The following is a 53740-nucleotide window of genomic DNA, read 5'->3' on the forward strand; positions in this document are numbered from 1 at the left end:
GCCGTGGGCCGTGGAAGCCAAGCAGGAGGCGGGCGCCGAGCTCAAGTCCAACATGAGTGTGGGAAATTCCTCCGTGGGCGTCATCTCCATCTGCGAGGAGGAACCCAAGGATGAGGACGGGGGAGGTGGCAGGGACGCCGGCTTGGCGTCCATCTGTGCCGTGGTGGTGTTCTTTGTCATTGTCACCGTGGCCGTGGTCCTGGGATATCTGGTCATCAACATGTCCTGAAACAGTGGTAGGGAAGGTTACTTCAATGGTTCTCCAACTTTTTTTTTTTTCACCACCTAAAAAAACACTCTCCAAGTACCACCAGAATGACCAGCATACAGTGCGCTATAGTAGGCCTAAGTCAGGGGTGTCCAAACTTTTTCCACTGACGGCCACACATGGAAAAATTAAAGCATGTGGGGGCCATTTTGATATTTTTCATTTTCAAAACATAACAAAATATATGGATTTTTTTTTATTTATTTTACCGTTAGGGGACCATAAAGGATCTCAGTCATTAAAATGTTAAAAAATAAGTAAAATTATTATTTTTTATTTAACGCTTACAGTTAATCTCTATATCAACTTCAAGTTCAAATAAAATAAAAAATAAAAAAGGTTTTATGGCTTTTCTGTCAAAAACAACTTAGTTTTTTTTATAGTAAAACTGAAATATGCAGTATTTAGTAATTACAGCTTTAAAAGATCAATAATGCAGTGCACCATTGATTTTAATTCTTTAATATTGTTGAGTACGGTAATCACAGTGAAAAGATAAATACTATACCACTAAATATATTTGGGATCCAAAAGGTGCCCCACTCATAAAGTGATACATTTTTATTAGGTTTTTCTTTTACTTTCAACACTTAAGTTACAGGATCAACTTCAGATATATCTGTCCATTGTATACGTTTAAACTATTATTTTTTGTTTTATGCTATTTTGTCAAATAAAACTTTAATGTTTTTATATGGCATCTGCACAATATATGCAATATTTACCACATAAGACATTTTAAAGTGAAATATTTGAAGTAACTGAAGACTTGAAAATAATTCATTATTACATGGATTTTTTTGTCATTATTTTTTATTTTAAACAATGGCAAAAAAAGAAAGACAACATTGAAAAAAAACAGCCTGCATGGCAGCTTTGTGTCAACTTTTTAGTTTTTAGTTAGTTAGATTTCACCTCATTCCACTTTTTTGAATGTTCTTTGTTTATTTTTGCAATAGCATTTCCAGAATGTGTGGCGGGCCGGTAAACAGGTAGCTGCGGGCCGCAAATGGCCCCCGGGCCGCACTTTGGACACCCCTGGCCTAAGTAGTCATTAAACACAAGGCGGAGGTTTTTATTGAACAAGTATATGTTTGACCACTGTAACGTTACACACGGTTTGAACAGTAACACTGTGTTTGAATGTAGGAAAATAAAACACTGTACTTTTACCAAGTGATTCTTTGACATACCACTAGATCAGGGGTGTCGAACTCATTTTAGATCGGGGGCCACATGGGAGAAAAACCTACTCCCAAGTGGGCCGGACTGGTAAAATCACGGCATGATAACTTAAAAATAAAGACAACTTCAGATTGTTTTCTTTGTTTAAAAATAGAACAAGCACATTCTGAAATTGCACAAATCATAATGTTGTTGTTGTTTTTTTTACAATATAATTTATTTTTTGTTATTTATATTATGTAATAATGTTCATCAGTCAACTCATTGGTGTTCATGTTCAATCTATCAAGACAAAAAATTATATCAAAATTAGGGATGTCCGATAATGGCTTTTTGCCGATATCCGATATTGTCCAACTCTTTAATTACCGATACTGATATCAACCAATACCGATATAAACCAATACAGATATATACAGTCGTGCAATTAACACATTATTATGCCTAATTTGGACAACCAAGTATGGTGAAGATAAGGTCCTTTAAAATAAATAAATAAATAAATAAGATAAATAAATTAAAAACATTTTCTTGAATAAAAAAGAAAGTAAAACAATATAAAAACAGTTACATAGAAATTAGTAATTAATGAAAATGAGTAAAATGAACTGTTAAAGGTTAGTACTATTAGTGGACCAGCAGCACGCACAATCATGTGTGCTTTCGGACTGTATCCCTTGCAGACTGTATTGATATATATTGATATATAATGTAGGAACCAGAATATTAATAACAGAAAGAAACAACCCTTTTGTGTGAATGAGTGTAAATGGGGGAGGGAGTTTTTTTTGGGTTGGTGCACTAATTGTAAGTGTATCTTGTGTTTTTTTATGTTGATTTAATTTAAAAAAAAAAACTAATAAAAAAAACCCGATACCGATAAAAAAAAACCTGATACCGATAATTTCCGATATTTCATTTTAAAGCATTTATCGGCCGATATTATCGGACATCTCTAATCAAAATCAAATTACAGGATGTTATTTATGTAGTTTGATCATTTTCCTCGACTGACGTACTAACATCATGTGGTTTATTTTGTACATATGTAGCATCATCTACAAAGATACAAAGAATTGCTATTGCGACATCCAGTGGACATATTTAGAACAGCAGTTTCTTTCATTCGAAAATTTCAGGTTAATTTTTATACTGAGCAAATTCATCCCGGGGACCGGATAAAACCTGTTCGCAGGCCTGATCCGGCCCTCGGGCCGTACGTTTGACACCCCTGCACTAGATGGAGCCGTACCACAGTTTGAGAATCAAAGACTGCTCTAACTGGCTCACACGCCCGCCTTCTGTTTACATTTCACTTGCAAAAGTGCACAAACATTACAGAAATAGTATTACTGTTTATTATGGCCACACTGAAAAGAAAAGTACTGTAGAACGATACAAATAACATTTTTGTATTATTATGAAGAAAAAACGATGTGAGAATAAGGTTGTATTAAAGTCCCAACGATAGTCACACACACTAGGTGTGGTGAAATTACCCTCTGAATTTGACCCATCCCCTTGTTCCACCTCCTGGGAGGCGAGGGGAGCAGTGAGCAGCAGCGGTGGCCGCGCACAGGAATCATTTTGGTGATTTAACCCCCAATTCCAACACTTGATGCTGAGTGCCAAGCAGGGAGGTAATGGGTCCCATTTTTATAGTCTTTGGTATGACTCGGCCGGGGTTTGAACTCACGACCTACCGATCCCAGGGCGGACACTAACCACAAGGCCACTGAGCAACATAATAAAATAACAAAAGGTTGCAAGAAAAAACTTTAGAGTAGGATAGAAGTCTTATAATGTTATAAGTATAAAGTGAGAGTGACAGCGATATTTTTGTGACATAAGTCGTAATGTTACACAAGTCACTGTGCTACGAGACTCGTCATACTGTTACACAAAGTATTGTTAAAATGAGAAAACAGTGTAATTCCATTATTACAAGAAAGAACGTTGTAATTTTAAGAAAATGAAGTCATATTTTGCGACTTAATAGTCGTGATGTTATGAAAGTCACATTTACCTACAACTGTAGTCCTGTAAAAAATGGGCTTTATTCTCCAATTAATGAGTTTTCCTTACAGTGTGGTCATAACACTCCTTTAACGCAATGTTGTTAAAATCGCTTGGATTTGTTTTTATGGTTATGGCCTGATGTAGCGAGGCAGAATTTTTTGTGCCCCACAATGGAAAAAATGGCCAGCCACACCCACTAAGAAAACTACAATAAAAACATTTTAAGGATAATACGATGTGTTTTGGGAAAGAAACAGCACCCTCTGCTGACTCTAGTGGGACACTGCTCTCCTTGCCCTTAAAACGGCAGAAGACCCCTTAAAGTGGGTTTAAAAGCCAAAAAAACAGTGGAGATGAGGAGCAAGTGTTATGCTTTGTGAACATATTTGCACTAGATTTTAAACATTTAGAAGTATAGGTGGTGATAATGGACATCAGGTACAGTGTGAGATAAAGCAGACCTGTCTTTAGGGTCGTGGGGTGTGTTTATTTTTGGAAACAGGGGCAGAAAGGAAAGGGGAAAAAACTACAAGGCAGAGTGTGTGGCCATCAGGATGATGCAAACTACACGTAATCCAAGTGGATTAACGGGGGAGCTCATGCAGAAACGTAGCCTACTGTACAGTATTCTTACCCACGCTCCCATGCTAAACCATGCTTCACGTCAACAAAGCAAAAAGCGGCCATCTGATTGTTTTATAGGAAACAAAGGCAAAAGTTATTTGTGTGATTACATCTGCACTATCTCGCACTCTTAGCACAAACCCGGTTTGACCACGACATCATCCATGATGAAGACAGATCGTTCGTCAAATCCCAATGTGCTTCAAGACGGACCTCTAGGAGTTGTTCATTAAGGCACCGTAAACTGTGTTCCTTTATCAGGGTTTTCTTGCAAACAGTGTTGAATGTATACATTGCAACATGTATATACATATACGAATAGAGGTTTTGTACAAACAAGTCTTCTGTGTCAGATAATGTACATACAATCAAGTATATTTATGATAATAAAACTGTGAAATGCACAAATAATGTTTGAATGTTTCTATACAGACACAAGCACTCCTTTAGAGATTATCTTCCCGGTTTTAAAAGTGCCAAAAGTCAACCCTTAACTTTGTAATCACCGCAAAGCTTCTTGCAGGTATTTTAAGCAGATGACGATTATTAAGTTGGACGTAACCACCTTAAGGTTTAACGGCGTTCAATTTTCCAATGGCCACTCTTTATCTGTCGGCCTGCCTGGCTAATGGTTTTACTTCTAAGAGTATTTGCGTATTCCTGGAATAGTGCAGGACATGTTAAGGCTGACAGCTGAGGCTTCATATAGAGAGAGAAAGGGTGGGGGTTGGTTGGTGTGCTAATGCCAGTCAAGTAGTTCACTGGGACACCAAAGATTTCATGCAACGTCACTAAAAAGCAGGGGAAAAACAAGAGAGAAAGTGGTCATTTTACATGTGATGCTTTTGGTTTATCCTTTGAAAAGTGATTTAAGAATTGTTTCATGCTACTCATTCGGGTTTGGCCACATCTGCATGCATCATCACTACGCTGTGGTACTGCAACTTTCCTTACTCAGTATTTTCATCCTTGGTTTATTTCTATTGTCTAAAACAGGGCTTCTTAACCGTTTTGAACTCGGGGCCCAACTTTTCCTCTACACAGGGGCCCAAGGACCACTGAAATATTAACATTTACTCTTGAATTTCATCGTATTCAATAATATATCTAACTACTTACAGTTTAACAGGATAAACCTTGTCAAATGATTAAAAAAAACATGTTTTAATCACAAATATCATTATCAAGTCTAGAGTCAGGTTGTTTAAATATTAACAAAATATACTGCAAAAGAAGGGACTCATAAATTGATGATACATAAATTCTAACTCAATAATAATATATTTTTCTTACATAAACTGTCAATAAAATTAAAGTGAAAATAATATACAGCTTCACCACTTTAAGTAACTTCTCTACGACTTTAGGTCCAGACTTCTTCTGTTTGTTTGACATCGTCATTACTGCCACAAGTGGTGGAAAAGTGGATTACACCTGAGTACCGCTGCCGCCCGAAACACATATCTTTGGGCGACCCTCTTGGGGGCGTTCTCGGCCCAACAATGGGCCCCTAAGATTAAGAAACACTGGTCAAAGACACAGGTGTCAAACTTAAGGCCTGGGGGCCAGATCTGGCCCACCACATCATTTTGTGTGATGGCCTGGAAATATATAATAATAATAAATAAATGATAAAAGTACTTGATCTTTTCTCAATGTATTCCTTTCCATTTTGACAAAAAAAAAGACATCTATTGCATGCAATTGCACATTTTTTAAACTTTATTATTATCTATTAATGCAACAAATTATATGACACCATACATTCTAAAAAGGTTTTAAATAAAATAAATACTTAAACATCTGCTTTACTTGTTATTTCAAAACAAGCTATTTATAAAATTGTACACTGGAAAAATAAAAAATGAAAGTCGCCATGATTTTATTGTAAATATTTACAATAAATGTTTCCATTTACAGTAATACGCTGTAAAAAACATTGTATACTTTGCTGTGAAATTCTAAGCTGCCAGTTTTTTTTTAACCGTAAAATCTACAGGTTTTTTTTATGGTGTATGTGGAAATAATATAAAACAATCAAATGTATACTGCATAGGCAATTTTGTAATAGGGTCATGATCAATCCTTTATAGTCATATACAGTATTATTTGCTATGTTAAAGAGGTTCATTTAGCCTACTAATGTGTATTTATAAATAGTTGATTTATATAGGCTAGTAAGGTAAAGTTTTGTACCTGACAAGTTTCCCCCGACGCACACCAGGGGACACCGCCATCCCACCACCTCAGGTGGGATGGAACAATCCATATAACACGTCACAGATGACGTCACACTAACATCACGTGACACCTCTGAGGAAGGCTGCAGAAGCAAGATAGCCGAAACTTGTCAGGTACAAAACTTTACCTTACTAGCCTATATAAATCAACTATTTATAAAAAGTATTATTTACTGTTCAAGCCGCCCTCTAAAGGGCATCCATTACGGCGATGTGGCCCTCAATGAAAACGAGTTTTACACCCCTGGTCTAAGATTACCAGCTCTTAACTCAAAACACTTGTATCTCAAGTCATAATTGCCCATTACAATTAATTTAAATCCATTTAATTGGTGCCTGTCCCCCCAAAAAATGTTTTAACATGTAACATGCCTTTGAAAAGAAAAACTAACTTGTAAATAATACATATTCTATGAAAAACAACATAATAGAATGTACTACTAACAACTATAGTAGTTTTATGAAGTAATGTAATAATAATTTAAAATAAATACTTTGGAAGGCACACTTCTATGGTATCTCCTTCTAGCTGCTTTTCTGTCAAACACACCATCAGCACTTTCTCCATATTTTCACAGATAAATGTCCGCTATTTAAATATAATTTAACATCTTTGGTTGGCACTAAACTCATTCGTCTTCACTATGGAATATCATCCACCTCTTATTCTTAGCACTCACATTCGTCCTTCCCATGATTGTAAAAACGAAGTTGTGTTCATCTTTAGCAATAGGCTAATGCTAGTGAGTAAGACTCGATGTTTTGGGCATATCTTGTGACATTTGCTATGCCAACTAACGGCGGAGATGATTGTTACTCGAATTTTTGTTTGCGACTTAAAGCATAAAAAAAATAGTCGAGAGACAGCTCTTATCTCAAAACACTCTTAAGTTGGGGCACAATTATATTGAGGTATGACTGTACTATCATTAATAACTGGTGTTAAGTAGTCTTTCTGTTTCCTTCTATTGTGCACGGTGGCACTTACCATGAATACCGAATTATTAATTGTACAAAGTGACTACATTGCAGGTGCATTAGCATTGTGGATTAGTTTGACTTTTCATGTTCATTTACATTACTCAAAAAGTGGAGGTTATTGATAAACTAGCGCTAGCAAGTATCATACAACATGATTGTCTTGCAAGGTGGTGGTTATTATTAACAACCAGTGATTACATTGATTATATGATACATCCAGGGCGTGCTGGTGCATGAACAATTGTGTCGCTACGCAAGGTGGCAATCATTATGAACTGGCATTCGGAACATTATCTTTATCAGTACATGGGTATGTTCGTATGTGCAACTTGACAGTGTAGATGGTACATGCCATTGTGTTTACCTCCGTTATCATAGATGGTGGTTGAAATTGATAACTGGCAGGAGGACCGATCTCATGATACAAAACATCTATAGTAATGTGCTCGTGTGTTAGCAAGAAGGCCTTGACATCGTATATTATTTTAAGTATTTCTGTTAATTTTTGACTTCTCATGTTTATTTACATTACTCAAAGTGGTGATTATCGATAATAACTAGCGCTCGCAATTATCATACATGTTTATTGCAAGGTGGCAATTATTATTAATAACCAGTGATTACATTGATTATACGACACATCCAGTGTTTGCTGGTGCATGAACAATTGTGCCGTTACCTACGCAAGGTGGCAGTTGCCATTAATGACTGGCAGGAGGATGGATGAATATTATACGACACACCCAGCGCGTTGCATATGCTAAACCGCGGTTTTAGCCTCAATCTAAGCATTCAACAACAGCTCCGATAAATATTAATTTTGAGGCTTGGGCATTCTTAATTTCTTTAAAACACATGCCTCTGGAATCGCTAAAATTCTATAAAATCTAATTTAATCCCCGATCGACTATAACAAAAATCAATTACAAATTGTTAATTCATTACAAATATAATCTAATCCCTGATTGATTATAAGGAAAATTCATTTAAAACAGCTAATTAAATTAAATGGAATACATCACATCGTTTAATATTTATATACACCACACACTATGACCAAAATATTAGAAAGAGGTCTCAGTAGGATGCAGTGGCACACGCCTGCCAACAAAAACAAACAATATGTTAGCACTAGAATAAAAATAAATCCAAAAAGCACTTAGGGCTAAGAGCTGCACAAAAGTCGGTAGAACACAAAAATATGCCGATCAATAATTAATAAAGAAAGGGTGTGGTTAAGAGGACTTTAAAGCTGTCCCGGACATTTCCACAGCAAAAGATGTTCGTGCCAACTTTGGAGACTATTTCAGTCACATATATTATATAATACATCCACATGATTTTATGCAAAGTGTTGATAGTCAAGTGTGTTTGCAGGAAAGAACTGCATTGAACTTCAGAAGCACCATTAAAGGTGAGTCTTCTACAGCAGAGTATTTATTAACAAGCGACGTGAGAAACATACAGCGCTGCATCATCACCTCATCTGGACAGAGATAGCAGGTTTCCAAGGCTGTGGAGTTGCCTTGGTAACCCTCAATTGACTCTCCAAAGCAAACAGCACGAAGGTTGAGCAGTGTTATTTCAACTTGGTCCATCTCACACAAATATTAGAACAATGGGAGCCCCGTCATACCATGTTGCCAATGTTGTGTTCATTTGTACAGATACAAGAAAAATGGTTAAAATTTGACCATTTTTCTTGCATTTCTCGGAGGGATGGTGCTTAAAAAACAGGAGCTTATCCTATAAATTGTGCTTTCCATGTAATGAATTTATTCCACAATTTGACACACGGAGCATTCCCACAGTCTTAACTGGTGCTTATAATTAAGATACAAAAAATACTGACTGCATTCGGATAGCTTCAATGCAGTATGCATCACGATGTTGAATTATATTATTATTAATCATATTTGGCCCCATTCTTACAATTGAATGTCACTGCAAAGAGATAAATAAAACAGATTAAAAGTTGCTTTATTGTGTTCATCAACCCTAAATGCTACACACACGTTTATATGTAGTTACTGTACATTATCATTTTTTATTTCACCATCAGTGTGGCACTACCTTCTTTCTGGTGGCATTTTGATTTCATGAATCAGATTTTATAGTTATTGCTTTTTTAAATGTAAAAATAATTTCAATGCTTATTTTTTTTGTAGACATTTTGATTTCAAGTAACAGTTTATTGCACATTTTTATTTATTTCTCTTTTTTTATTAAAAAAATAATTTGAAAACAATACATAAAAATAACCAAAACCAATCAATTTTGATACAAATACGTGCCTATATCTTTTTAAAAAAAAATTGCGTTTCATATTCGTTGCATTAAGTAGTTACTGCAGGTTTTTAATGTTCTTTTTATTTGATTTGTTTTACATCCAAAGACATGCATAGGTTGATTGACAATACTAATGTATATTGATGTGTAAATTTAAATGTGAATGTTGTCTGTCTGTGTTGAGGTGGCGACTTGTCCAGGGTGTACCCTGTTTTCTGCCCGAGTGCAGCTGGAATAGGCTCCAGCCCCCGCACGACCCCAAGAGGGACAAGCGCTAGCAAATGGATGGACCTTTTTTTTTTAAATTGTGTTCTTGTATTACTGCTTTTGTTTTTTATTTTGTTGTCTGTTTTAAGCATCGTATTTTATTACCGTATTTTCCGCACTATAAGGCGCACCTAAAAACCTCCAATTTTGTCAAAAGCTGACAGTGCGCCTTATAATCTGGTGCGCCTTATATATGGACCAAAGATGGCGTCGCGACTAGTCGCAGAGGCTCAACGCTCTCCCGTTCGGTGCTTTTTTATGTTATTTATGTACGTCTTTGTTATTTTACTTTTTACATCCTGTCGGGCAAACAACGTCTACACCAGGCAGGATCTCATAGAAGTCGGATCTCCCGGAGAAAGCGCTGTCACGGCCGAGTTTATCTGTGTAAACAACATCCCGGAAGAAATTGCGAGACAACCCGGATCTCCATGGTACATCATACCCGGAACAAAGCGCCGCAGGCAGCGTAGAGAACGTAAACAGAAACGAGGCTGCAGAGCTGGTCTGCTGGAGAGGCTAAGACAACGACCGAACAGACCACCACTGCCGAGTATATTTCTCACAAATGCAAGATCACTTGCAAACAAGATGGACGAACTGAGGCTACAGGTAGCAACGAACACCACCGTGAGGAATAGCTGCGTGCTAATAGTCACAGAAACCTGGCTCCATTCATCCATCCCGGACCTAGCTATCGAGCTAACAGGCTACACTCTACACCGCCTGGACAGGACAAAAGAGGCTACAGGGAAATCGCGTGGAGGAGGACTATTAATATTCACAAAGGACACATGGGGAACACACACAAGCATTGTGAGTAGCCACTGTTCCCCTAATCTAGAATATCTGACTATTAAATGTCGACCCTTTTACCTGCCGAGGGAATACAATGCTGTGTTGCTAACCGTAGTGTACATAGCGCCAGATGCTAACGCTAGCACGGCGCTAGGTCAGCTGCATGATACAATCAACCAGCAACAAAGCATGTATCCGGAGGCTGCTCATATCATCGCAGGAGACTTTAACCATGCTAATCTGAAGGTAGTGCTCCCCAAACTACACCAGCATGTAAAATGTGCCACAAGAGGCAAAAACACACTGGACAAGGTTTACTCCAATATTAAACTGGGCTACAGAGCTAAACCTTTAGCACACATGGGCCAGTCAGACCACACATCCCTGCTACTCATCCCAGCATACACCCCCACCCGGATAAGTGCTCCCACCACAACAAAGTCCATCAAAACCTGGCCTGAAGGTGCCACTGAAAAGCTGCAAGACTGCTTTGACACCACTGCGTGGGAGGTCTTTGTAGACGAGGACCTGGAGAAATACACATCAGGAGTACTGGGCTACATAAAACACTGCACAAACTCTGTTACTGTGGATAAGCGCGTCCGAGTCTATTCCAACACAAAGCCATGGATGACGAGAGAGGTGCAGAGGCTGCTGAGGGAGAGGGACACCGCGTTCAGATCTGGCGACGGGGAGCTCTACAGCACTGCCAGAGCCAGCCTGAAGCGTGGTATCAGGGAGGCTAAGGAGGACTACAAAACGAAGATTGAGGACTGCTTCCAAAGCAACGACTCCAGGAGGGTATGGCAGGGGGTCCAGCACATGACCAACTACAGGCCCAGCAACCTCCCGGCCGGCAGGGGAGACCCCCGGCTGGCAGAGGAGCTGAACTCCTTCTACGCCCGCTTTGAGGTAACACCATCGGAAGCAGTCACACTTCACTCAGTAGCAACACCTCACCCACCAGCCACACCTCAATCAGCAGTCACACCTCACTCGGCAGACCACAGCAGCCTCACCCTTTCAGTGACGGAGCACGAGGTCAGACGCACACTGAAAGCCGTGAACCCGAGGAAGGCTGCGGGACCGGACGGCGTCTCCGGACGGGTGCTGAGAGACTGCGCTGATCAGCTGGCTGGTGTCCTCACCGACATCTTCAACCGGTCCCTGTCCCAGGCCACCGTCCCATCCTGCCTGAAAACCTCCACCATCATCCCGGTCCCCAAAAAGAAAAACACTGTCAGCTGTCTGAACGACTACCGGCCAGTGGCACTCACTTCCATCACAATGAAGTGTTTCGAGGAACTGGTCCGGACCCACATCCTCTCATCCCTACCGCCCGCATTGGACCCCCATCAGTTTGCCTACCGAGCCAACAGGTCTACGGAGGACGCCATCGCTACGGCTCTCCACTCCGCCATGTCCCACATGGAGGGGGGGGGGGGGGGGGGGGCTATGTACGGCTGCTCTTTGTAGACTTCAGCTCTGCATTTAATACCATTTTACCTGACAGACTGGCGACCAAGCTAGCAGACCTCGGAATATCCAACCCCACCTGTCTCTGGATTAAAGACTTCCTGACTGACCGCCATCAGAGGGTGAGGATGGGTACCCACACCTCCACAGCCCTCAGCCTCAGCACCGGCTCACCTCAGGGCTGCGTGCTGAGCCCCCTGCTCTACTCACTCTACACCCATGACTTCACAGCCACCCACCCCGGCAATCACATCATAAAGTTTGCCGATGGCACAACGGTGGTGGGCTGCATCTCTGGGGTCGACGAGACGGCATACCGGGACGAGGTGGAGCAGCTGGCAGTGTTGAGCAGGGTGAACAACCTGAAGCTGAACCAGCTCAAGACCCAGGAAGTGATCTTGGACAGCAGGAGGAGAAAAACTACCATACAGCCCCTGTACATCGACGGGGGCTGTGTGGAAAGAGTCTCATCCCTACGCTTCCTGGGAGTTCACCTTGATGAGGACCTGTCCTGGAGGACCAACACCACGGCCATCGTCAAGAGGGCACAGCAGAGGCTCTACTTCTTGAGAGTACTCAGGAATCTCCACCTGAGACAGGATCTGCTGTGTCCTTCTACCGCTGTTCTGTGGAGAGCATCCTCACATACTGCATCTGCGTATGGTTCTGCAGCTGCACAGCAGCAGAGAGGAAAGCTCTCCAGAGGGTCGTCAACTCGGCCCAAAAAATCATCGGGTGCCCCCTTCCCTCCCTGGAAGAACTGTATAACTCCCGCTGCCTGAAGAAGGCAGCCAACATACTCAAGGACCCGTCCCACCCCGGCAACAGCCACTTCGATCGGCTGCCTTCCGGCAGAGGTTTCAAAACCATGCGAACCCACACAAATAGACTCAGGAACAGTTTCTACCCCCGGGCCATAACTGCACTAAACGCAGCTAAATTGTAAAAAAAACAAAAAACAAAAACTCCCTCACGTGCAACATGAGGAAGCCACCGGTCAATCACGATCCGGGACTGTGCAATCAGCAATTACATGCCAACTGGACAATATTTATCATATTTATTCACACAATTAATCCACAATAAAAAGCCTGCACAGCATAGGAGGTAGGAAATGCTGACTCCCACCCCCTTAGCACACTGGGAGTCAGCATTACTCCTCTCTAGTCACTTTATACTTTTTACTGTCTCGTTTTCTTTTACATTGCCTCCTAGAGTGGTCTTAGGCCACATTGTATATTGCATATTGTGTATATTGTGTTGTTTTTGTATATTGGGTGGTTTCTTCTTTTAAAAAAAAATGCAAAGCACCTCAGGGAAGCAATCTAAATTTCGTTGGACCTGTACCTGTACATGCACAATGACAATAAAGATAATTCATTCATTCATCATTCATTCATTCATTCATTCATATTGAGCCTCCAACTGGTAAAAGTTTCAATCAATCGCAACTGCGGTAAGCAGCCGCCGACTTCATTTTCCCCCCGTCTTCATTTTTCCCCGTAAGCAGCCGCCCCCGTAGAAGAAGAAGAAGCGCGCGGTGCATGCTGGGATATATGACTGCGCGAGGCGTGCCGTTTCATTTCCATTTGTTTGTTTATGTAAAGACCCCAAAATGGCTCCTATTAAGAGACACGCTTACGACGCAGAGTTTAAACTTAAGACGATCAGTCACGCAGTAAAACACGGGAATAGAGCAGCACTGACTCGATTAATGACGACTTTGACGAGATGGAGCCGGGCATGTTGGATGCCGTATTCGCCCAACTGTTTAATTCGGACACTGAAGAAGAAGAATTCGAGGGATTCGTGGATGAGGAATAACTTCATAAAGTGAGCTTTACATGTTTATTTTGTGTGTGGTGTTGTGTGACATTAACGTCTGAGCAACGTTGAGTTATTGATATATTGTTATTGCTCTGCACTATTTTGAGTGTTACTATATTGTGATAGCACTAACGTTTGATTTACAGTAACAATATCAGACTGTTTTTTTACGTGTTTATTGAATCAGGGAAAAGTTCCCCTCCAATATGTGATATAAATGTTGCACTACATGTTATACCTTGCTGACTTGACCTCTGGGAAAATAAAAAAACAGCTGTTTATTCATTTTGGGAGTGAACAGAGTTGTCAGAACGCTGGTTTGTAATCTATTAATAAAGTTTGACTGACCTATCTGACTGTTTTGTTGACATTCCCTGTAGCGCAGCTCCATCTAATGGATGCATAACGTAACCCCAGCCTCTACTGTAGCGTTTATTCTATGCGCCTTATAATGCGGTTCGCCTTATATATGAACAAAGTTATAAAATATGCCATTCATTGAAGTTGCGCCTTATAATCCGGTGCGCCTTATAGTGCGGAAAATACGGTACATTACATTATTGTTTGTTTACATTTTTGAATACATTTCAAAAAATATATATTTTAAATACAATTTGATAAAACAAATTAATCATCATATTTAATTTTTTGGTTTAGTTTATATTTTTTTAAATTTAATTTTTAAAAAGTATATAAAATAATATGTTTGTTATTATGTGCAGTAGGACCTCAACTTACAAGCTTAATTGTAAAACAGCACCATTTTCAAATGTAATATGCCTTTAAAAAAGAAAAACAAACTTTTATATAGTGAATATTTTATGAAAAGCAACACAATAGACTGTATTACTAACAACTTTCGGAATTTTATGAATTAATGTAAAAAAAAAAGTACATCAGAGTAGACTTCCAAATGCTTCTCAGTCAAACACACCATCAGCAGATTTTCATATTTTCACGATGTTTAGATATTATTTTCACATTCTTGGCTCGCGTTAAACTCATTCTGCTTCAGTAAGGTGATGCAGACTAGCAGTGATATGCTCAAATTGCTTTGCCAGCATGGCGACACGCTCAGTTATGTTTTTAAAGATTTATTGCTTTAAATCAATAAATATCATCCACCTCTTCTTCTTCTTTTTTTACACTCACTTTATTCCTTCCCATGGTTGTAAAAATGTCCATCTCCAGCTATAAGCTAATGCTAGCGAGTAAGACCAGATGTTTTGGTCGGATCTTACAGGGTTCAATTCAGTATGACATTTGTTACGCCAACTAATAGCGGGGATGCTTGTAACTCAAATTTTTGCTTCAATTTAAAGCATAAAGATCATTCGAGAGACAGTCCCTATCTAAAAACACTCTTTAGTTGGGCTACTCTTCAGTTGAGGTGCCACTGTATCACTATTTTCTGAAAATCTTTTTAATGGTATTATGTTTGTATCTTAACACTCAACACTTGCATAGCTAAACACCTCCTGCACACGTCTGAATTAATATTTAGGCAATTTGATGGGTTTTCACATACCCTCATACCCTGTTGATATGGGCTACGAAAAAAAATTCCCCATATAGGGGAACTGCACTTATTTTGAAATGTTGCTTATCGTTCACAATCATTGATTGATTGATTGATTGAGACTTTTATTAGTAGGTTGCACAGTGAAGTACATATTCCGTACAATTGACCACTAAATGGTAACACGCGAATAAGTTTTTCAACTTGTTTAAGTCGGGGTCCACTTAAATTGATTCATGATACAGATATATACTATCATATATACTATCATCATAATACAGTCATCACACAAGATAATCACATTGAATTATTTACATTATTTACAATCAGGGGTGTGGAGGGGCGGGGTGGGGGGTGGGGGGGTATGGACATCAAGTAGTGGACATAGAGAGAGAGAGAGAGAGAGAGAGAGATCAGAAGGCATAAGAATAAGAAAAAGTATCTGCATTTGATTGTTTACATTTGATTATTAGCAATCCGGGGAGGGTGTTAGTTTAGGGTTGTAGCTGCCTGGAGGTGAACTTTTATTGCGGTTTTGAAGGAGGATAGAGATGCCCTTTCTTTTATACCTGTTGGGAGCGCATTCCACATTGATGTGGCATAGAAAGAGAATGAGTTAAGACCTTTGTTAGTTCGGAATCTGGGTTTAACGTGGTTAGTGGAGCACCCCCTGGTGTTGTGGTTATGGCGGTCATTTACATTAAGGAAGTAGTTTGACATGTACTTCGGTATCAGGGAGGTGTAGCGGATTTTATAGACTAGGCTCAGTGCAAGTTGTTTAACGCTGTCCTCCACCTTGAGCCAGCCCACTTTAGAGAAGTGGGTAGGAGTGAGGTGGGATCTGGGGTGGAGGTCTAGAAGTAACCTGACTAGCTTGTTCTGAGATGTTTGGAGTTTAGATTTGAGGGTTTTGGAGGTGCTAGGGTACCAGGAGGTGCATGCATAATCGAAAAAGGGTTGAACGAGAGTTCCCGCCAGAATCCTCAAGGTGCTTTTGTTGACCAGAGAGGAAATTCTGTAGAGAAATCTCGTTCGTTGGTTAACCTTTTTGATGACCTTGGTTGCCATTTTGTCACAGGAAAGGTTAGCCTCTAGAATGGAACCTAGGTAGGTGACCTCATCTTTCCTGGTGATGACACTGTCACCTACTTTTATGTTGAAGTCATTGACTCTCTTAAGTTTGATGTGGGACCCAAACAGGATGGATTCTGTTTTACCCAAGTGGATGGATAGCTTGTTGTCAGCGAGCCAGGTGCAAGTTCTACAGAGCTCAGCACTGAGGATTTTCTCCACCTGTGACTTGTCCTTGTCTGACACCAGCAAGGCAGAGTCATCCGCAAACAAAAACAATTCACAGTCGCATGCCGATGACATGTCGTTTATGTATATTAGGAACAGTAAAGGTCCCAATATACTGCCTTGGGGGACTCCACAGCTCACCGAGAGGGGGGGGGGGGGGACACGGTGCCGTTCACCTCTACCACCTGCTCCCTCCCCTCCAAGTAAGATTGCATCCAGCTCCATGAGTTTTTGTTAAATCCGATTGCTCTGAGCTTATCCAACAGTATAGCGTGGTTAACGGTGTCAAAGGCCTTCTGAAGGTCCAGCATGACCATGCCGCAGTATTTGCCCGCGTCCACCTCATGTTTGATGTGGTCGGTCAGATAGAGAAGGCATGTGTCAGTGGAGTGGTTAGTTCTGAAGCCGGATTGGAATTTGTACATGAGTTTATTAGTGGCAAGGTAACTATCGACCTGTTCATAAACTATTTTCTCCATTACTTTCGAAATGGAGCTGAGAATAGAAACAGGTCGGTAGTTGCCAGGTTCCAATTTGCTTCCTTTTTTAAAGAGGGGAGTTACTCTTGCTATCTTAAAATCTTTTGGTACTTGGCCTTGTGTAATTGATAGGTTTATTATGTGCGTGATGATCGGGGCAATGATGGAGGCAGAGTCCCTGAGGAATCTGGAGGGAATATTATCAAGGCCGGTGGCCTTGTTAGGGTGGAGCGCGCTCAATTTTTTAAACACCTCATCAGCTGTGACCATTTCTAATTTGAAATCATCGTTGGATACTCCTAGCTTTCTGTAGAAGGCTTTAATGTGTTCTACACCAAAGCGACCAGAGTGGTGGGACAGCTTGTTGACAAGAGTTGCGGCTATGCTGGTGAAAAAGATGTTAAGTCTGCTAGCTACCTCCATTTTGTCTGTAATGAGGGAGTCACCCTCCTTGATGCTGATGTTGGTGAGTCTTGTTTTAAGTTTCTGGCTGCAACCAGGAAGCTGGTTGTTGAGAATTTTCCAGAGCTCACGTGGCTTATTCGTGTTTTCCTCTATTTTGTCGTTAATGTAATTTTTTTTTAAGGATTTAGTCAGGTTGGTTGACTTATTTCTTAATTTATTGCATTGCTTTTTGAGAGTTGAAAGGAGTAATTTGAGGTTGATATTATTGGGTTGTTTATCTACTTCTTTTTGGTATTCAGAGTATTTCCTGTCTCTGTCTTTTATGGCAGCTAATAGGTCCGGATTCATCCATGGTTCCGAGCGGGCTTTGATCCTGACTGTTTTCACGGGAGCCATGTCATTTAGTATCTTTAGGAATGCCGTTTTGAAGCGATCCCAAGCGACATCGACCAAGTTGCTCGTGAGCACAGGGGACCAGTCCCACTCATCTAATTTTAAATTGAAATTGTCATTGGAGTATTTTTTGAGGGATCTGGATTGGGCTGTTATGTGGCCATTGGCTTTAGGTTTAGCTATTTTACAGGTGCAGAAGGTTAGATAGTGGTCGCTAAGACCACAGATCATGACCCCACTATTTCTTATTTTAGGCCGATCTGAAGTGAGAATGAGATCTATGGTTGATTGGGTGGAATCACACACCCTTGTGGGTAGCGCTATTAGCTGGGAAAGACCGTGCAGATTACAAAACTTGCTGAAGGATCTGAAGACAGGCGCATCTTTGCGTTGAATATCTATGTTCAGATCCCCAGTTATAATTTTCTCCATGTTGTCTGTCCCCGCCAAGCATTCTTCCAAAGCCCCATAGAAATCACTCTGATTAGGGGGTCTATAAACAGTCCCTATTAGTACCGGCTTAGAGTTTTTAAATTTGATTTCCGCCCACACAGCTTCCAGGTCATTGTGATTAAGATCAGTGCGAGTTATGTATTTAATATCCTGGTGAATATACATACAAACGCCCCCACCGTGTTTATTCCTATCCTTTCTGATAACCGAAAAGTTTTGTATTTCTATCTCTGAGTCAGAAATACTTTGATCAAATTTGGTTTCAGAGAAACACAAGATTTTTACCTTCGTGTTGGGGAACATTTCTCTGATTTGGTCGAGTTTGGCTCCGGAGAGGCTGTTCACATTAAGGTGGATGATGTGTAGTCCACTGGAACCAAAAAGAGCATCAGAGTCCGCTGTGTTGTGGTATTGACCAGAAAAATTGTTGGTTATTATTGCTGTTGCAGTTGAAGAGCAAGGAGAGAGAGGAGAGAGAGAGGGGCATATTGATCGTCCTCCAGGTGAAGGGGGAGGTAGAGAAAGGGGGAGGGGAGGGAGAGGGAGGATGAGGCCAGGTAGGGTTGCTGGGGGATGGGTTTGGTTTCCTTTTGGCGGGCTTTTTTGAAGACAAAGAGAACGAGAATAACGAAAATGTTTGTGTAAAGGCGCCTCTAAATCCTGTGTATGCCGCGTCCTCGACCGTCCGGGACCCGGGAGAGGTCGCGTGGACCCCCGCCATCTCGTGCAGTTCCCCGCAATCACCGATGTCTGGGTCGCCGTCCACCGCAGCCGCCGCGTCGTTCACCGCCGCTGAGTCGCTGCCTTCTCTGATGACCGGGTCGTCCTCCACCGCCGCCGCCGAGCCTCCGACCGTGTCGATGAACGGGGCAAAGTCCTCCGCCGAGCCGCCGACCGCTGGAGCACAGGTGAGCTTGAGCTGAGATGAGCCGGTAGCCGAGTTAGCTTCGATGGCGACGCTAGCAGTAGCATTGCTAGTCTTCGCCAGTCGGGACAACATTAACCGTGTTGCTGCAGGTCCAGGGTTGAGTTCAGTGTCTCCTGATAGTAGAAGTAATAGTAGTATTATTGACTTTCTGTCTATCCTTCCAGTCAGGGGCATGTTTCTTCTGCCTCGATGTGCAGACAAGCACGATGCTAACACGTTAGCTCCAAAGCCAAGGTGCTTCGCCGATGTATTGTCGTGGAGATAAAAGTCACTGTGTATGTCCATTTCGCGTTCTCGACTCTCATTTTCAAGAGGGTAGAGTATCCGAGGAGGTTTAAAATATAAATCCGTGATCCACAGTAGAAAAAGGAGGAAGTGTGGGATAATCCGAGCAGTTGTTTGGATTCCCGATCGGGAGCGAAAGAGGGTGCGACCGCTCATCTCGGCGTCAAGGCACATCAGCTCCATTATGAGAGATAAGAAGACAAAAGTTTTTTTTTGCAGTCTATCATGTAAAAATCGGCTCGTTCTTGGTAGCGAGCAATGCAGCTAATGGGAGCAATCAATTCTACCTCTAAATGACTTTAAACATTTATTCAGAAACAGTCAACAGTACTTCATTTACATTCCGTAACCTGTATAATAACCAAACTGTAGCGACATTGTTATTGTAAGAGCGAACACTGATAAACTATTTTTTCTACTATACGAACACATTGGCCTGCTTCTGTATTAGCCGTAAAGCCAGCTACGGAAAGAAATAAGCTAGTTTCTACGTCAGCACGGAACGTGTTTCAGTTTGTAATGCACAACACAATCCGATAGAACACCAATCAGTACTGACTGAAAAACATTAATAATCATATTACAGTATCTGTAAAGTATTAGCCCATATTTCATGTTTTGTTTGTGCAAAGATAGCCAGACAGCGTGTGCACTGTAGTTTTAACAATGCGCATGTATCATGTACAACATTTAAGTGATGGACAGTTGTCTGTTTGGTCAAGATGGCGGGGGACATATTTTCCGGTTTATTTAGGTAAAAGCACTCCAATTATGCCGAACTAGCATGGGTCAAGTTTCACATTTAGAGCGCCAAAGTTACTTTCCTGTCACTCTCTTGGCTTGCGTTTGCTCCAACGTCTCACTCGTCTTTCGTGCTGGCTTCTATAAGCAGCAGATTATCATCCACACAGTCAGCTTAAAAAAGATAAGGTTGTAAATTCTCATTTGTCCAAAAATAATCGTCTTCGGTGTCTATTTCCAAGTCTGCCATGATTAGAAAACACACTCTTGTTTGTTTCCGGAAATAGGGCACACATTTGTTGCCAGAAGTCAGACGTGCGTTGCTTTGGAAACGGATATAAATTAGTTCCGGCAATGATTAGACTTAGTTCCTCCCGTTCCTATTGGAAGATTGGGCGACAAGTCCCCTCCATTTTCTCCGGTCTCTGGCGGCTCTTCTTGCTCCGAGAGATGACCAACAATCTCCATGAGCACGGAGAACAAGTCGGACTACGGATAAGCCAAGAAAAGACCAAGTCCATGGCCTTTGGACAAATACAACACTTTCCACCACCCACTATAGACGAACATGATAGAGTATGTTGACGACTTCACCTATCTTGGAAGTAACATCTCAAGTACAGGAGTTGTGGAGAAAGACGTCAATCACAGAATTGGCAAAGCTGCAGGAGTGTTCCAACGGCTCCGAAACATCTGGTCGTCCAAAGCCATCACAACAGCCATTAAGCTACGCCTCTACATGTCAGTGGTCATACCAACAGCAACCTACGCCTGTGAGACGTGGATCAAGACAACCAGTATCACTAACAAGCTGGAGGTCTTCCACCGACGATGCCTCAGATCCATCCTGAAGATCTCCTGGAGAGACCACATCTCCAACGAGGAGGTGATGAGAAGGGATGAGAAGGGCAGGTGTAGCAGCACTGTCTGACATTGTCTCCGAAAGGAGAAGGAGAATTATGGGGCACGTACTACGACTGCCAGGAGAAAGACCGGCAAGTGTGGCAATGGACTGGATGCCAGAAGATGGAATAAGGAAGAGAGGGAGGCCGAAGAAGACGTGGAGACAGACAGCCAGGGAAGACCTAAGGGAGATGGGTGTCACCTGGCACGCACCCGGCAATGACTAAAATGACCAAAATATGGTAAATATTGTACATATTACATATTGTTATGAACTTGTCTGTTACTACATTATATATATACTTGCAGTGTATACACAAAACTTTGATGGAGGATTTGAATTTGTTTTAGAGGGCTTTGAAGGCTACGACAGCGAGTCCCATTAGCTGCATATTTCAAGTGTTTTTATCATCATCTTTAAAATCCTAAAAAATAAATGTGTTTTCTTGTCTCTCATGGTTGTGAACGATAGGCAAATTTCCCAAAAAGTGCAGTTCTTCTTTAATGGATGCAATGTACAGTAACCTCCAATTCAGGAGTGTCCAAACATTTTTCACAGAGGGCCACTTCGATACATTTCTACACTAAAGTTTCTAAAACACATTTAATTTACCTTATCCATCCACTTTCTACCCCTTGTCCCTCATTATAATATGCTAAACTATTTGACAAAAAAGATTGTATTTTTAATTAAAAGGTGTCAAAGCAAATAGTTGTTAGTGTTAAATTTAATGTACTGTACATCATTATTGAATTAATTTAAGTTTCATAACATACTCTGAGTTATGTTGTACAATTTGGAATTTGACATATTTAATATGTTTATCATTTGTCAATGTAATTGTTCATGTGTGCTCACGGAGGCGGGCTGTGGAGCAGGTCAAAGTTCAGCGCTGGGATCAAAGGGGCCGACAAGAGGCATCAGGTGGTTGTATTTTGGTGTGATGTTGATCTGCAGGCGTGTACCGTAGGGGTCAGAGATCAGGAAGCGATGCAGAGCTGTCTCTGAACTTTCCTGGTCTAAGCTCGTTTCTACTGTCCTCCCTTCAGAACTGTTTGATGGGTACAATCGGTCTCCTGCAGAGAACAGTAATAAAAAAAATGTTACAAACATTTCCACATTCTGGAATGATAACTGAGCCAACCTGGCAACACTGATAAGTAGCTGTCGTCCTGTTGGAAGACAACTGGCAGCCAGTGCTCACAGCCGTCCGAGGAACGCTGCCGAGCGAAATTCTGAAGGTCGATCAGCGAAGGGAAGCGACACATGCGACTCAGCTCGTAGAACTGAGGGGGGGCGATCCACAGCTCGCGCGCCTGGTAGCTCCGCAGGACATCAGGAGGCGTTGACCACTGGGTATGACAGCGACAGATGGGGTGGTGTGACACTTGGGTTGAGGCCGTGACAGATCAAGAAAGATAAGAGAAAAAGTGATGATTTACATGACTTTAAAAGACATTTGGGGTCACACTATCTATATAAGTTTTTTCCTCCTCATTCCAGGGTCTCGCCTGTAGGCCTGACATCCCTAGCTCATAGGAGTTAAGTACATTGGACACAGAAAGCGATCACATTTATTTGTGATTGTTGTCTACTTCTTTTTGAACATGCTGAATTGTGTAATTGTAAACATCGGCACAACATTGCATGTTCCAAATAAACTCAAACTCAAGATACGCTAGCATATATCTATGCAGTTTGTTTAATGTCATTTAAAACTACTAGTTTTTGATCCAATAAAAGAAAAACATGTTATGAATTATCTCTGTTATTTGAATTCCATGGTCTCTTTAACAAGTATGGGGGGAATAAAAATCAGAAAAAAATCGTAAATTAATTTTTTTTGTGAAAAAATCTGGGATTTTATTTGTAGGCCATATCACCCAGGTTTATGTTAATCGCATCATTAAAAAGCCAAAAACCTAGGAAAAGGGACTATTATTATGCAAAACCAACTTGTCTTACCTATTGTTACCTGCTGTTGTCTATTTGGTATCTGCATAAATTCCCAAAATTTTAAATCAAACCGTGGAGGCATTGGACATGTATTTATATAAAATCCTGCCTTCCTTAATACCGTACTTCCGGGAAACGAGCCGTTTGGAATTTGCACCATCTGTGACGTTTTTTTCCCCGCACCGGGTTATCCATGTATGGTAGAAATGTACCCAAAGGGATTTGACGAGGGTCTGCCATTGTAGTCCAACTCTGTTATCAATAAGCTCCTTCTTTTTCCCTATTCTCTTGTTGTGGGGCCGACTCGCTCATACATGCACATGCATCCTTTGTTGCCATCTCAAAGACACAGTAGCATATAGTTCGAACTGAATCGGTCAGCAGACTCGCTATGGAAGCGCTAAAATCTACAACAGATATGGCGGGGAGAAGACGCAGTCAAAGAGGAGCCACGTGAAACTTAACGTGAACTTAAAGGACTATACGTTGTACCTCACCTCCTGTTATTACTGTACCAAAGCATTATTCAACCCATCCTCCTGTACTGTTCCACATGTTTCTTCACTATGCTTTCTGTAACCAACCGGACCAAACTCACAGGCATTACAAACTCAGCAGCTCAAATCATCGGCCTACCCCACACCCAACATCTCAGATCTAAACCACAGGTCCATCATTCGACTGGCAAACACAATAGTCCAGGATATCACTCACCCACTACACCAATATATCATCCCATTACCATTAGGGTGCAGGTACAGAACCATCAAATTCCGGAGGGCCCGCCTCGGGAAAAGCCTTATTCCTGCAGCTATAGCCGCCCTAAACTGTAGGCCCGGCCGACCTGTCTGACAAGCCTGTAAATGTGTTGGTGTCTTGTCACTGTCATGTATGATCTGTTTTTTATATTTTTGTCCGCAATGTCTAATATTTATTGTTTAAATGTACGGTCAGTGAAAATGAATTTGCCCACGGGGACCAATAAATCTAAATCCAAAAAGACCGACAAAACGGCACAACCTGAGACGACCGTCAGAACGTGGTTTGAAAACAGCCTGTGAAATTTAATCTATGCAAAATTTTCAAGAAAGAACCATCATTACATGTTGTGCAGACCACAAATAAGTGCTTAAAGTGTGGAAAACAATCATAATATGACCCTTTAAGGTTTTATCTGTCTTTTAAAAACTGGTGTCAACCAAATCCATGCAATAATTTGTTTTTTTAGTGCATGATTACCAAATGTGTGCATATAGGCGGTGACGTTTGGGTTTGATAATAATAATTAGGGATGTCCGATAATGGCTTTTTTGCCGATATCCGATATTCCGACATTGTCCAACTCTTAATTACCGATACCGATATATACAGTCATGGAATTAACACATTATTATGGCTAATTTGGACAACCTGGTATGGTGAAGATAAGGTCCTTTAAAAAAAAAAAAAAATAAGATAAATAAATTAAAAACATTTTCTTGAATAAAAAAGAAAGTAAAACAATATAAAAACAGTTACATAGAAACTAGTAACTAATGAAAATTTGTAAAATGAACTGTTAAAGGTTAGTACTATTAGTGGACCAGCAGCACACACAACCATGTGTGCTTACGGACTGTATCCCTTGCAGACTGTATTGATATATATTGATATATATAATGTAGGAACCAGAATATTAATAACAGAAAAAAACAACCATTTTGTGTGAATGAGTGTGAATGAGTGTAAAGGGGGAGGGAGGTTTTTTGGGTTGGTGCACTAATTGTAAGTGTATCTTGTGTTTTTTTTATGTTGATTTAATTTAAAAAAAACCAAAACAAAACACAAAAAAAAACGATACCGATAATAAAAAAAACGATACAGATAATTTCCGATATTACATTTCAAAGCATTTATACATCTATACATCCCTAATAATAATGGATTAGATTTACTTTTCTAGATTACAGAGAAGTGAGAATTTATCATAGAAGTGAATTTTTTGTGAATTATATTTATATAGCGCTTTTCTCTAGTGACTCAAAGCGCTTTACATAGTGAAACCCATTATCTAAGTTACATTTAAACCAGTGTGGGTGGCACTGGGAGCAGGTGGGTGAAGTGTCTTGCCCAAGGACACAACAGCAGTGACTAGGACGGCAGAAGCGGGGATCGAACCCAGAACCCTCAAGTTGCTGGCACGGCCGCTATACCAACCAAGCTATGCCGCCCCATTCATCATTCATTCACACCTGGTGGTAGTAAGCTACTTTCATAGCCACAGCTGCCCTGGGGTAGACTGACGGAAGCGTGGCTGCCAGTTTGCGCCTCAGACCACCACCTATCATTCATCATTTATTCACCAGTGTGAGCGGCACCGGGGGCGAGGGTGAAGTGTCCTGAACAAGGACACAACAGCAGCGATTTGGATGTCAAGAGGCGGGGAGCGAACCTGCAACCCTCAGGTTTCTGGCACGGCCGCCCCTGGTTTAGGGAGGGATGGAGGCCCAGAATCTGGTGTTACGCCCCTTGGCCCAGGCCGAGTAAAGGTTGGTAAACACTGAAGCTGACTTATGTTGCCAGCAGAAGGTGCAATCAATTCGCCTATGAACCACCTTTTACCTGAAAGCGCTCAATTTCCTTATCGTCCTGCAAGGTGTGAGGTGTGTCCTGCAGGCAGCAGATGAAGAAGGCTGTGTCGAACCTCTTCACGCCGTATCGACGTTCTGGGGTCAGCCAGTTGGCCCACTCGTGTAAGGCCCAGATGTTGGGCAGCACCTGCAGCTCCCTGCACATTGTGATGAAGTTAGACGGGTTCTGGTTGACAAGAGTCCTCCACCTGCTCAGCTCACTGCTGCACAGCTCGTTGACTTTATAGTGCTTGACTTCATCTGTGGTGCGTCTGTCCTCAAGGCTCTTTAACAAAGTCATCTCCTCGTCTTTGGACACAAACAACAACACTCCTGACTCCTCGAAGGTCTCCCTTAAGGCGCAGATTCGAAAGGCGACTTCTCCCGGGATAGGAGAGCCCAATTTCAGCCTGTCCGTCGCAAACATTGGAGGTCTGGTGTCATGAGGTTGTTGGACGCTCTTTAAACCGAAATATGGAGAGTTGGTAAAAGCTTTAAAAACGTCCAGCCAGTCGCTGGAGAAGTCGGAAGAGTCCGCCATGCCTCCAGGGAACACATACGCATTAGGCATGAATCCACTTTTGTGGCTTCGTTTAAGTAGTAGAACATTGTAGTCAAAGCGGTGAGGTGGCGATAAACCCTCCGCGCCAAGCTTGTGACCCGCAGCTAAAATAAGAGTGGCCGCCTCCTTCCAGTTCTTCAGCCTGGTGTTCATTTTCAAACATACAACGAGTTATTTTTTCCTGAATTGAACAAGAATCTATTGAAAGTCACCATCAAAGTTGTTTTGGTAGCGGTAACCGGAAATACTTTTCGGTGTATCGAAGCCGCTTCTGCCTCATCGCTAGGCTTGATGATTCAATACTGACACCTACAGGCTGGAAGACGAAACAACAGCCAATTTTAAACATAAAAGAAGAGCCCACAAGTCTCACAGGTCCGTAAGGAACAATCATATTGTAGCGTCCGGAAGAATTCCCCCCATGTCTGACGCTATTTTTTTTAAAACTTTTATTGAGCAACCTATGCTAACAAAGCTCAACTTATCTCGTTCCTTCCACAAGCACGTCTATCCTCATTCCTCATTTCCGCAACAACGAACACTTCCTCCCTCTTCGCCAATCACCTTACAGGCGTGGTACGTTCACGACAATGGGAACTCTGATCATCGCCCACTCAAGAACACACCATCAACCCCAGCAGGTCGTTACACTATTTTATCATTTTGAAAGGTACTGTACATTTTTATAATTGAGATAAATACATAATAATCAATAACTGGTTAATGTCCACATTGTATGTACATTCTATTTACTATTTGAATTACTACAACAATAATTCGATATTGTAAACATATCACATTAAACACAGATAACTTATTGAAGTGAATACGATTAGTACATGTATATATTTGAGATTCTTTTTTTATTTTACTAAACTTTATCACAAAGATCACATTTAAATGAGACAAATCAAAATCATATTAACAATTTAAATTGTACAATTTTTTTTCCCATCCATCCACTTTCTACCGCTTATTCTCTATTTTATTGGTTTTAATTTGCTGCTTTCTGATCTATATATTTTTATACCATGGGTTAATATGTAACACGACAATTTAAATTGTGCGTTAACAATAAAGCTATTAGTAGTATCTTTTTTAGTACTTCACTGTATTATTTTAGGTATTTAGATTGTAATTGCACTCTCATCCAAGAAAAAGATGCAAAACAAATATACAAAGTTGTATATATATATATATATATATATATATATATATATATATATATATATATATATATATATATATATATATATATATATATATATAACACTAACTAGATAGGGAACATACATATAAAACACAACAACGTTGTTTTATTGGCAGTGTTCCTCCCCTTCAAGATTATCAGGCACCTTCACTCACAACAAGAAAACCTCCCGCGAGGAGCGACTGGTTTTTACTTGCACAAGGAAATCTTGCTCTTATTCGAGTGAATGTAAGTCTTATCTATCTCCATCAATCTAAGGTTACAGTAAATGAGAACACGGGTTCTGCTTATAAACTTTACAATGCAGTATACTTTTTTTTGGTAATGATCTATATCTTTTAGAGTTAAACTATAACTTGTTGTGACTCTGAGGTGTGCATAATGTCAGTTCTCTACACACTTAGCAGACCAAAATGGAAGGAAAAGAGTTGTGCGTCGACATGGACAAGCAGCAGGGGAAGGCCACTGTGCTTCAAAAGGAGGTGAGTGCCATTATTGTAATGTACTATGTGGACATTGGTGTCAAAGTACCGTATTTTTCGGAGTATAAGTCGCACCGGAGTATAAGTCGCACCTGCCGAAAATGCATAATAAAGAAGGAAAAAAACATATATAAGTCGCACTGGAGTATAAGTCGCAATTTTTGGGGAAATTTATTTGATAAAACCTAACACCAAGAATAGACATTTGAAAGGCAATTTAAAATAAATAAAGAATAGTGAACAACAGGCTGAATAAGTGTACGTTATATGACGCATAAATAACCAACTGAGAATGTGCCTGGTATGTTAACGTAACATATTATGGTAAGAGTCATTCAAATAACTATAACATATAGAACATGCTATACGTTTACCAAACAATCTGTCACTCCTAATCGCTAAATCCCATGAAATCTTATACGTCTACTAGTCTCTTACGTGAATGAGCTAAATAATATTATTTGATATTTTACGGTAATGTGTTAATAATTTCACACATAATTCGCTCCTGAGTATAAGTCGTATCCTGACTAGTCTCCTAGTTCCTGCCGCTGAAAACCATCCCCACAGCATGATGCTGCCACCACCATGCTTCACTGTAGGGATGGTATTGGCCTGGTGATGAACGGTGCCTGGTTTCCTCCAAACATGATGCCTGACATTCACGCCAAAGAGTTTAATCTTTGTCTCATCAGACCAGATCATTTTGTTTCTCATGGTCTGACAGTCTTTCAGGTGCATTTTGGCAAACCTTTTACTAAGAAATGGCTTCCGTCTGGCCACTCTACCATACAGGCCTGATTGGTGGTTTGCTGCAGACATGGTTGTCCTTCTGGAATGTTCTCCTCTCTCCAGAGGAATGCTTTAGCTCTGACAGAGTGACCATTGGGTTCTTGGTCACCTCCGTGACTAGACTAAGATGAATGCAGCAATTTACAGAGACATCCTGGATGAAAACCAATGCTTCCCATTCAATCTGATTGGAGCTTGAGAGGTGCTGCAAAGAGGAATGGGCAAAAAAGAATGGGTGAAATTGCCCAAAGATAGGAGTGCCAAGCTTGTGGCATTGTATTCAAAAATACTTGGGGTTGTAATTGCTGCCAATAGTGCATCAAGTATTGAGCAAATGTTGTGAATAATTATGTACTTACAGGTTTTTGTTTATTTTAATTCGCAAAAAAAGTTTTAAAAAATTACATTGACATTATGGAGTATTGCCTGTAGAATTCTATGGACAAAAATGAATTAATGCCATTTTGGAATAATGCTGTAACATAACAAAACGTCGAAAAGTGAAGCGACGTGATTACTTGCACCGCGTCCCCCCAGGCGGGCCCGCCCCACTATTTGAAAAGGACTGGGCTAATCCAATAGATAATTATTGGATTCATTGGCACAATTACAGTAAAACTGTACAGAAAAAGGAACATGGGATGAACAGAACGTGACCTCCGACTTTTCAACCGTCTTCACTTCTGCTCTTGCAGTTGGGACTGCTAAGCGCCGTCTGTTTGATTGTGGGCACCATGATCGGCTCAGGCATCTTCATCTCTCCCAAAGCGGTGCTGCTCTACTCTGGAGGTGTGGGCCCCTGCCTTCTCATCTGGGCTGCCTGTGGAGTGTTAGCCATTATGGGTGGGTGAAACACAGACACACCCTCATACTTCAAAGATAAACATCAATTATGCTGTATAATGTTTTATTATAGAATATCATAATTACCTCCGGCATGAGGTTATGAATTAACTGTCATCTGTTAGACTTAGACTTCCTTTTTATTGTCATTCAAATTTGAACTTTACAGTACAGATAAGAACGAAATTTCGTTGCATTAGCTCATGGTAGTGCAGGATAAAAAAGCAAAAAGGTGCAGATATAAATAAATAGATTACTGTACAGATAAATATATTGCACTTTTGCATATGCATCCAGGTTTATGGATGTATATTATATTGTCTTTATATTCCAGCGAGTTAATCCATTTTTTGGGGGAATTGAGGGGATAATTATGATGCGTTCAAGAGTCTTACAGCCTGAGGGAAGAAGCTGTTACAGAACCTGGAGGCTGCGGAACCTCTTTCTAGAGTCCAGCAGTGAAAACAGTCCTTGGTGGGGGGTGGGAGGAGTCTCTGCAGATTTTCTGAGCCCTGGTCAGGCAGCGGCTTTTTGCGATCAATCAATCAATGTTTATTTATATAGCCCTAAATGACAAGTGTCTCAAAGGGCTGCACAAGCCACAACAACATCCTCGGTACAGAGCCCACATAAGGGCAAGGAAAAACTCACCCCAGTGGGACGTCGATGTGAATGACTATGAGAAACCTTGGAGAGGACCGCATATGTGGGTAACCCCCCCCCCCCCCTCTAGGGGAGACTGAAAGCAATGGATGTTGAGTGGGTCTGACATAATATTGTGAAAGTCCAGTCCATAGTGGATCCAACATATCAGCGAAAGTCCAGTCCATAGTGGATCCAACATAATAGTGAGAGTCAAGTCCATAGTGGATCCAACATAATAGTGAGAGTCCAGTCCATAGTGGGGCCAGCAGGAAACCATCCCGAGCAGAGACGGGTCAGCAGCGCAGATATGTCCCCAACCGATGCACAGGCGAGCGGTCCACCCCAGGTCCCGACTCTGGACAGCCAGCACTTTTTGCGATCTCCTGGATAGGAGGAAGAGGAGTCCTGATGATCTTTTCCGCCGTCCTGACCACTCTCTGCAGAGTCTTCCAGTCTGAGGCACTGCAGGCTCCAGTCCAGACAGAGATGCAGTTGGTCAGCAGGCTCTCTATAGTGCCTCTGTAGAATGTGGTGAGAATGGGGGGAGGGAGCTGTGCTCTTTTCATCCGACGCAAAAAGTGCATGCACTGCTGAGCTCTTTTAACAAGAGCTCCGGTGTGTAGGGACCAGGTTATATTATCAGTTATCTGCACCCCCAGGAACTTGGTGCTGCTTACCATCTCCACCGCTGTGCCGGTGATGAAGAGTGGAGCGTGGCTGGACTGGTGCTTCCTGAAGTCAACGATGATCTCCTTGGTCTTGTCGACGTTCAGGACCAGGTTGTTGGTTCTGCACCAGTCAACCAGATGTTTCACCTCTTCCCTGTAGTCCATGTCGTTGTTGTCACGGATGATTCCCACTACTGTTGTGTCGTCCGCATACTTCACAATGTGGTTAGTAGTGGACCTGGCGCAGCAGTCATGGGTCATCAACGTGAACAGCAGCGGACTCAGGACGCACCCCTGGGGGGAGCCGGTGCTAAGGGAGATGGCACTGGAGGTGTTGTTGCCCACTCTTACAGACTGGGGTCTGTCTGTGAGGAAGTCAAGCAGCCAGTTGCATAGGGGGGTACTGAATCCTGTTAGTTGGTTAGTTAATTACTTATTTCAATTCAATTTCAATTTTCAATTATTTATTTATTTCGTACTTGGATGTGTACATTTCAACAACATTTCAACAATCTCACATACCTTACTGCATTCAATACACAGCCATGTCGAAAAGGAACAGGATGAAGAAAATCTTATATTTCCTGCCCCTTCGCACAAAAGAAACATTTTCTTGGTATTTCTTTGCCGGTAGTGCATTAGAACATCCAATGCAACAAATCAATACAAAACAATATATCACATATGCACACACAGGCACCCACACCCACACGCACCCACCCACCAGGGGCGTAGACTCTAGAGTAGTAAAAAAGGCTACAGGACATGTATGACCCAGTTGACAAGAAAAGTTATTGTTGCCTAAAAACTACAAGTTTGTACCCCTACCCAGTGCACACACTCATAGAAATTAATAGAACAAACAATCAATGAAAAGAATAAACAAGCAAGATAAGTTGAACAAAAAATAAATAAACAAAACAAAAACTGAAAAAATAAGGCAATCACTCAAACCAAACAAACTGAAAAAGAACAAGGCAATCATCCAAACCAAACAAACTGAAAAAGAATAAGGTAATCATTCAAACCAAACAAAACTGAATAGAACAAGGCTATCATAACAAGGTATCATTCAAACCAAACAAAGCTAAGAACAATGTGATCATTCAACCAAGGATCCATAGTGCATGTCGATAAAGAAAAAAAAAAAAAAAAAAAAAAAAAATGAAAGGAAAGCTAGACTATACAATACCTACAGTCATGTAGGATAATGTAAGCGTTGTTTTTTTTTGTGTGTTTATTATTATTTTTATTTTTTATTTTTATTTTTTTCCCCTTATTTTTCCCTTTGCGTCCCTTTTGTCAGTGCTCATATAACATCATAGTTCTGTTTTTAAAGACTTTTTTTAATTGAAATGTGTTTTTACATTGCTTTATTTCATTATGGAGAGAGTTCCAGAGTTTTACTCCCACCACTGATGTACACATTTGTTTTGATGTTGTTCGTGCAAGCTGATGCTTAAAGTGCCCTTTCCTTCTTCCTTCTTTTTCTATTAAAGTGAAATTTTTTTGTAGATTTGTTGGTAGCTCTTGACTACTAGCCCTGAACATAACCAATAATGTCTGCTGCTCAACTAGTTCATAAAATTTGTAAAGTCCTGAGCTAATAAATAATCCATTTGTGTGCTCTCTATAACCTGTTTTGTGTATGATTCTGATCGCTCTCTTCTGAAGGAGGTACAGTGGCTTTGTGTTACTCTTAAATGTACTACCCCATATTTCCACACAATAATTGATATAAGGCAGTACAAGTGCACAATACAGTGTACGCATTGCTTTATAATCTAATACATCTTTTACCTTATTTAATATAAATATACTTTTAGCCATCTTTTTTCTAACATGTGAGATATGCGATTTCCAACTAATATTATCATCTAAAATCACTCCCAAAAATCTAATCTCAGAGACTTTTTCAATGCTTGTTCCAGCTATTGACAGTACAATATTTTCAGGCTTTTTTCTCTTACTAAAAATCATGAACTTAGTTTTTTTCAAATTCAATGATAATTTGTTAACGTCAAACCATTTTTTGAGTTTGACCATTTCCTGTTCCATACTCTTTAGTAATTCATTTAAGTCATGTCCAGAGCTGTAAAAGTTGGTATCGTCAGCAAATAATACAAAATTGAGTAATTTTGACACATCACAGATATCATTTATGTATAAAATAAATAGTTTCGGTCCCAGAACAGACCCTTGTGGAATTCCACACTTAATACTCATATTTTCAGATGTATTAGCAGCATATTGTACATATTGTTGTCTGTTATTCAAGTAGCTATTTAACCAATCTAAAACTATTCCTCTCACACCGTATGAATGTAATTTGGATAAAAGGATAGCAGAGGTGTGGACTCGAGTCACATGACTTGGACTCGAGTCAGACTCGAGTCATCAATTTGATGACTTTAGACTCGACTTGACAAAATGTAAAGAGACTTGCAACTCGACTTAGACTTTAACATCAATGACTTGTGACTTCACTTGGACTTGATCCTTTTGACTTGACATGACTTGCTACTTTCCCCAAAACCCAAACCTTAAAAAGTTATTTGAGAGCGCTCCGTATCTTTCATTTTACACGTCTGTGTCTATCAGCGTGTGTGCTGCGTGTCAGCGTGTGTGCTCTCAGTACAACAGCCAATCAAATTAAATCTACATTGTTTTCATCCCACAGCTCTCATCCAATCAAATTGCAGGACAACCACCGAACAAGAGTTGTCAAACAATGCGGCAGAGAGAAACAATTATGCCAAAGTTGGTTTCGTTCGGGTATAAAAACTACGACTTGGTCAACAAAAAACGAATTGCCGTATGCAAATCACGCAGTTTGAATATTACAGACGGAGACGCAACAACTTCCAACTTCGTTCGACATTTGAAGTTGCCCAAAGAAGGGTAAGTTTTGAATGTGAGCTAACGTTTATTGGCTAAGTAACATTACTTTTATTTGCTGTGTAGTTAAATCAGTGAGGCTGTAAACTCACTGCTAACGTTATAACCATAGACATCTTATAAGGGTACGCAGCATTGAGCGCTACTGCCTACTGGCGCAGACGAGACGCGGGGCCGCCATCTTGGAGTGGTGATACGCTCCACTAGTGCAATTCATTTGTCAGGAGCAATGAACTGTCAGCAAATTTAATTCATTTTACCTCACTGAATACCACTGATTTTCACGCGTTTTTTTGTCATACGTGTAGCTATGATAACGGACACATGTTTTGGCGTTTTTATTATTCATAGTTTGCTTAACAGTAATATAATATTCTTATACGCTATAAATGACCAGACGTCCGAGATCAAAACTGGGAATATAATCCCAGAGAAGGGGGAAAAAAACGGTCAGCTATTTTTAAGTTGAAGAAACAATATGATTAGATTATATATACATGCGTATATCCTACATAAACAATGTATGAATACATTAGATATCTATATATCTTATAGACAGTATCTCTGTTGCTGCAGCAGCAGAGAGTTTATTCTGTCTTGACACTTTGTATTGATATTTTGTATTACATTCTTCCCTTAAATGATAATGTTTACAGTGATTGTTTTATATCTATTTTTTATGTATGTCGCTTTGGATAAAAGCGTCTGCCAAATACTTAAACATATATAAACACCTGAAAGTCTTTATATCAGCTAAAACCACCAATCTGTTTCACTGGATTCAGAATAAAACCAAATGCTGTCTTACTCAACAATGTTAGTATTTGAATATTGTTACTTGAAGACTTATTCCTGGTTACAATTATACTGTTAAGAAAGTATTGTCTTATACTTTGCCTAAAATGAGAATGCATCATAATCAGTGGCGGCTGGTGAATTTTGTTTTAGGTGGGGCTGAAAGTTTGTGAAGCAAACCCCTGTAGGGGCGTCATCCTCCCCCAGAAGATTTATTTGTGATTTTCACATACAAATATTGAAGATCTTTGCTCCTTCTCAACTCTGTGGTAATGTTATTTTCATAAAATACAACCAATAGTATGTTAATGTTTGTTTTTGCAAATGTGTTTATTCTGTAAAGGAATGAGTTAAATGTTTAAAATTGTTTAAACTATTAAAATGACTGGTTAATAGTGCTATTATGAATTGCAATGTCAGCACCATTTTTTTTCCTGCAATTTCAAATGCACTTGTTTTAATAAATAAATACAGCGTTTTAAAAGCATACACAATCTGTGTAAAAATATTAGTCTGTGGTTAAAAGGACTTGAAAGGACTCGAAACTCAAAATGCAGGACTTGGGACTTGACTTGAGACTTTCTAGTCTTGACTTTGGACTTGACTCGGGACTTGCCTGTCTTGACTCGGGACTTGACTCGAGACTTGAGGGCAAAGACTTGAGACTTACTTGTGACTTGCAAAGCAATGACTTGGTCCCACCTCTGAAGGATAGAGTGATCGATTGTGTCAAACGCTTTCTTAAGGTCTATAAACACCCCTACTGTGTATTTCTTACTATCGGTGGCTGTTGTTATGTCCTCAATTATGTTCATCACAGCAGAGGCAGTAGATCTGTTTGAACGAAATCCATACTGGCTCTCGCTCAACAACTTGTTTTTTTCAATAAAATGGTCTAATTTTTGTACAAATATTTTTTCAAGCACCTTAGAGAATTGGGACAGAAGTGACTTAGCAAGCAACATAACTCAAAAAGTTATGGGCGTATTTTGATCAAACTTTCAGGACATGTCAGAAATGAGATAAGAAACAAGTGATTACATTTTGGGGGTTATTTGGATAATGTATACTAAGTTACTTTACATTTACTTTACTTTGTGTGTATGCTAGCGGCCCTGGCACCACCTCCCACAGAGACAAAGAGCATGGTTGACTGACAAAGGGTTCACTCTGTTTATTTAATCCCGCTATAGAACAAACGTGCCCATGGATGGTGACCCAGAATAAAACCTCTTGCAGCGTTTTTTAAGCAACACACAAACAAAACAAACACACCAAACTTGGTAATTTCCATCATCCTTCAATACGCTGGAGATTGTTGTTCTGTTAGGTAACAACATAGTTTAAAAATGTTATGGGCAATTTTGATTAAACTTTTAGGAAATGCCATATATGAAAAAGGAACAAGTGACTTGATTTTTGAGGCGATCTATATTACTGTCTGGATTCAGGATTTTTTTAATGGATTCTTTCTTATTGGTAGATAGGGCCTGGCGGAGGTCCTCACTGTCAGAGTACTTTTGTAGTCTCTATAGTGGGACCTTCAAAGGTAAACATAATCCCTTCTGTGAGGTTGGTTGTCACGTTCAAGTTTTAATTCAGTTCTAGTTTCCTATAGGAACTATTCAAAGATAATTATTTTGTTACAGGGTGAAATGTCACAATCATAAAACCCTCTTTAACTGTCCAATGTTCAAAGTCGCATTTTAACTCTATGAGAAGCTTACCATTATATAATAGAACTAAATAAAACTAAGATCAGCTAAAACTACTCTGGTAGTTATTGTCGTAGAGTACAGTAGTTTATTATATAAGAAAACTCAACCTTTGAAAACGACTGACAGACACATAATGGATGGAGAACAAGAATGTGTTTGCAGACTGATACTGTCATCTAATGGTGTTTTATGGGCAATGCTGGAATAATTAATAAGCGTAATTACATGCAATTGTATTTTCAACATGCAAAATTAAGTTGTGTTTATAGAAAGACTGCAGTGTTTCCCACACATTCATTTATTTGTGGCGGCCCGCCACGAAAGAATTACGTCCGCCACAAATAAAAAAAAAAACAAACAAAAAACAAACATTTTTTTTTTTTTTTTTGTCCTGTCCAGCTTCTCAGACAAATCATATAGTTGATGTCGATGCCCATATCGGCTGTTCAGATTTACTTTACAAAAGAGAAGTGTAGGATACTTCTCTTGTTGCCTTATTTGTATTTGACCACTACTGTTTTCTGTTTATTTGTTACTGACTGGGGCAGGACACCTCTGCCTCTGTTTCACTTTATGTTGCTGGTAAATAATATGGTTGTAGTAGTAGGCTAAAGTTAAATTATTTAGTATGCACTAATTAAAGGGGCAGAGCTTTAAGAGACATTTTAGCTTTTATATTTTTTAAGATATATTTTTTGTAAGAACCACAATTAATAAATATATTTCAGTGAATAACTTATTGTTCAAATCTGTATATAAATATGTAGATAAAGTCTTGTAATTATATTGTAAAATGGATGGATGGATGGATGGATGGACATTTAAAACAAAACTGTTATTATTAATTAGTAAGTATACATTTTTTGAGCCTTTTTAGAGAAAATCATATCATTGTAGTAAATTATGCAAATTACTCAATGATGTCATGGGGACCACGCCTATAGCCACGCCCATAGCCACGCCCCTACCGCCACAGGTATCTTGGCAGTTTATGGGAAACACTGGACTGTAATTATTGATATCAGGAACACCAACTGTGATGAAACGGGTGATGTTTTGGGTTTGCGAATATTATTTGAAAAATGTGTTCGAGACAAGCACGCATCCTCAGAAAAGAAAACAAGATACAAGCAACATGGACACGGAACTGCAAAATCATGATTCGGCTAAATGGACCATATGAAGAAGCCAAAGTTGTCATGATCCGAGAGCTCCGCGACTTGTATCAATATAGATGAGACCTGCGCTAGACTTATGACTGACACGGCTCATCCTTGGCTGGAGACGGGGAAGGCTACGCAGCGAGAAGGTGAGACAACTGAGAATCAAAAGTTTCTAAGAGCTGAATACGTGGACTATAAACCGTATGACTTTGAAAATGATGTTGACCCAGAAAACCATCTGTTCAACTCAATCAATGCTACATGTGACTACTACACCGAGGAACAATTCAATGACAATGTTAGTTTAGATAATACATTTTCTTTAATACATTTCAACGGTAGAAGCTTATATGCAAATTTCTCAAAGATTGACGAATACCTGAAGACTCTAAATGGCAAATTCAAAATAATAGCACTTTCTGAAACATGGATCGATAAAGACAGAGGTATCGATTTCTCCATTGACGGGTATGAGTTGTATCACTGTAGTAGAAGAAACAAGAAGGGAGGAGGTGTGGCCCTGTTTGTTGACTGTGAATTGAAATGTAGACCTGTGGAATGTATGACAGTGGTAATTGATGATTTATTTGAATGTGTAACTGTAGAGGTAGAAATAGAAAAGAAGAGAAATGTTATTGTTACGTGTATATATAGGACACCTGGGTCTAAAGTAGAAGCATTTAATGATAGTTTGGAAGAATTATTGTGTAAGGTGAAGGAAAAGAAAACCTTTGTCATGTGTGGCGACTATAACATAGACCTGCTAAGCTCACCCAGAAATAAATCAACAAGAGACTTCTTGGATGTGGTATATAGTAGAGGGCTTTATCCATTGATCACCAAACCCAGTAGAATAACGACAAATTGTGCAACGTTAATTGATCACATCTTTATAAATGACATAAAAAATAATATAAAAAGTGGACTAGTAATTAATGATATAAGTGACCACTTACCTGTGTTTCTTACTTATGACTGTCCAATTGATAAAAAGAGGAAGGAAAAAACTCATAGATATGTAAGGAAAAGAACTGAAGAGGCAATAAATAGGTTTAGGAAGGACTTATTTGAAACAGACTGGAATGAGGTGTATGGGGAGAAGCAAATGCTGCATATGAGGCTTTTCTTAATATATATTTATCATTGTATGAAAAGCATTGTCCAAATGTATGGAAACAAAGAGACAGCTACAATAAAAAGCCTTGGATTATAAAGGGACCACAGAATGCTTGTAAAAAGAAAAACAAACTTTATAGAGATTTCATAAAAGTAAGAACAAATGATGCTGAAACGAAATATAAGGTTTACAAAAACAAATTGATAACAATAATGAGACAAGCAAAAAGAGAATATTATAATAATTTACTAGAAAAAAATAAAAACAATATCAAAGGAACTTGGAATATTCTGAACAAGGTAATAGGAAAAACATCTGGGCCTACAAACCCACCAAGCCATTTTATTAATGAGGATAATAAGATGATAACAAATATGAATGAAGTGGCAAACGGATTCAATTCTTTTTTTGTGAATGTTGGACCCAAATTGGCAGAGAGTATTGGAGAACATAAAGATATACCGAGTGGATGGAGAGGGGGAAGCAAAGTGCTACAGTCCATGCTTCTAGGAGATGTTAGTGAAAATGAAATTGTATCGGTGGTAACAAAACTGAAAAATAAGACATCAACAGACAATGATGGTATAGACATGATAATTGTAAAAAAGACTATTGACTGTATCATCAAACCTCTTTGTTATATTTTTAATCTTTCTTTTCAAACAGGGACCTTTCCAAATAAAATGAAGGTAGCAAAGGTAATTCCACTCTTTAAAACGGGAGATAAACATAGATTCACTAATTACAGACCAGTGTCACTACTGTCACAATTTTCTAAAATAATTGAAAAAATATTTGTAAAAAAATTAGATAGTTTTATTGAAAAGAACATGCTGTTGAGTGAGAGCCAGTATGGATTCCGGACCAATAGATCCACTGCTTCAGCTGTAATGAATATAATTGAGGATATAGCAACAGCAACTGATAATAACAAATACACTATAGGGGTATTTATCAATCTTAAAAAAGCATTTGATACTATAGATCATTCTATATTATTGTCCAAGTTGTATTCATTTGGTGTGAGAGGAGTAGTTTTGGACTGGCTAAGAAGTTATTTAGATAATAGACAAGAGTTTGTGGATTTTATGGGTAATACATCTGAACAAATGAGGATTGAATGTGGAATTCCACAAGGTTCGATTTTGGGACCAAAATTGTTTATTTTATATATTAATGATATATGTGAGGTATCAAAGTTATTGAAATTTGTATTATTTGCGGACGACACCAACTTTTATAGTTCGGGACACGACTTAAAAGCATTATCAAAAATTATTGAACAGGAAATGATTAAACTTAAGAGATGGTTTGATGCCAATAAATTATCATTAAATGTAGAAAAAACAAAGTTCATGATTATTTGTAAGAGGAAAAGGGAGGAAACGATCAAATTGTCAATAGATGGAATTGATAGTGAAAGGGTTTCTGAACTTAGATTTTTAGGAGTGATACTGGATGACGGTCTGACATGGAAATCTCATATTGCACATGTACGGAAAAAGATGTCTAAGAGTATTTTTATATTAAATAAGGTAAAATATGTGTTAGATTATAGGGCAATGCACATATTGTATTGTGCACTTATATTGCCATATATCAGCTACTGTGTGGAAGTGTGGGGGAACACATATAAGAGTAACATAAAGGCATTGTATCAACTACAGAAAAGAGCTATAAGGATTATTCATAAAGTAGATTACTTAGAACACACTAACATATTATTCATTAATTCAGGTTTATTGAAATTACAGGAGCTAGTAAAGTTACAGACATTATGTGTCATGTTTAAGGCTAAAAGCAAAACATTACCAGCAAATTTACAAAAAATGTTTGTCATCACTTCTGAGAATGAAGAGCATAGAAGAAAAGGTCATTTCCAACATCAGTATTCAAGGACAACTTTAAAACAAATGTGTATATCAGTGGTGGGGGTTAAACAATGGAATTCTCTTTATAATGAGATAAAAGATTGTAAAAATATATTCCAATTGAAAAAAATATATAAAGACAGAACAATAAAATCATATGGACAGCCATAAGTGTTTACATTTTGCTTTATATTTATTCATTTACTTGTTTTTTGCCTGGTTTTGTATTTGTTTTGTATCATCCCGTGAGGTGTATATTACTTCTTTGTTTTTTTGTTCGGTTTGTACTTCATGAAGTTTTGCACTTGTGTTTTTTTTTGTTTGTTTTGTTTTGTTTTCGTTATATTTGGATGTAATTGTTGGTTCACATATCATTAAGTAAGACTATGTATTATGTGAAGGGGGCAGGAAAATATAAGATTTTTCTTCATCCTGCTCCTTCACAGGCATTGGTGTGTAACGGTGTAACTGAATAATTGTGTTATAATTGTCTATCAAAGATGCACATCAATGAAGGAGATAAATAAAAATGAATGAATGAAAATGAATGAGGTTACTCTGCTGGTTTACTAAACGTTAGCTACTACCAGTAAATTTATGGTTAAAAAACATTGAATGGTAGCAAGATAATGTTAATTAGGTGGTTACATGGGAATAATCAAAGACTAATCCTAAAAATAAAGTGAACAACAGAGAGCCTCTTGCCATGGATGACTGAGTAACAATTTCCAAGTTCCTTCAATTTTAAATCCACTCCTGAGTATCGCCAGACTTTTCCTTACAGTAAATGCTGATCCATGGTTCTAGGGTTATCATCACACTTTTCCTCCTGCCCATTTGGAGTGGCATTACAAAAGGGCAGAAGGAAAATAGACACACAGAAAGCCACATTAATTGTGGAGGTTGCTTTTCAACTTTGTCCGAGTAAGACATCAAGGTTACAACATTGATGATGAAAAAAAAAATAGCAAAGCACAGGAATGCCGTTATGATAACAATCTAATCCAAGGTCACATATAAGGAGTCGGACAAACATAAAAGACTGTACACACAAGCTGCATTGAACAACAATAAACTGGATCGGATATGTACACATAAACATTGCGTGTACAAAAAATGCTTTTTGTTTCAAAACTCTATCAAGTCACATGTTGCCTATTGCATTTGACCTTTGACATCCTATTGTAATGTGAAACTGAGTAAACTCACTAAAACCTTACATGTTTGCTTGTGTTACCAGTGTATGGTTTTCTCACCCCTTGTAAAAAAAAGTAGGTCTCGTTTACTACACTGCTACACTACTAGTGGAAATTGTCACATAATGTAAGCGACCAAGAATAAATGATATGCAAAAGATGAAATAAACTTTGTTGAAAGTAATTTGTGATGCAGCTTTTGTATTGGAGCGCAGTGTTGTGCAGGAGTAAATAATGTTGGGGCTGGTCAAAGTAAATACTAGTAGTAGTTCAAATCCACATTCACTCAAATCCAACTTTGATGCCATACTCTGCTTATCAATTGCTGAAATGAAGAATTTAGTGGTTCTAGATGACCTGTTCTCTCACTCCTGGGTCATGGTGTTCCTCATAAAGTGAACACATGGTGCTGAGGTAACAGAAAGTCAGAGTTGATCTGAAATCACTTTCAAAGGCTAATAAAAGTCAGTCGTAATTTTCTTTACTTTTGCATGATAATTAACAACCAAATATAGTATGTGACAGCAGAGTGTCTACAATTATTGTGCTATCACGGACTAATACAACCTCTGAAAATTTAGAATCAACAAACTTGGAGGATGGTCAATCTGTTGTTTAATTTTGTATAAAAAATAAAAAGTCAAGAGGCTTAATTGTGGTAGTCAGTATCAGTATTTTTTTTTTTTAGAACAGAGTAAAAAAAAAATGGAATCACTTAATTTTGAGGAAAAAAATATAAAATCATTAAAAGCAAACAAATGAAAACACATTAGTAGTTTGTTGCAACACCTCTGGCTTTTTAAGCAGCATGCCATCTCTGAGACATGGACTTAACCAGTGACAATCTTGCTTTAACTTTCACTGATTGCTCTTGTCAGAACAGCTTTGTAGGTTGTAGCCTTGTCATGGACCATTTTCTTCAATTTCTACCACGTATCTTCAGTTGAATTGTCTTCTGGACTTTATGCAGACCATGACATTGACCTTATGTATTTTTCTTCAAAGAAAAATTCCACAGTTTTTGCTCTCTGGCAAGACACATTATCATATTGAAAAATGGTGTCATCATCCCCAAACATCCTTTCCATGTTTGGAGACAACAGACTGGGAGGCAATTGGAGTGGCCACGGACAATCTGGACGAGTATACGGACACTCTGACCTCATAAATTCAGTTCAATGAGGCGCGCATCATTCCAACGCGCACCAGGGCTTGTTATAACAACGACAAGCCCTGGTTCACACCCAAGCTCCGACAGCTGCGCAAGAAGAAGGAGGCTGCGTGGAGAAGCGGGGACCGGAGTACCTACAGAGAAGCGAAGTACCACTTCAACAGGGAAGTGGAGAAAGCTAAATCTGTGTACTCTAACCGTCTACAGGAAAAGTTCCGCTCCAATGATTCTGCGGCCGTTTGGAGAGCGCTAAGGGCCCTTACGAACTATAAGCCCAAAGCCTCCCAGGCCCTGAATGACCGGACTCTCGCTCAGGGCCTCAACATACATTACTGTCGTCATGAATGACCTTCAGCTCATCAAAGCTCTGCTCCCCCCACCATCACCCTCCCCACCAACGCCAGCAATTCATTAAAGGATTTAAAGGACTCCAAGGACATCACAAGACTCCAAAAACATCACAGGACTTTAAAGGCCCTCTCCATCCGAGAGGAGGATGTACGCCGGCAGTTCTTGAAGCTAAATACGCGGAAGGCCCCGGGGCCGGATGGTGTCCCCCCTCCACTCTTAGAGACTGCGCGGATCAGCTGGCTCCTGTCTTCACTGACATTTTTGACACCTCTCTGGAGCTATGCCGCGTGCCGTCCTGCTTTAAGACCTCCACCATTGTCCCTGTCCCCAAGAAAGCACGGATCACTGGACTTAATGACTACAGGCCGGTTGCGTTGACGTCTGTGGTCATGAAGTCCTTTGAGCGCTTGGTCCTGCCCCACCTCAAGGACATCACCGCCCCCCTCCTGGACCCACTGCAATTTGCCTACAGAGCCAACAGGTCTGTGGATGATGCAGTGAACCTGGCCCTCCACTTTATCTTGGAGCATCTGGACTCCCCAGGAACCTACGCTAGGATCCTGTTTGTTGACTTCAGCTCTGCCTTCAACACCATCCTCCCTGGACTGCTACGAGACAAACTCTACCAGCTCAGCGTGCCCGACTCCCTCTGCAGTTGGATCAATGACTTCCTGACGAACCGAAGACAGCACGTGCAGCTGGGGAAGATTGTCTCGGACAGTCGAACCACGAACACTGGTCCTCCTCAGGGCTGTGTACTTTCCCCCTGGCTATTCTCCCTGTATACAAACTGCTGCACCTCCAGTCACCAGTCCGTAAAGCTGCTCAAGTTTGCAGATGACACTACCCTCATCGGGCTCATCTCAAATGGCGATGAGTCCGCCTACAGGAGAGAGGTGGACTGGCTGGCGTCCTGGTGCAGCCTCAACAACCTGGAGCTGAACGCCCAGAAAACAGTGGAGATGATCAAGGACTTCAAGAAAGTCACAGCCCCACCATCCCCCCTCACCCTTATTGACTCTTCCACTCCCGTCTCCATTGTGGACTCCTTCCGTTTCTTGGGCACCACCATCACCCAGGACCTTTAAGTGGGAGCCGACCATCAGCTCCCTCATCAAGAAGGCCCAGCAGAGGATGTACTTCCTGCGGCAGCTGAGGAAACTTAAGGTGCCGACCGAGATGCTGGTGCAGTTTTACTCAGCCATCATCAAGTCCATCCTCACCTCCTCCATCACTGTGTGGTTCCCCGGCGCCCCAGTCCAGGATAAGCATCGACTGCAGCGCCTGGTACATGCTGCTGAGAAGGTGATTGGCTGCAAGCTCCCATCCCTCCAGGACTTGTTCTCTTCCAGGACCAGGATGCGTGTGGGTCGGATCACAGCTGACTCTTCTCACCCTGGACACAAACTATTCTCCCCTCTCCCCTCAGGCAGGAGACTACGGTCCATCCAGACCCACACCTCCCGCCACCTGAACAGTTTTTCCCCGCGGCCATCAGGCACATGAACAATAACAAGATCTGATAGCTCAGTTACAGCTCATTTTATAACCTATTCTGTGTTATATGTGTTTTACCAACTCAGTGACTTAGTGGTTAGTGTGTCCGCCCTGAGATCAGTAGGTTGTGAGTTCAAACCCCGGCCGAGTCATACCAAAGACTATAAAAATGAGACCCATTACCTCCCTGCTTGGCACTCAGCATCAAAGGTTGGAATTGGGGGTTAATTCACCAAAAATGATTCCCGGGCGCGGCCACCGCTGCTGCCCACTGCTCCCCTCACCTCCCAGGGGGTGATCAAGGGTGATGGGTCAAATGCAGAGAATAATTTCGCCACACCTAGTGTGTGTGTGACAATCATTGGTACTTTAACTTTAACTTTTATGTTGCACCATTTCACCAAGAAAAATTCCTAATTTGTGAACCCGTTCTCAATCTATGGCAATAAAAACTATTCTGATTCTGATTCTGATTCATTGTTGGAATAAGAAAAGTGTCCAAAATGTCAATATAATCTTGTGCATTTAATGGCAGCCATTTCCACAGAGCCATTACCTGACATGTAGCCCCATATCATCAATAACTGTGGACATTTTCTTCAGGTAGTCGTCTTCATAAATCTCATTGGAATGACAGCAAGCAAAAGTTCCAGCATTATCCGTTTTGCAGATCCATCACTAAATATGACTTTCATACAGTCATCCATAGTTTTGATTGATTGATTGAGACTTTTTTTAGTAGGTTGCACAGTTAAGTACATATTCCGTACAATTGACCACTAAATGGTAACACCCGAATAAGTTTTTCAACTTGTTTAAGTCAGGGTCCAATTAAATTGATTCATGATACAGATATATACTATCATATATACTATCATCAAAATACAGTCATCACACAAGATAATCACATTGAATTATTTACATTATTTACAATCAGGGGTGTGCGGGGGGGGTATGGACATCAAGTAGTGGACATAGAGAGAGAGAGAGAGAGAGAGGGAGAAAGAGAGAGAGAGAGAGAGATCAGAAGGCATAAGAAAAAGTATCTGCATTTGATTGTTTACATTTGATTATTAGCAATCCGGGGAGGGTGTTAGTTTAGGGTTGTAGCTGCCTGGAGGTGAACTTTTATTGCGGTTTTGAAGGAGAATAGAGATGCCCTTTCTTTTATACCTGTTGGGAGCGCATTCCACATTGATGTGGCATAGAAAGAGAATGAGTTAAGACCTTTGTTAGTTCGGAATCTGGGTTTAACGTGGTTAGTGGAGCTCCCCCTGGTGTTGTGGTTATGAGCTCCCCCTGGTGTTGTGGTTATAGTCCATGATAGCTTTTCCTTAGCCTATCGTAACCTTGTTTTTTTCTGTTTAGGTGAATCCTAGATGACATTATGTTTAGGTGGAATGACATATTTTGTTTATCTCTTCTGCATTTCAATCCATTTTCCTTCAGGCGGTTTCTTACAGTTCAGTCACAGACGGTGACCCCAGTTTTCGCCCATTTGTTCTTCATTTGTTTGGCTGTGCATTTTTTGTTGTCAAGACACATCCAAATGTACTGTCTTGACGCTTTCATGTTTTCCTTAGTCTACTAGTATTCTTACCTTTTACAATCTTCCTGCATGTTTTTGACTATGAACAATCAACATCTTTTGCAACATTGCATGATGGTTTACCTTCTTGAAGAAGTTTGATAATCCTATACTTTGTTTCAATTGGCATATCTGGTGTTGAGGCCATGATTCATGTCAATCCACCTGGTGCAACAGCTCTCTAAGGTGTGAACACTCTTGTTTTAACTGCTGACTAATGAAAAGACTGAATTAATTATTTTGAAGTGACAATAGTTTTGTGTCATGACTGTTTTCTCTATAAAATTAAACATCCTCCAACTCTCGTGGTTCTATAATTTTCCATGGTTTGAAGATATGGTTGCGCATGTTTTTAGAGGTGGAATGGTTTTGAGGGGGGAACAATCTGACAAAAATAACAGACTTGATGTTGGAAGGGGCAACAATAGGAGGCAGTGTGCAGTGGGGCCAGGAGGGCAAGCTGTGGCAAGTGAAGATGTTTACAGTTTTAACTGTAGAAGAAGAAATAGGGAGTGCACGTAGTCATAAGTTGCGTGTGGACAGCGCGCTGGAGATTGACTGTATATATACATATATATATATACATATGTATAACCTACTTTCTGAGTATGCCTATAAACGGTTAGTTTGGGGAGGATGTCCTTTTAGATGCAAATGAAACCCATGCCCCACCCCAGGGACGAAATTTGGATTTCTGAAGTGGGGGCTTGTGTACAGGGCATGTGGTTTGAAGGGATTAAATCAGGGGTCTCAAACATGCGGGCCGCGGGCCAATTGCGGCCCGCGAGACGTTATTGTGCGGCCCCCACCTTAATATGAACGTTTAATGTTAGTGTGGCCCGCAAGTTTTATATGAATGGCGCTTGACAGCGTTGTGTGCGGAGGTGAAGCATTCTTGCCAACCCTCCCGATTTTTGACAGCGTTGTGTGCGGAGGTGAAGCATTCTTGCCAACCCTCCCGATTTATACCCGTCAACAATACTGAGGACATCAATATTGAAGACACGAGGTTTAGCGACCATTTTTACTCCATGCAAACAATGTGCCTGCACAACCACATGTTATATGCGGCTTTAACAGACACACGTAAGTGACTGCAATGCATACTTAATCAACAGTCATACATGTCACACTGAGGGTGGCCGTATAAAAAAAACTTTATCAATGTTACTAATATGCAGAGGTGTGGACTCGAGTCACATGACTTGGACTCGAGTTTTGATTGATTGATTGATTGAGATTTTTATTAGTAGGTTGCACAGTGAAGTACATATTCCGTACAATTGACCACTAAATGGTAACACCCGAATAAGTTTTTCAACTTGTTTAAGTCGGGGTCCACTTAAATTGATTCATGATACAGATATATACTATCATATATACTATCATCATAATACAGTCATCACACAAGATAATCACATTGAATTATTTACATTATTTACAATCAGGAGTGTGGAGGGGGGGTGGGGTGGGGGGGGGTATGGACATCAAGTAGTGGACATAGAGAGAGAGAGAGAGAGAGAGAGAGAGAGAGAGAGAGAGAGAGAGAGAGAGAGAGATCAGAAGGCATAAGAAAAAGAATCTGCATTTGATTGTTTACATTTGATTATTAGCAATCCGGGGAGGGTGTTAGTTTAGGGTTGTAGCTGCCTGGAGGTGAACTTTTATAGCGGTTTTGAAGGAGGATAGAGATGCCCTTTCTTTTATACCTGTTGGGAGCGCATTCCACATTGATGTGGCATAGAAAGAGAATGAGTTAAGACCTTTGTTAGTTCGGAATCTGGGTTTAACGTGGTTAGTGGAGCACCCCCTGGTGTTGTGGTTATGGCGGTCATTTACGTTAAGGAAGTAGTTTGACATGTACTTCGGTATCAGGGAGGTGTAGCGGATTTTATAGACTAGGCTCAGTGCAAGTTGTTTAACTCTGTCCTCCACCTTGAGCCAGCCCACTTTAGAGAAGTGGGTAGGAGTGAGGTGGGATCTGGGGTGGAGGTCTAGAAGTAACCTGACTAGCTTGTTCTGAGATGTTTGGAGTTTAGATTTGAGGGTTTTGGAGGTGCTAGGGTACCAGGAGGTGCATGCGTAATCGAAAAAGGGTTGAACGAGAGTTCCCGCCAGAATCCTCAAGGTGCTTTTGTTGACCAGAGAGGAAATTCTGTAGAGAAATCTCGTTCGTTGGTTAACCTTTTTGATTACCTTGGTTGCCATTTTATCACAGGAAAGGTTAGCCTCTAGAATGGAACCTAGGTAGGTGACCTCATCTTTCCTGGTGATGACACTGTCACCTACTTTTATGGTGAAGTGATTGACTCTCTTAAGTTTGATGTGGGACCCAAACAGGATGGATTCTGTTTTACCCAAGTGGATGGATATCTTGTTGTCAGCGAGCCAGGTGCAAATTCTACAGAGCTCAGCACTGAGGATTTTCTCCACCTGTGACTTGTCCTTGCCGGATACCAGCAGGGCAGAGTCATCCGCAAACAAAAACAATTCACAGTCACATGCCGATGACATGTCGTTTATGTATATTAGGAACAGTAAAGGTCCCAATATACTGCCTTGGGGGACTCCACAGTTCACCGAGAGGGGGGGGGACACGGTGCCGTTCACCTCTACCACCTGCTCCCTCCCCTCCAAGTAAGACTGCATCCAGCTCCAAGAGGTTTTGTTAAATCCGATTGCTCTGAGCTTATCCAACAGTATAGCGTGGTTAACGGTGTCAAAGGCCTTCTGAAGGTCCAGCATGACCATGCCGCAGTATTTGCCCGCGTCCACCTCATGTTTGATGTGGTCGGTCAGATAGAGAAGGCATGTGTCAGTGGAGTGGTTAGTTCTGAAGCCGGATTGGAATTTGTACATGAGTTTATTAGTGGCAAGGTAACTATCGACCTGTTCATAAACTATTTTCTCCATTACTTTCGAAATGGAGCTGAGAATAGAAACAGGTCGGTAGTTGCCAGGTTCCAATTTGCTTCCTTTTTTAAAGAGGGGAGTTACTCTTGCTATCTTAAAATCTTTTGGTACTTGGCCTTGTGTAATTGATAGGTTTATTATGTGCGTGATGATCGGGGCAATGATGGAGGCAGAGTCCCTGAGGAATCTGGAGGGAATATTATCAAGACCGGTGGCCTTGTTAGGGTGGAGCGCGCTCAATTTTTTAAACACCTCATCAGCTGTGACCATTTCTAATTTGAAATCATTGTTGGATACTCCTAGCTTTCTGTAGAAGGCTTTAATGTGTTCTACACCAAAGCGACCAGAGTGGTGGGACAGCTTGTTGACAAGAGTTGCAGCTATGCTGGTGAAAAAGGCGTTAAGTCTGCTAGCTACCTCCATTTTGTCTGTAATGAGGGAGTCACCCTCCTTGATGCTGATGTTGGTGAGTCTTGTTTTAAGTTTCTGGCTGCAACCAGGAAGCTGGTTGTTGAGAATTTTCCAGAGCTCACGTGGCTTATTCGTGTTTTCCTCTATTTTGTCGTTAATGTAATTTTTTTTTAAGGATTTAGTCAGGTTGGTTGACTTATTTCTTAATTTATTGCATTGCTTTTTGAGAGTTGAAAGGAGTAATTTGAGGTTGATATTATTGGGTTGTTTATCTACTTCTGTTTTACATTTTTGGTATTCAGAGTATTTCCTGTCTCTGTCTTTTATGGCAGCTAATAGGTCCGGATTCATCCATGGTTCCGAGCGGGCTTTGATCCTGACTGTTTTCACGGGAGCCATGTCATTTAGTATCTTTAGGAACGCCGTTTTGAAGCGATCCCAAGCGACATCGACCAGGTTGCTCGCGAGCACAGGGGACCAGTCCCACTCATCTAATTTTAAATTGAAATTGTCATTGGAGTATTTTTTGAGTGATCTGGATTGGGCTGTTATGTGGCCATTGGCTTTAGGTTTAGCTATTTTACGGGTGCAGAAGGTTAGATAGTGGTCGCTAAGACCACAGATCATGACCCCACTATTTTTTATTTTAGGCCGGTCTGAAGTGAGAATGAGATCTATGGTTGATTGGGTGGAATCACACACCCTTGTGGGTAGCGCTATTAGCTGGAAAGACCGTGGAGATTACAAAACTTGCTGAAGGATCTGAAGACAGGCGCATCTTTGCGTTGAATATCTGTGTTCAGATCCCCAGTTATAATTTTCTCCATGTTGTCTGTCCCCGCCAAGCATTCTTCCAAAGCCCCATAGAAATCACTCTGATTAGGGGGTCTATAAACAGTCCCTATTAGTACCGGCTTAGCATTTTTAAATTTGATTTCCGCCCACACAGATTCCAGGTTATTGTGGTTAAGATCAGTGCGAGTTATGTATTTAATATCTTGGTGAATATACATACAAACGCCCCCACCGTGTTTATTCCTATCCTTTCTGATAACCGAAAAGTTTTGTATTTCTATCTCTGAATCAGAAATACTTTGATCAAATTTGGTTTCAGAGAAACACAAGATTTTTACCTTCGTGTTGAGGAACATTTCTCTGATTTGGTCGAGTTTGGCTCCAGAGAGGCTGTTCACATTAAGGTGGATGATGTGTAGTCCACTGGAACCAAAAAGAGCATCAGAGTCCGCTGTGTTGTGGTACTGACCAGAAAAAATTGTTGGTTATTATTGCTGTTGCAGTTGAAGAGCAAGGAGAGAGAGGAGAGAGAGGCATATTGATCGTCCTCCAGGTGAAGGGGGAGGGAGAGAAAGGGGGGAGGGGAGGGAGAGGAGGAGGAGGCCAGGTAGGGTTGCTGGGGATGGGTTGGGTTTCCTTTTGGCGGCTTTTTTGAAGACAAAGAGAAAGAGAATAACGAAAATGTTTGTGTAAAGGCGCCTCTAAATCCTGTGTATGGCGCGTCCTCGGCCGTCCGGGACCGGGGAGAGGTCGCGTGGACCCCCGCCATCTCGTGCAGTTCCCCGCAATCACCGATGTCTGGGTCGCCGTCCACCGCAGCCGCCGCGTCGTTCACCGCCGCTGAGTCGCTGCCTTCTCTGATGACTGGGTCGTCCTCCACCGCCGCCGCCGAGCCTCCGACCGTGTCGATGAACGGGGCGAAGTCCTCCGCCGAGCCGCCGACCGCAGGAGCACAGGTGAGCTTGAGCTGAGACGAGCCGGTAGCCGAGTTAGCTTCGATGGCGACGCTAGCAGTAGCATTGCTAGTCTTCGCCAGTCGGGACAACATTAACCGTGTTGTTGCAGGTCCAGGGTTGAGTTCAGTGTCTCCTGATAGTAGAAGTAATAGTAGTATTATTGACTTTCTGTCTATCCTTCCAGTCAGGGGCAGACTCGAGTCATGAATTTGATGACTTTAGACTCGACTTGACAAAATGTAAAGATACTTGCAACTCGACTTAGACTTTAACATCAATGACTTGTGACTTCACTTGGACTTGAGCCTTTTGACTTGACATGACTTGCTACTTTCCCCAAAACCTAAAGTTTAAAAAGTTATTTGGGAGCGCTCCGTAGCTTTCATTTTGTACGTGTCTGTCTATCAGCGTGTGTGCTGCGTGTCAGCGTGTGTGCTCTCAGTACAACAGCCAATCAAATTAGATCTACATTGTTTTCATCACACAGCATTCAGCCAATCAAATTGCAGGACAGCCAATGAACAAGAGTTGTCAAACAATGCGGCAGTGAGAAAGATTTATACCAAAGTTGGTTTCGTTCGGGTATAAAAACTACGACTTGGTCAACAAAAAACGAATTGCCGTATGCAAATCACGCAGTTCGAATATTACAGACGGAGAAGCAACAACTTCCAACTTCGTTCGACATTTGAAGTTGCACAAAGAAGGGTAAGTTTTGAATGTAAGCTAACGTTTATTGGCTAAGTAACATGACTTTTATTTGCTGTGTAGTTAAATCAGTGAGGCTGTAAACTCACTGCTAACGTCATAACCATAGACATCTTATAAGTAGACGCAGCATCGAGCACTACTGCTTACTGGCACAGACGAGACGCGGGGCCGCCATCTTGGAGTGGTGATCCGCTCCACTCAGTGCAATTCATTTGGCAGGAGCAATGAACTGTCAGCGCATTTAATTGATTTTACCTCACTGAATACCACTCATTTTCACGCGCTTTTTTGTCATACGTGTAGCTATGATAACGGACACATGTTTTATTATTCATAGTTTGCTTAACAGTAATAGAATATTCTTATATGCTATAAGTGACCAGACGTCCGAGATCAAAACTGGGAATATCATCCCCAGAGAAAGGGGAAAAAAACGGTCAGCTATTTTTAAGTTGAAGAAACAATATAATTACGTTATATATACATGCGTATATCCTACATAAACAATGTATGAATACATTAGATATCTATATATCTTATAGACCGTATCTCTGTTGCTGCAGCAGCAGAGAGTTTATTCTGTCTTGACACTTTGTATCGATATTTTGTATTACATTCTTCCCTAAAATGATAATGTTTACAGTGATTGTTATATATGTATTTTTTATGTATGTCGCTTTGGATAAAAGCGTCTGCCAAATACTTAAACATATATAAACACCTGAAAGTCTTTATATCAGCTAAAACCACCAATCTGTTTCACTGGATTCAGAATAAAACCAAATGCTGTCTTACCCAACAATGTTAGTATTTGAATATTGTTACTTGAAGACTTATTCCTGGTTACAATTATACTGTTAAGAAAGTATTGTCTTATATTTTGCCTAAAATGAGAATGCATCATAATTAGTGGCGGCTGGTGAATTTTGTTTTAGGTGGGGCTGAAAGTTTGTAAACCAAACCCCTGTAGGGGCGTCATCCTCCCCCAGAAGATTTGTTTGTGATTTTCACATACAAATATTGAAGATCTTTGCTCCTTCTCAACTCTGTGGTAATGTTATTTTCATAAAATACAACCAAAAGTACATTAATGTTAAATCTTACTTGTGAAAAGTAATCCCCGATTCCTATTTTCAACAGTCCGCTCATTTGAGCAGGAAAACGCTGAACACCAGCCCGGCATCTTTGTTTTCTACCTGTCAACTGTCAGTTTAGGCTGCTCGCCGGCTCCTCATCACCACTTCAAGATGCAATTTGCTCGCGTCACAGCAACCAATACTGCGTCTACTTATAAGATGTCTATGGTTATAACATCATTTCAAACACAGCAATATGTTGCGTCCACTGCAGTTTGCTACCTTATTCATACTTTTTGTCAAGTGATTTTTTTAAGCAGGGTTGCATGAGGTACCTATACGTAACGTTACGTTAGTCAATGTATC

General features: G+C 40.5%; 1 protein-coding gene across 1 annotated transcript; it reads right to left on the minus strand.

Moving 5' to 3' along the window:
- Window positions 1-21803: 21803 nt before the first annotated feature.
- LOC133653579 (acyl-coenzyme A diphosphatase NUDT19-like) lies at window positions 21804-27037 on the minus strand. The gene is made up of 3 exons (XM_062053005.1): window positions 25938-27037; window positions 22525-22732; window positions 21804-22456 (listed from the first exon to the last, which is right to left on the minus strand). Exons 1-3 carry the CDS (start codon window positions 26658-26660, stop codon window positions 22260-22262), a joined length of 1128 nt encoding a protein of 375 aa, XP_061908989.1. The 5' UTR covers window positions 26661-27037; the 3' UTR covers window positions 21804-22259.
- Between the last annotated feature and the right edge of the window lie 26703 nt (window positions 27038-53740).

The sequence above is a fragment of the Entelurus aequoreus genome, linkage group LG07, assembly GCF_033978785.1.
Source record: "Entelurus aequoreus isolate RoL-2023_Sb linkage group LG07, RoL_Eaeq_v1.1, whole genome shotgun sequence".
In the NCBI taxonomy this organism is placed as follows: Eukaryota; Metazoa; Chordata; class Actinopteri; order Syngnathiformes; family Syngnathidae; genus Entelurus; species Entelurus aequoreus.

Bases quoted from the DNA above. Each gene is read 5' to 3' on its own strand.
- LOC133653579 (XM_062053005.1), bottom strand. From the start codon at position 26,660: ATGAACACCAGGCTGAAGAACTGGAAGGAGGCGGCCACTCTTATTTTA. The intron at 22,733-25,937 runs GTAAAAGGTGGT...TGTCATACCCAG, and splicing joins AGGAAATTGAGCGCTTTCAG to TGGTCAACGCCTCCTGATGT. The intron at 22,457-22,524 runs GTTGGCTCAGTT...TGTTCTCTGCAG, and splicing joins CTACTTATCAGTGTTGCCAG to GAGACCGATTGTACCCATCA.